At 38.2% G+C, this 72,089-nt stretch overlaps 2 protein-coding genes and 1 pseudogene across 2 annotated transcripts; 2 read left to right on the top strand and 1 right to left on the bottom strand.

The window, feature by feature from the left end:
- Nucleotides 1-42,028: 42,028 nt before the first annotated feature.
- On the bottom strand, nt 42,029-54,302 carry LOC108709120 (28S ribosomal protein S23, mitochondrial-like). Its single transcript, XM_041584743.1, has 5 exons — nt 54,187-54,302; nt 48,742-48,918; nt 46,592-46,669; nt 43,926-44,046; nt 42,029-42,467 (listed from the first exon to the last, which is right to left on the bottom strand). The coding sequence occupies exons 1-5, from the start codon at nt 54,300-54,302 to the stop codon at nt 42,339-42,341; spliced, it is 621 nt and encodes a 206-aa protein (XP_041440677.1). The 3' UTR covers nt 42,029-42,338.
- A 2,853-nt stretch (nt 54,303-57,155) lies between these two features.
- LOC121400638 (syncytin-2-like) lies at nt 57,156-58,870 on the top strand. The gene is made up of 2 exons (XM_041584134.1): nt 57,156-57,614; nt 57,726-58,870. The coding sequence occupies exons 1-2, from the start codon at nt 57,156-57,158 to the stop codon at nt 58,485-58,487; spliced, it is 1,221 nt and encodes a 406-aa protein (XP_041440068.1). The 3' UTR covers nt 58,488-58,870.
- Nucleotides 58,871-67,841: 8,971 nt separating this feature from the next.
- LOC121400637 lies at nt 67,842-69,566 on the top strand (annotated as a pseudogene).
- Nucleotides 69,567-72,089: the final 2,523 nt, after the last annotated feature.

Genomic DNA, 72,089 nt, shown 5'->3' with positions numbered 1-72,089 from the left:
CCCATTGAATTTATTGCGAATTTCGCTGTAAATTCGCAAATTTAAAGATTAATAGCAATACAAAAAATAGATAATGTAGTCATTAAATATATAATGTGACTGGTCATTTGGGCATTAATTCATGAATTGACTCAGCTTAAGACCTTTATTGTGAAGCAAACGTTATTGTCATTTCATGCCTGATTGTACTTGCAGAACAGACAGATGGCACAGCACAGCAATTCAGTGTTTTAGCTATGGTTCCCTTCAGTTCATTCTGAACAAAGCAAACCAGCTACCAAATTTCAAATAAAGACTGTACAGTGCTGTTGCTTCAAGCAATATAAAATAAAGGTAGACATTACCACTTTGAACTGTTGTCCTTTTTGATAATTCAGGAAATAAAAAAAAATAGCCTGTGGAATGCTGTGCAGTACTGAGGCTGAGGGAAATCCATATATGACAGAAATGATACCTTTCATAAAGGAGAAAGCAAATCCAGCTTATAAAGGAGCATTCCCTTTATTATGCAAAAGTTTCTTTCTCATACTAAAATGGTCCAAAATGTCTTATTACCTGTAAAAGTCATCTACAGTACTTGCAGTTAACTAGCAGCATAGCTTGACCCCCAAAACTGTCTAGATCTAGCCCTGGCTAACTGTTTGGATTTCCAATAGAGCTTTAAACCTTTTCTTCCATTAGCTTTCAAAATAGTGTATCCCTAGAAAAGGAGAAATAAAAGCCAATATTATGTCTTCTCACAATATTCTAGCAGCATGGGATTTTTATCTTGTATAGATAATATAAGGCACAAAGTTTTCCCAGGTCTAGTCACCCATGGCAACTGATTAGATGTTGGTTGATCAGTAAATGCTGCCTGCTGATTAGCTGCTGTGTGAATAGGCCAGTAGCAAACATTGCACCTTTTATTACATTTCCCCCAAGATGTTATTTCCTTGTGTTACTTCAATTGATTGTTTATGATTGTGACCAGTCAATATTAAAGGTAAAAGGTTCTGTAGTAAAGAAAGATGGTATTATAGGGGTGAGTAGACTGTATTAAGAAATACAAAATGAAAACGCGACATGCTTTGAACTAATAATATAGTCTAATACTCTATAATATTAACATTAGTTCAATTTACTACATATCTACTTGGTGTCATTTTCATTTGCATTCAAGAATATGCAAATTAAAGATGAGGACATATTATCATTAATGATAACTGTCATTCCTTGATGGTTTTAATTCTGCTAACAGCAGGAAAGGGTCAGGTGACAGATCGCTGTCTCTGACAGTGTGCGAGGGAATTTAGTTAAAATTCTAGTGTCGGTTCACATTGAACTTTGACAAATAATCTCTCTCTCTCTTTAGATAATTATCTGCCAAATTAGAGTTGTATTAAGAAGCAGGGGGCAAATATTGATCATTTTCAAACAACTATTATTTAGATTAGTTGTCTATATTATATAATTGGTGGGGATGTATAATATATTTTTAATTTATATTTGAATAGCTGCAGAGTTAGTTTGGGCAAAAAAGTTAATTTTCAGTCTTTCAGTCTGACAGCTATTAAAATCCAGGCCTCAAACTCACAGTTGGATTTTCTATTTCAAGCCAAGCTGAAAAGGAGGTACATAAGCAGTATGCAGACGTGTCTCTTGCAAACACAAACTGTGGGTGCATTAAACCTTGTGCATTAAAGGAAAACTATACCCCCCAAACAAAGTAGGTCTCTATTAAAAGATACTGAGTAAAACAGCTCATGTGTAAAACCCTGCTTCATGTAAATGAACCATTATCATAATAATATACTTTTTTAGTAGTATGTGCCATTGGGTAATCATAAATAGAAAATTGCCATTTTAAAAAATAATGGCCACCCCCTGAGATCGTAAGATTCACTGTGTACACATACAAACCAAATGTACTGTAAGGTCACATGAGCCAATTAACAGACAGAGTTCTGCCTTTTGCTTCAACACTTCTTCCTGTTACAGTTAGGGGCTGATTCACTAAGGGTCGAATATCGAGGGTTAATTAACCCTCGATATTCGACTGGGAATTGAAATCCTTCGACTTCGAATATCGAAGTCGAAGGATTTAGCGCAGATAGTACGATCGAACGATCGAAGGATTATTCCTTCGATCGAACGATAAAATCCTTCGATTCGAAGGATTTTAATCCAACGATCGAAGGAATATCCTTCGATCAAAAAAAGTTAGGCAAGCCTATGGGGACCTTCCCCATAGGCTAACATTGACTTCGATAGCTTTTAGATGGCGAACTAGCGGGTCGAAGTTTTTTTTAAAGAGACAGTACTTCGACTATCGAATGGTCGAATAGTCGAACGATTTTTACTTCGAATCCTTCGATTCGAAGTCATAGTCGAAGGTCGAAGTAGCCCATTCGATGGTTGAAGTAGCCCAAAAAAAACTTCGAAATTCGAAGTTTTTTTACTTCGAATCCTTCACTCGAAGTTAGTGAATCGGCCCCTTAGTGTTGTAGTATTTCTGGTCAGGTGATCTCTGAGGCAGCACAGATAGAGTCACGAAATGGTGGTTCAAGGCAAGAGATGTAAAAGGGCAATATTTATGTAAATATATATTCCAGTTTGGTAAGATTCTTTAATATGTCATTCAATTTGATATAAACTATCTGTTGCTTAAGTATTCATTTTGGGGGTATAGTTTTCCTTTAAACTTTAAACTGTAAGCCTGTATCAGAAATGCTCTTTTAACTAATAGAGCAGGAGCACCGTCCTGGGATATTAGGTGAGTGATTACAATCTCCAGGGAGCCCCACTTAGCACTGTTCCAGTGTTTTTGACTTTCCTTCTGCTATAATGGCAATGGGATTGCAGTGTGCTAGAATTTTTTCTGACAAGGTTGAAATGCACATAACTGAAAACAATCATACCCAGTTCCAAAGTAGTAAAAGAGTGTAATTTCTACTGCGACTCAAAATGATATTCTGGAGGTACTCTAAGCAAATTACTAATAAATGTAGTCTAGTAGTCAAGCAGTCATATGTTGATTTAGAAGCCCTGATCAAGAATTAGAACAAAACTCCCCTTTGAAATGTGTTTTAAATATTTTTTCAAAAGTATTTTATTTGATACATACAAACTTATTTGTATTCCCAATACTTTTTTTTTTATTTTTTGCACTTTCTCCCGTCACTTAGGGGCACATTTACTAAGGGTCGAATTTTGAAGTGGTAAAACTTCGAAATTTGACCATCGAATTGTAGAAATTCTATAGTCAAAGTTTTTTTTGAGTGAATTAAGCCGTTTTCAATTGAATTCAAATTGTTCGATCGAACGTAGAAATCGCTTAAATCGAACCAATAGAACAATTTAATCAATCGATCAATCGATTTTCAAAAAAAACCTTTGACTTCTAAAAACTTTGCCAAATACTGGCTATAGGTTCTAGGAGGTCCCCATAGGCTAACATAGCAATTCGGCAGGTTTAAGGTGGCGAAGTGTCGAAGTCGAAGTTTTTTAAAGAGACAGTACTTTGATTTTGGAATGGTCGAATAAATTACAATTTGAATCGAAGTTTGGCCTATTCGATGGTTGAAGTACCCAAAAATTACTTTGAAATTCGAAGTTTTTCAATTCAAAAATTCACTTTGAATTCACTTTGACCCTAAGTAAATGTGCCCCTTAGGGTTAGACAAAGTGCCCCGTGTGGCATCACCGTTAAGTTTAGAAGAAGGGAAGAGATCAATAAAATTTGCTATTTTTACATACATTAACTACCTTGGCAAAGATAGATGTCTTAGCTTGGGGAGTTAATGTTCCATTTGCGCAAAACACACATAAAATGCTTTATATATTTTCTGAACTATAACTTTCAACCTTCTAGCGGCATAAGTAAATATTAATTTATTTATTTTCTTTCCCTATGCATTTGTCTGCAAAATATAGTTCTGTATCAGGAACAGAATATATCACCGATCTTTTCCCTCAAACTCCTACAAAAAAAATGCATCTTTCACTATACTTACTTGGAACATGGGGCATTTTAGTGTGCTTCAAAATGCCTTCAAGTGCAAAGTATGCCACTAACCTATAGCCCATGAATGTAGAACAATTATGTTGCCATTCTTCTTTAGAGAGGGGATAACCGGTAGCTCAATCTCACGTGAGCCTGCAGCTTTCTTTTGACAGAGGAGAAACTGCACACAGACACCATGCTTCTCTTGCTTCAAGATAACTTTATTAACACTTCTGCATTAGCAGACACAGATCATGTCACATGAAATTTCAACAAAAAAATGTTAGCATTTCTATAATTGTAAAGAATTGTGTTGCACAATAGTTCTAAATGAATGTTTAAATTTTGTTTTTATGAAATTTGGATGGACTTAATCTCTTTAAAGGAGAAGGAAAGGCTTTGTGCACTTGGGGGTGCCAAATGTAAGGCACCCCCAAGTGATTGTATTGACTTACCTGAAACCCCGGGCCGGTGCTCCTATCAGCAGAAAACTGCACCAGCCCTGGGTTATACCAGTGATCCTCTTTCCTTCGCGCGGCTGCGCATGCGCATTAGAACGAAAAGCTGAACTTTAACTAAAAAGTCGGCTATTTCGTTTAACTGCGCATGCCTTTGCCCGGGAAATTTGAAGAAAGAAGGCGCCAGAAGAGGATCGCTCTGTGGTGCTCACTGGTATAACCCAGGGCTGATGCAGTTTTCTGCTGATAGGAGCACCGACCCCAGGATTCAAGTAAGTCAATACAGTCACTTGGGGGTGCCTAACATTTGGCCTTTCCTTCTACTTTAACACCAGATCTAAATGAGGGTAGAACACTGTAGTGTTATGGCTTTGAACATTAAAGAATTGCATTTCAAAATTCACTACCGTGCAATACTGAAGAGGTGGCTTGAACGGATGTTACATCAGCTACTGCACCAATTCAGGTTACAATTTAACAGCATTTCCCTTGATGGACTGAGCAGTGGGAGATTCCAGTGTTCTCATTATCACTGCCAGAGTCTCTGCAGGGATATCTTTCCCACTGAGTGACTCAGAGACTCCAAGTCTAAGCTAGCATGCTCAGGGGAATATATGTCTGACTCATATTTTGTGGATATTACCTCTATCTGCAGAGGATTTAGTATCCATTATGCCCTTCTGAAATGCAGGCAGTGCTGTGCTGTCACCACTGAAATAAACACTTCTGCATACATTAACAATTTGCTAATCAGAATTCTAGTATGAGTAATGTTCCTTATTTCATCTTGTATATGTATTTGAGATACCACATTGGTATGTTAGTATTGTAGGTGTTTAATGCAAGACATTCATTCACTGTTTTTATGCAGTCCTTAATATGGAATCAGTTATCCACAATATGCCATAAATATATTTAGGAGACATAGGTATGTAGGGAAGTGTTATTTGCCCTTTCCCTAACTGCATAACCCTGTGACTTTAAATCTGGATCCACCAAAAGCATGGCTGCTGCTTGCACTGCAGTGAGACAGTTTTCAGCCACAGCCTGTCCAATCAGCAAGAAGGATTTGCTTCTGACCTTGTGACCTCTCTGAAAGAAGTTTGGAGCCAAAATGAAAGTGAGGCTTAGGTTAACCAGGAAGAAGAGAAGAGGAAAGCATGGACTAATACACTGAGAGCAGCCTGCAATCTCTCCTTCTCTTTTGTGAGTGTTCCTGCTGATTTAACTGAGTAGGAAGCTAGGGATTTCACCTATAGAATATTTACCCATATAGGGAATCCCATAGCCAGAGCACAGGGAGTTAGTTAACCCTTTCCAGTCAGCCATCATAGTGACTGGAACTAGTGCAGCTGCCTGAGCTATTGTTAGGGAAGTAATCCCTGTAGGATAGATAGGACTTCAGCCCTGTAGTGAGTTGCCAGCGTGTACACCGGATCTGGACTGTGGATTTCCCATCAGCCTCCGCGACACGTGCAGTGGATCCTCAGGATTTTAGGAAGCCTTTCCCTACACCAGCATTCCAAGCACAGTGTGGATTAAAGCTGCCAGACTGCTTCCCTGTATCTGCTCTGCCTCACAGGATCTCTTTCTTCTTTCACTATCACTGGGAGTTGGTGAGACCTTCACTCTACACACCCCGGGGTGCATCAATCTAGTGTTGCAACCCATACCTCTTCTATTACTACTTTGGTATATCCCCTCAGACCCCTAGTGTGAACACTCACCATTCTTAAAGTGACAGTAGACATTTTCATACAAAAGGGTGATACTTATATTGTCTAATATTCATCGTATTATTGTTATTTCACTGTTCTTATTGCATTTGCATATATTGCATTTCTAATATTACATATTACTGCATATCTGCCTATTGTGTGGTTTATTGTCTGCTACAATTGGTACCAAAATCACTGCTATTGCAGTTCCCAGGGAGTTGTATGCCACCAATATCTGGTTTTAGCCCTGGGTGGAGGCACTTAACTTATCCAAACCCCGCAAATCTCCCACTTAGCGGAGGCTTGGGATCTATACTGTTAGCGCCACAGTGTGGCCCTGGATATTCCTGCCAAGATCGGGTTACAGGTATGTATGACATTATTAATTGGAACAAGTGACAACATGTTTGGTAGTGCTGTAAATAGGTGCATGTATATATCAAACATATTGATTGCAAACAAATATCTTAACGTTAAATATTTTACAATCTAAAAGAAGAATGAGACAAAAGGTGTTGGTCATTGTTATTTTTATCTGCAATAATGGGTCAATGGAAAGCAAGCTGGCCATACGATTTCTTCTGAATGAATTTCTTAATGACAATGCCCACTCTCAAACTACATGCTTGCAATGAACTTATTCAGAAATGTTTTGCCATGCATCACAATCCATTAAATGATTAAACATTCAGTTGCCACTAGTTAATCATACTGCTCTCCTAAAGCTACCAAAAAGCACCTTAGCACCGGAGCCCAAGTCTTATAAAACATCCTGAAATCTCAAAGTATTCTTCCTGCAACTACCCCAACTGCCTCATTCTCTCTTTCACAGCCAAAATGTTAAGTAACAGGGACAGCCATGAATTTTAATAAATGACTGTTCTCATGGAGGAGCTTTTATTGAATTAGAAACTCTTAACAGAGTTCCAGGCAAAAGCATTTCAAATGTATTTTTAAAAATGCCTTTATTTTCCCAATTTCTGGGCAAAGCAGCATAAACTGTATATCTCTTTGACAAGTTTGTTTTTGATAAACAAAAGTCACATCCAAATAAATTCACATGTTCATATATTGTATTTCCTTAATTTGATCAAACATGGCTTAATTTTGATGGTCACCTTCCTTTAAGTGCTCTCTTTTGTGCTTACACATTAGGCAAACATTAGGGGGCCTATTTATTAAACCTCAATTTTTTCATGGTTGAGTTTTTAAAGGGGAAAACTTGAATTTTAAGAGCAAAAAAAACTTTTGAAATATTTATTATGTTCCAAAGCTACTAAAAATTTGTTTCTTCAGTAACAAAATCACAGTACCATCCAAATTATGTATAATCTTAAAAAGCCTTTACCGTATACACTCGAGTAGAAGCCGACCCGAGTATAAGCCGAGGTGCCTAATTTTATCTACGAAAACTGGGAAAACGTATTGACTAGAGTATAAGCCTAGACACAACAACAGCCCTATCTCCCAGCAGTGCACATTCCGCCAAAGCGACCCCCCAGCGATCAACCGGACTTCTTTGCAAAGTTAATGGTGACAGAGAATTGCCAAACGGATTACTGTGTGCATTGTCCCACTGTCCCACTACCATGTGCAGAGGGTGCTGTGTGATATTGCCATCACTGTTAATCCTTCATATAACCAACAGAGGGCACTGTATGATATTGTAGTCACTGTTATTCTTTCATATAACCAACAGAGGGTGCTGTGTGATATTGCAGTCACTGTTATTCTTTCATATAACCAACAGAGGGTGCTGTGTGATATTGCAGTCACTGTTATTCTTTCATATAACCAACAGAGGGCGCTGTGTGATATTGCAGTCACTGTTATTCTTTCATATAACCAACAGAGGGCATTGTGGGATATTGCAGTCTCTCCCCAAGCGAACTGTTGGTATAGGAATGATTAAAAGTGACTGCAATCTCAGCTACTGCCCGCTGACCCGAGTATAAGCTGAGGTAGACTCTTTCAGCACATTTTGGATGCTGAAAAGCTCGGCTTATACTGGAGTATATACGGTATTAGGTTTCTGTCTTGGATCTTGAAAGATCCAAGATTCTGAAAATACTCCAGCTAAAACCTGTCAAAGTCATGTAAAGTCAATAGCAAATGGTCCCTTTAACAATTGGCACATGTTTTTTGCCTTCATGATTGTCAAAGTTTTAGGCTGTTTGATGCTGGTTTTCGTTTGACAATACGATTCAAGCTTCAGGGCAACAATTCAAAAAAGTTGAACAATTCAAATTGTCGCATGATTTTGTTGCAATGTTTCCCGCACAGACAATTTTCAAACCGAATTGTTAGTAACTTAAGACAGATTATAGATGGGAGTTGGTCAAAATTTTACTATTAAAATAATGGGGGGGGAAAAAAATCAAGTTTTAATAAATAGCCCCCTAGGTGTCACACTACACTGCCGATCACAAAATTTAACAAAGAAAACTTTTCTTATGGTTAAATACCAAAATTACATACCTGCTACTAGATTACAGAATCATTTCGCACTATTGAGCGCTTCATCAGAGCCCCTCCATTGATGATGCGCTCAATAGCACGAAACACGCCAGGAGGGAGTGGCTAACACAAGGTAGGCAGACTGGGGGGGAGACAATGCACTGTGGTGTGTTTTTGAATATATTAATATAAATTTTTTGCTGTGAATAAAATGCACAAATAAATGCACAAAAAAATTTAAAGTAAGAAGTAAGAAGCTGTGCATGTTTCTAATTTATATGTAGCATTCCGGGCCTAGATGGCCTTTCCACAAATCCGGGCCTGTCTCTATATAAACAAAATTCAACATTATGCTGATGGTGGCATTGCTTGCCTGCATGAAGTTAAATAAAGAGTCATGGCAACGTATTTCTTATTTATAGTCTTTTTTTTTGTTTAAAGAAAACTAACAAAGAGGCAATCACAAGGTATATATAGCCTATACTCGAGTGTAGCAACTCACATGTTGTGGCTTTTACAGTATACGCAATCAAAGGATCCCACCTCCTCTGTACGTCTGGGAATTGGGATGAATGGGTCATGGGATATAAAGATTCCTCTGTTTTCTATTTTTATTGGTTGAATTGAATGTAGGTTTAAATCATGATGTTAAAGGAAACAAGGGAAACAAAAACAAAAAAATATGATGCCAGTATTTATGTAAGAATTTCAAGAAAGGAAGGGTGGATTTTTAAGCTCAACCCTTTTTTGCTTTACAAGCTATCTTTAAAGCAATATTAGGTATTTGCTATATGTGAATGTAAAATAAAGCTGAGTGTTATTTTATGGTTTGTGTTTTTTTATGCTCTCTTTCTTTTAGGAATGTGTCAAAGCTTTATTTGGCTGAATTGTAACAGTTGGGTTACGTTCTGTGATTCATTTGCAGTCAAACAATAAATTCATATATTTAGTTTGGAAAGAGATATATACCATCTATGTGTGCTGTATTTGTTGCTTCTTATTTGAGACCAGGGATTTATTACTGCGGACAGCTTTGTTTAAAGTTGTGATCGTGGCTCAGTAGTCATGTGTAAAGGGCAGCTGCGAATGAAGTATGGCATCACACACAGAGAGTGCATAATGATTGTTTATAATTTAAAGGGAAACTTCTACCCTAATAAATAATTTCAAATTATTTTCTATTGTGTTTATTAAGCAAAATAAACTTTACTTACACTATATAAGTTAATTTGTTTCCTTTATATTTGGAATCTACAATCACAGCGAGCAGGCAGGTGCCTGTCATGCCAGGGCAGTATTGCTCTGGTATCATAAGGGATAACACTGGAAACATTTTGTTTCAGTTTCACAAAGGGACCCTTGATTGGATATCCCACCAGGGGGCTGTGGAAAGGTGACATCCATATCTGCCTTCTGAGACAATCTGGAGTCACACCATTTGGGCAAGGAAGTTGGGCAAGGAAGTTGGGCTAGTAAGATCTTTTCAGGGCCGGAACTAGGGGTAGGCAGAGTAGGCACGTGCCTAGGGCGCAAAGCTGGGAGGGCGCCAGGCACGTACCACGTACCCCAAGTACGGTTCCCTTCTTTTGTCTTTGCGCTTCTCAGCGCTTCTGCGTATGTGCGCGGGCAGGAATCCACTCATGCGCGCGTGAGCAGGAATTTGCGCAAATACACTCGAGCGCATATTCGCGCATGCACAGCGTGGCCCGGCACTGGATCTTTTTTTATCTGTTGGTCAAGGAAAATGAGCTGTGAATCTGGAAGACCTCTGATGAAGTGCCAGAGTGAGGCATAAAACGCGTCAGGTGACTACACACAGCATGGTTTAGTTAAAGGTCTCCAAGATGATACCTGTTGTTAATGAATACCATGTTTTTAATGATTACTTGGCAAATAAGTTTTTTCATTGATTTTGACCCGTGTTTGCAAAAGGCTCCCGTCAATTCACTTCCATATAACCATGGTGCCTTTAAATATGTTTAATTTTCACCATATAAGAGATGTACAGAGTTAAGAGTAGTATCATTCTCAAGTCCAACAATTCAGAAAATCTGATAGGGTTTGTAGATATTTCTACTGACAAAACTTAAGAGCAAGATAATTAGCTTAAAAATAAATTTACTTTGAAAATGTTTGAAATAAACAAAATTAGAAAATGTGAAATCGAAGTATGTTTTGTGCTAGACTGTGGTTGAGATAGTGATAGACTATTGATGCCTTCTAAATAAATAGCTCTCTCATTTCTAAAAAGAACTCCAGGCAAATAATTCTCACATTTATGTAATATGCTCATATTTTAAGCAGATTTCAGATGAGTATTGTACAAGCAATTTGAAGTAATTATATAAGTATAAAATACTTTTTATAAAATGTCATTTATAGAAAATACTCAACAGGCAAGTATTTTTAAGTAATAGAAACTGCTTGGTTTTAACCCACATTTAGCAGTTGGTTAGCACCCCCTGCTAGCACTTCCAGGTATAACATCCAACCTTGTAAACATAAGCAGAAAAATACTAAACTTGTGACAGCTGCCAAGCAACATTCCCCCTAGAATGCAGAGAACTGATCGACAGCCATGAGTCAAGACAAAATGAACCATTACAGAGACAAAGCAACAAACCAAAATGGACAGTTATGTATTAGGAAACTATAAAAATGCTGTATTTCTCGGTAAACGTATTTTCAGAATAATATATCCCATCCCTGTATAACATAAACATAGGTTCAATAATAAAGCACAAATTTTGTGGTTTTAGAGGTTTTTTTAAAACATGATTAAACTATTTTTCTCTAAAACCATGAATGCCATGAATGTTATTAAAAGACCAGAATATAAAAAGTATAAAGGAAAAGAAAAGAACGATAAACGATTAGCTAAGAAATGGGCTGTCTCTAAAACCTTCTAAAAATTTGAGTTTTTGGACAATTACTCACAAACAAATCTCTCTTATTGGTTAAAAAAAAATCTCCAACAGGATCAGTGCAGCTCCCACTGATTTCTATAGGACCTTGACTACTTTTACTTGGCACAGTATTATATTAGTGTTTTTGTGGTTTTTACACTTTTAGAAAATTTTTTTAAAAACCACACATTTTTTGAGTATAAAATGTGATTTGTGAAAAAAATAAAAATCCGAATATTATTAAATCGGCCCCTTAGTACTACTTTGACATGTTACAGCTTCTCTTACTAGATCTCTTGAAAAGTATATATCAGTGTATCTATAGTTATACTTTTATCAAAAACCAACAGTAATTTCAGTATCCTATGGGAGAAAGTAGAGCTTATTTATTAAGAGAAACTACACAATTTTGAGCCAGTCGTTAAATGTACATAAGTCCAAAGCTATTTCTTTCCCCTGTGTGTTTTTGGTGAGAAATGCCAGTCTATTTGAACTCTAGATTACAGGTTGACTTATTTTCCACATAAAAACGAACCTCACTTTACATCTAGTATATTATGTATAAAATTTTTTGTCAGATGCAAAATGCAGGATAACTTCTCTCCACTCTTCTTGGCCCAGCATCATCTAATTATGAGCATTATAGCTTGGCAAGGGAAAGAGAGAGAGAGATGAAACCCTAATTTACTTGGAGGATTAATAATATTCTGAAAATCAATAGAAAAAGAAATCACTATATATTAATAAGGCTCCAAGGAATCATTGTTCTTTTGGGTAATAATATTGATATCAATGGTTTTAATTCTGCAGCAAACAAATAAATAAAGCTAACAACTGTTAATGCACAGTAAATGAATATGTTGATTACCTCTCTAGTATACCATATGCTATATGAACAAAATATCCAGTTAGCGCAAGGCTTTCCACAGCTGCAGATACTATTATTTGATTTCTATTTTGTACATCAGGACCATTTGGTTAGAGCTGACTGTGTCAACATTAAAATCAAATGACAGAATTCAAAAAATCATTACAGAGATGGATTATTTTCAAATGAGTTACTGAGATCACAGTGAATGGTATTTCTAAACAGATAAATCTTAGTAGCTGTGGTGTAATGTTTTCCTTCTGGAAATGAGAGTGAAACAGCGCAATGCATAGATTGTTTGATCATATATTGCCTTCCCCACCTCTATGTCTTAGGCACAGCACTCACTTTTCATTCTGTCACTGCCCTCCTCACATCCCCCCTGCTCATTTTCTATAATTATGTAGTCTGTGTGTAAACATCAGGATCGCCACCTTTCTGCCACACTTCTCCCATCCTGCTGGTGGAACTGCTGATCATAGGGTGGGGAAATGGGCAGATCATGGAAAGTAAAGCCTTTGGAGAAGGTAATGGTAAAAATGGATGGTTTAGCAGCAGATGGTTTAGGGATGGGAGGAGAAGATGGGCATCATAAATTTACTGGCAACCAAATTTCGAGGAAATTTGTAATCCTGTCATGGCTCTGTCTTTAACTTATGATTTACCAGGTGGCAATCCTTATGCTGGTGCATAACCACGATTTTGGCATGATGAAAAGCTTGCCTTACTAACAGTTTCCACAGAAAGGTGCCTGCCTACTTAATGTCATTGGGAATTCCAAGACTGAGTTAAATAATATATATATAATATAAGTATGTTTGCTTCACAAACATTATTATTACTTCTTAAATTAAAAGCTCCCTAAATGTAAAACTGCTCTTAGTTCTCTACAGACCATTACACTTTAACATTTTTTTTTTAATTTGTGCTCTGTTTATATCTTTCTTTGGGCAGAGACACTCTTTAAACAATAGAGGAATAAGAACCATTCAGTGTGGTAGGTAACAAGCAAGATGATGTTAAGAAACTCCTTCCTTGGAAAAGCAAAGACTAGAAAACTCCAAAAACCCAACCAAAGGATATTGGACCAGGATAAGGCTAAAAGGCTAAAAGGTTTTCCTATAAAAATAACTAGGAACAAAAGACATAAATGAGCTTAGATGTCCCTCTTAATATTGTATATATTCCTGTTGCAGCAAGACTGAAGGCTGAAGCTAAAAAGAAAGGCTGAAGCTAAAAGAAAACAAGTGAGAGAAAGACACAGAAAACAACATAAAAAGTACAAATCTTCAAAAAAAGAGTTTGTTGGTACATTATACTTAAAGGAAAACTATACCCCCCAAAATGAATACTTAAACAACAGATAGTTTATATCATATACAGTAAAGTGGCATATTAAAGAATCTTACCAAACTGGAATATATATTTAAGTAAATATTTACATCTCTTGCCTTGAACCACCATTTTGTGATGGTCTGTGTGCTGCCTCAGAGATCACCTGACCAGAAATACTACAACTCTAACTGTAACAGGAAAAGGTGTTGAAGCAAAAGACACAACTCTGTCTGTTAATTGGCTCATGTGACCTAACAAGTATGGTTTGTTGGATTTTTTGTGTGCACAGTGAATCGTACGATCCCAGCGGGCAGCCCTTATTTTTTAAAATATTTATGATTACCCAATGGCACATTCTACAAGAAAAGTATATTATTATAAAAATAGTTTGATTACATGAAGCAGGATTTTACATATGAGTTGTGTTATGCAATATCTTTTTATAGAGACCTACATTGTTTGGGGGGTATAGTTTTCCTTTAATAATAAATAAATAGTATCTATGGATAAAAAATGTAACATAGTTCTCAATAATTTGCATTTATTGTAAGTTACATAGCCAGTTGTCCTGTACCAACTGCCTTCAAACAGTTTATGGTACAACTAATTCATAAAACTTATGTTTACCTGTAAATCTCAGACTAACCTTAATAATTACTAAATTTATGGGTTTCCACTATCCTTATGCTACATTTCTGTACTTTCCACTTCTATATCGATAACCATTTGCTTTCTACTAAAATTAAATTGAACTTTTAATTCTAATTTAGTGCTTTAAAATACAGAATTCTATTTTTCAAATAACCACTGAAAAAATAACCTTTTTAAAGGAGATGTGTGCCCAAAGAGTGAAAACATAATCTTAATGAAAGTAAAAGTATGAGCAGACAAACATCAGCAACATTAACAAGCAGGTTGTAACCTTTGAAACAATTCAGGAATCATTGTCAGAGAATAGTGATTCTTGATGGTAATTTTGTTCCTTATAGTCTATAGAGGATCTTAGAGAGTGATCTTTCTTTTCCACAAAAAAGGTCTCCGGCCCCCACCCCAGAATTCATAAATATAGTCTTTCAAGACTTTAAGTTCCCGCCTCAGAGAGTGGATAAATCCTACCAAAAGGTCCGGCAAGTAAATCAATGGGGTTAATCATATATCCGATGAGGATGCAAAGTATCCACACCCTTTTCACCAAATACATGAAGAAATTAGTTGTATGATTCTGCAATAAGCTTAAAAAGAGATTCCAAACAGAGGCAAAGGGCTGTCTAGTTCAGGAGAGAATATTACCTTGGTAGAAATTTGTGAAACTCAGAAACATAGTCCTCAGTGGGGTGCCTGCTTTGTCACAAAATCTCAAAGCAGCCTTTGCAGTGTAATTCCTTTTATGATAATCATATAGTATGACCATAGCCTGGACAAAGGCCTATAAAATGTTGCGCAATGGGCTATAGATAACCAATAATCAAAGAGATAATCAGTCCCACTTTGGTTTGTTCAGATGTAAAAGACTGATGCTAAAGTGCTGAAGCCCATGAAGTATCCAGTAGTGATATGCGGGTTAGAAAAAACTCAACCCACACCTGACCATAACCTTTACTGGTCATACTGGTGGTTAAATTTGCTTTGCTGAGTGCTGGGAGTCAATTCTAGTCATGTGCCCAGTGGTACTGCCAAGTGGTACTGGTCTCCCTACATCTCCTGATACAGTGCCAACCTTGCCTCCCTACCTGGGCCCTGGCTTGGAGATATCCAATTGTCAAATGGAGTTTGAGCAGTCAGTAAAACAAAGAACCTGTCCCTGACACCCTTGCCCTAATGGCAGTGAGATTGTTGGCTTTAAAAACCTTGTCTGGCTTCCTTGAAGTACTGTATATTAGCTCCTTGCCTTATTTACTGGGGTAGACTGGCATCCGAAAAGGCGAATATGCAAGAGCAATAACCAGTAGGATCAAATTAAAAATGTAGCCAGAGCCTAATGCTGTACATTGTAAAGAGATTTATTTTTGATGGCTATAGACACTTACATAAGTATAGAAGATTCAAATGGTTAAGCTGCACTTGATCACTATCAGTAAGCAGGATTTAGGAGACATTTGACAAACAGCCTCCCCTGCACAAGGAAGAGGACCCACAGATTAGGACAAGGATGGGCTCTGAGGACGAGTTTTGTGCCAGAAATTACACTAATTAAACTAAATGTGGCCATACAATCTTTCCTTGAAAAGATCTTTCCAAGAAAGAGCTGAATTGTCAGATATATACAGGTAGATATACAGGTAGAAACAATGGAATTCTACCTGTATCTGACGATTCAGTGGGCGACGTTCGGGCGACGGGTACCTTCAAAGGCACCCAATCAGAATTTTCCACCTGGGCCGATCAACGAGCCAACCAATATCCAAGCCTTCTGCTGATACCAGTCGGCTTGTCTCCCACCATACACACACATGGAATATCATACGAAAATTAGTTTTGTACAATAATATCAATGAGTGTATGGCCACCTTAAGTACCGATTATATCTGAGAACATCACAAAGCACTGTTTATAAGGATATAATTTACAGGCTATTCATGGATCTTTTGTATTATAAGTAGATAGACTCTATTTATTGTAGGTTGGCTGAATGTCAGTACTTACAATCATTTTAACATTAAACTATTACGTACAATTACACTGGCAGGAAAGAAAGAATGTGTTTCCAAGTAATTATTACCCCTGGACTTGTACAAGTTCCCAAATCTTTTTCACAGAAAAAAGAGCCATATAGACACCCATTATTTCCTTTTTTATTGCTTGAAAGGTACTGGCATACTAGTGCATAAAATCTTGTTAACCTTTAAGTTCTTGTTTATCTCAAACACACAGAGCAGCATGTATAGATCTGTATGCATTAAGCCACTGGCAATTATCCAGGGAACTAAAGTTGTTTTCAAATGACTCAACAGAAACCATGTTTTTATTTGACTAGACATTTATTTAAATGCCCTTCTTTCTTGAAGCATGGGGTAGTTGTGATACAGTTTGTAATTGTCACTGGTAAAAGTGGCAAATGAAAATAACTTTTAAATTTTCTGAACCCCCTAAGTATTACCTCCTCATGCTGTTAAATCACTCTGTGTTGGACCTCAGCTATTCAAGCGTAAGCACGTTCCCATGTACAAATTAAAATATGCACCAAGGATTGTCGATGATCTTGGTGTTTTTACGGCAGTATATATACTGTTAACAAAGCGTAATCGTAGGTGAGACTATGATATGTAGCTGGGCATTCTCTACATTAATACCCAACACTAAAGGGTCCCTAACTCAACTCTTATTAATGCTCGATCAATGGAGCACCCAACTGCTAATGTTGCAACAAAATAAAATAAGCCCTTCATACTTAGGGGCTTATTCATCAACAGTTATATCCCAGTGAATACACTTTTTGCATGAAAAATTGTGCATTTAAATAATAAACAGGATTTTTCAACATTAAAAAAAAATTATTACTAAAAAATCCAAATTTTAGTGTAAAAAAAACCTTGAATTTTTCGACATTTATTATACCCTGAGGATGGAAAAACTCCAAATCCAAAAATCCCACATCTCAGACCTGCCAAGGTTGTATATTACTCAATGGGAGAGGTCCCATTCTTATTAGGAAGTGTTCTGTGCTGAAATTATCCAAAAAATCCAACTATTTCAGACTTTTCAGGCAGAAGTCTGAAAATAATTGAGTGATTCAGGAAAAAACTCGGAAAAATGTGTTCAAATTTTATCGAGTTTGCCCGGATCCGATTACTGCTTTTGTGGTTTTCCTATATTTCCTCTATTTCTAAAAATATTAAGAATCGAGTTTGTGTGTTTAGTTGTGGTTTCAAACATCACTAAAACCACTAAAAGCATCCACAGGTTATATAGAAGTTACTGGGATCTATCCTTAGCAAATTGTAAAATATTTACCTAATTTGAGGTTTTAGAGATTTTTTTTGTCTTTTCTAGTACTTGGAAACGCATGAAAAAATCTCAATAAACTACAAGGTATTTTGTTTGCCTAATAATTTCAAATCAGCCTTTTGCAGCACAAACATGGCTAATTTAAGTAGTGTGGTGAGAGATCCCAAACTGCAGTGTTACTTGTCACCCTTCCTATGCTTTGCACCCATTAAGGGGTTGATGCATCAAAAGATAAAAGTGCCAGACTTAGGGAACATAACTTTGCTATATGTGAAGACTTATACCCCACAACAATATGACACAGGAACATTCACTGGAAGAAATATTTGTTGAAGGCTTTGGTGACCTTTAAGAACTGTTTTGCTGATATTTACAGACTCAACAGAAACCTGGACCATGTAAAGTCTCTTTGTTGCTGGAAGAAACTTAATGCAATGAACTCTCCAGCAGTGAAAAAACTGTAATTGAAAATAAGGGAAATATTTCGAAAATGTCAGTAAAGTAGCAGGAAATCTGGTCACTCTGGAACAGTTTTAACATTAAGACGGCAGGTGCTCTCCAAGATGTGGTTATGGCAACAAAATAAATGATGGATAATTGCTTTTGTGACAAGTTGCCAATTAAATTAAACTCGGCAGAATAACATAATGACAATTTGTTATGCTCTGGTGGGCACTAACATACCAATCATAATTAAATGCTACGACTGAAATAGAATGCTCTTCAACACAGAAATATATAACCCCAATTCCCTTTCAGTGAAACATTATAAGTTCAGACTGGATTTTAATTTCTGAGGGATAATACCATTAGTACACGTCAGAGTTTGTTTTTATGTACATGCTTTATCTTACAAATGCCTGCCACAAACGCTAATCCCATTTTAGTGATTTACTGTATTCCTTCCCTGTGAGCTTCCTCTCACCTTTAAAGTGCCACATTCGTTCATGTTCTAGATCCAGCTTATTGCTTGCTACAAAGGGATGAGACACTCAGCGCCTCTTTCCTGCACTTGTCATTCATGGATCGTGAAATCCTAATTTGTAACTCATTAATATTCATTATGGCAATGTGACCAGGGAGGACTCTCATAATGTGATGCAATGGAGCTGAATATTCTGATTCATTTTCACAAAATATAAGATGACAAGGAGGCAATAAGCTCTGACTAAATCAATTTTATTAGTGTCAGATCTCACTTGAACATTTTCAACTTGCCAAGCCTTTGCCCTATAATGGAGGTTGTTTTGTTTATTTTCCTTAAAAAATAGAATGGTGTACAGGATTAACAGTCAGCTTTTACGGTTTGCTGCTTCCTTTCTCATGCTGCCTGATTTCATTTTACAGTGAATCCCAAAATAAATCAGAACAAGAACACCAAAGGCATTTTTCATTTAAATATAATATGTATTTTTATTGTCACTGTATTGCTATAATAGCAGCTCCTATATTTTACTGTTCAATATAGACATTATTTGTTGCACCTGGATATAAATCTTTTGTGCACACCGCTGTCATTTTTGTTGAATTAGTTATTATAATAAGCACACTGAACAGAGATGTGTTGCCCTGTTCATTTTTGCTTAAATCACCCTGCAAGGGGGTTAATTCTGTTTGACAATACCATGAAAAAGGTCCACTACTCTGTTTTACTTGTTGTGAGTACTTTGTTTTACCATTTGTCTAATAAAATCTTGTTAAAGAATTACCACTAGGCATATGCATTTGTAAATGCCAGATGATCTTAGTCTCATAAAGCATAAGAACATTGCAAATAAATAAATACAAAAACCAGTATGAGCTGTGAGTCAGATGGGTGTTTACAAACTGCACAACATGTGGAGTATTCTACAATAGGTTATCCAACAATTCTACAAAAACTGTTCTTTATCTAAGCTAAGCATTTTTCATAACTCTATTAAAGATAGTATTAGAATATCTCCCTGCAGAAAACATTACCATGTGTATATTATTCTAAAATGAATGGGCACAAATGGAACAAATTGCACTAGTATGAGCCCAACCTAAGGCCCATACCACACCAGGTATTTACTTTGTAAATAAATGCTGGTCACTCAATGTGCTTCTACCACATATGAAATGGCAAACATCACTAGCAGTAAAACACAGATTTTGACCCAGAAAAAAACCCCTCCAATTCATACTTTTGGTATGTAAACCACCTCTCATTGATGTTTCTCCACCTCTGACCAAGCAAATATCTGGCGAGTCATGGGTCCAAGCTTCAATTATTCAACAGGTTTTTCATTAGCTTTATTATTGTGTTTAAGGTCCATTGTTGTGGAAGTCATATATTGGACAAAGTCATACAACACTCAAAGGCTCTTGTCAAATTAATGAAGATAAGGTTGGACAATACTTACCTGTAGTACAGAAAAATAAATCACATAAAGAGTTTAAAAAAGACACTGAACCACTGAAAAGAAAATGTAATGATGGTGCATACTATGCTCCCATGGTTGACCATATTCTGTCAAATAAACCTGTCCATATACAAAAGGAAAAAATGAGGACATCCTAAAGATTACTAAATTATTGAAAAAGAAACTCTTTCACGTGGACAGTCCTCCAATTACAAGACTGCCCATACAATGGAAGCTCTTAGGAAACAAAAATATAGCAAAGAGCATCATAATCAGAGCACATGCAATAAGAAAATAAATAAATATAAGTGGTATATAGCAGCATGCCAGTATTTCCCCAATGAGAAAATCCATATAGGCCAAATAATGAAGGTAAACAAAAACCTAGTACCCGGTGTTCTTAATAATATTAATAATTTTCTCCACAGTGCACTGGGCAGTTTTGAATTTAAGATGCTGATAATATTATCCATTTTACTGATAAAGTCCTTTAATTTGTTTCTGTAGTTTCACTGTATGTACAAGATTTACCAGTGCCCTTTAAATCTGCAAATATCTGTTGATACAAATACAATAATGTATATAGGCAAAACTATGTTAGTGTCACAAGAAAAAGGGAGGATCAGAATCACCAATTTTTGTTTTCTACTGTTAGAAGTTAATTCTAAACATAAAAGCACAGTAGACAGCTGCAACTGTTTGAGCCTTGAATTATTTTCTGCAGTGAGAGATTTTACCAAGTCCAATGTGTCGTCTTTTATATTTTGACCTTTTCTATTACACAAACCTATTAGAAAGGGCACAAATACCAAGTACATTGCTTATAATACTTGCATTTGAATTGTTGATATAACTCAGACAGAGGATATAGTCTTGTGTTAAAGGTTATGTTTCAGTTTTGCACATTTATAGGAAGTGTGACATTAGTAAGTGACTTAAATATAATTCTGATTCGCAAGCCTTAACTTCCAGAATTGATTGGAAAGAAAAGGAGTATGTTGATAAATTACAATTTTATAGACCTGGAAAGGTCTGTAGAAATTACGTAATACTCAATAAGTTCTGTTGTTTAGCTCAGGAGTTCAGTGGCAGATTGAGTGCAGCATTTCTGCCTATGAATCATTTGACATACATAGTAGAATAGAAACAGAAGGCCCTCATGGCCTAATGGGAGAGTAATCAAACCACATGACGTTATGAAATGCAAATAAAGATGCTGCCCTAATTTGTCATGGTGCTTATAAATCACATACTTTGGTCATAGATAGATGTAATGAGAGCTATAATAAAATCCTTTACCCTTGCTTGGCTAGATTTATAGCTTTGTTTCAATAACTAACCTAGGTCTATCCGCCTATGTAGCAGTTGCTATATATTACTTCTAGTACATTTGCAGTCACACAGTAAATAAAAAAACATTTCATAATGCCTTTTGTTTTTACCGTGAAATGAAATATCCCTTCTAACTTAACCATATTAAATGAAAGTACTAATGCTAACAGATCTTATTTTCAAAGCTCAGGCAGAGCAGGGGGTACAAACATTTACATCATTTAAAATATGTATTTCTCAGAAAGTAGCCTTTTTGCTAAAAATTCAGCATCCCTGTACCCACAGTAAAATGTGCAAGTACAAGATATATGTTTGTAAATCTGCAGAAATAATTTCAGGTGCATAGTGACCTCTGTATTAGATAGTAGGTATACAGTAGATGTTTCCTTTGCTCCCAGAGTACAAGAAGCTGCACCTTAATGCCCAGAACCATATGAGATGCAATGAATAAAAGCCCTCTCCCTGTAACCCAAAACCCATCTGGCCTTAGGTACAAATTAATTGGAGCCTTATAAAGCCAACTGATATTAGAGTAACTTGTAGCAGTATAGTCAGTGGCATCTGACATGGATAAATACAAAAGATAACTTTTACATTGAAAGTGGACATGGAAAACTCTTGGATAAACCATAGCATAAGATAGGTGCATTGTTTCATGGATCACACACCTTCTCCTCCATTAACTTCCTGGTCCTGCCTCAGGGGCCAGCTCTACAGTTTGGGAGTGTAACATATATTATCCCAAAACCCAGAACAGGTGCCAAGGTTCCAGTCATGGCTCAAGCGTCTACCTTTAACAGCTGCCTTGCACTTTGGGAGGAGCCTTTGGATGCCGCCAGGTTTTAAAGCGAGAGAACTAAGGGGAGAGTTCTGGACAAGGGAACCGTAAATTGTGACAGTAGGAATGGGGCAAGAGTAAGCATAGTGGTGGAACCAGGCCAGGGTCAAACCAATCCGTCAACGCAGTACAGAGTCAGGATCTAGAAGAATAGTAAATTAACAGGCGTCGGTTCAGGCAGAGATACAGTGGTGGTCAAGGACAGGCAAGGGTCAAAGAACAGAGAATCAGACTAGAAGAGCACCCGGGAACTCAGAAATAGACCTACATTGGGCAGTGAAAATTGTGCACAGCACCTTTAAATATTTTAATTTTGTGCTGGAGCGATGATGTTATGCATGATGCCCAGTATAAAGACACGTGTCAGACTAAGAAGCGGTGCACAAGAGAGGAGATGTAGGGCTTCCCTGCCAACTCTCAGGTATTCTGACAAGGGAGTCTTCTGTCTAATAATAATAACACTGCTACTTCACATTGTGTAAAACCGACCTCCTATCTGTCCAGATTTGAAAATGTAAGTATTTTGGCCATTTCCAATTACACCAGCAGCACCCACATTCCGCCCCAAATCCCAAACCCTTTCCAATCACCTTTTCTAACCAGTGAACGGACACTGTTGTGCAGGAAACATAACAATTAGTAGATTAGTACCTTGAGATGCCGGAACTTATATTCTGAAACACCTACCGATGCTTCTGTTTGCTCCAACAACATTTTAGTGCAAAATGTCTTTTTATTTGGTTCCAACATATTTTAACCTCTGCTGATTGCATCTGTAAATACAAGCCTGTTGCACGTCTATACTGTACATCTGTTAGGGCAAGATATTGAAAAGGCGCAGCATACCTAGGCTACGTGCAAAAGTGGTTGTAAAAGTAGTAAACATTAATATGTTTTTTCTCCATACAAATTACATTATATAAACAGAGGATAAATTCTCTTTACTACTTCTGATAAATCCTCTTCACTAGAGGATATAATTTCACTTTTTCATCAGTCAGTTTTCTCTGAGAATTTATACACTTTATGGAGTACAAAAGCAGTTTACAAAAGATCATTTTAAAGGTTGAAAGTAAAGGTAATAAAATGGTTCAATCTGCAGCAGGAGACCTAGGTTTTGAAATTCTCTTCTTTTTCAGTGGCAACCCTGTGGCAAGTATATTTCCATATAATTAAATCACACCTGGATAACCAAGAAGGTTCCATCCATTATAACTGTCTGCATATTAACTCTTCAGCTTTCTGGAATCTTTTTTGTTTTCCCATTAATCATGGTGGCAGGAATGTAACCCATGCTAAGCTTTGGAGCTTCAGAATTAATTACAAGGTACATTCATTTCACATGCAACATAAAAAAAACAGAGTTCTGTGCTTTTCAGAATTGTGCAGTTTTATATCTGCCACTTGGAATACATAACACCTCCTTTCAAGATTCACTGGAAAAAAAATATCATTCAAAAACAGTCAAAAGCAAAACCGTGAAGGTGCATTGCAGCAATTTACATTTCTACATTTCTGTGGATATTTGCTTCTGCCAATTGTGTAACAGTTTGAAATCAGACACATTTTCAAGAAACTCAGATTGAGTTTATATTCCAGTAGATACCCCTCCTTAGGCAACTGTCAGGCTTAATAAACAGACACAAATAACTGTCCCAAGATTTCTGTTTCAACAAATATTATTATTCTGAACCAAATGTATAACATACCGAATGTGTTAAAAACATTTTGAAGGGGACAGGCCATCTCCCAATCAGTGTTAGTGTTAGTATTAGTTTTTTTAAAAAAAATCAAAGTAACATTTTTATCTGTAAGGTGATGGTTACAATTCAATAAAAATAATAATTCAATTAAAATAAAATACCTGTACATTTAATTTTGCAACATTCCTCTCTGTACTCTAATGAATAAAGCTTTCCACATCATTTAGTTCCTTTCACTTTTGTTGCATTATTTTAACTCATCAGTTTTGCTCATCAGTGTTGTTTGATCTAATGATAAGGCAGGTAGCATTGACACTGAGCTCTAACACCTCATAGAACAGAATGGGGTTTGACTGCTTGATGCAGCAGTATAATTTTAATCGAAAAACATGGAGTATGTTTGTTTTAATATCACACATGTCACAGCATGTCACAGCATTCTTTTTTGATGTGGGTAATATGTTCCCTGATTTAAGAAAAAATATTTATATATATTTAAAAAAAAAAAAAAATCATTATTTACTTATCTTGTACTAACTATGTTTACTGGCTTTGTAGTTGCCACAGATCAAGAAACACCTTGAAATTTTGTCACCCATATTCATTTAATACTTGTTCAAAATTGCTTGGTGCTAGGATATTCCGTAGGTTATAAAATCTTACTTGGAATTTGTGTGTCAGTGTGTCAGTGTTTATTAATAATTCTGCTCAGTTTATTTGCATTCCTATTATAGTCAGTCCTGAATGGAAATGTAAAGGCACCTTTATTTTCTAGCCTTTTTATTTCCTCTGCCAAAGAATGATTTTCTATTCATGATATCTACCTCTGATCTAGCATTTTCCAAAGGGTTTTTATTGTCTCCTCTAAAAATCTCTCTAAAGGTCATAAGTCTGTTTCATATAGGTATACTGTTCAAAGCATTTTGTTTATGTTCAAAGGAGTTTGAGAAAGTGGATTTGGTTCAATAGAATATTATTAAGGTAAGGGATCAAGTCATCAGCCATTATCACAAATGAGTTAAAATTTACAAAATGTCACATGGAGCTATGCACTTCCCTCTGTAAACTGAAATTAAGGGTGGGGTACTGAATCACTGCATATATATATATATATATATATATATATATATATATATATATATATATATATATATATATATATATATATATATATATATATATATATAGAAAATGATACAATGGGTGCCCCAGCACTCTTAGAAGTATACTTGCTGTGTTGGTCGGTGCTCGCTCCAATAGGAGACGCCGTCACATCCCCACATCAAATAGAATATGTAAAGAAGAAGCAGCACTCGTCAATTGCAAAAAAGTGTATTAAAAGATCAGAGCATCACTCAAGGCAACGTTTCGGACAACATGTGTGCCCTTTGTCAAGCCCAAAAAGAGTTCTCTCAGCTTATCACAGGTATCACATTATATAGGCAACAAACAGGAAATGACCTCAAAATTTGCATATACACAGGTACAGAGCATTATCATATACATGTATCTATAGAAACAAAAACAGGTCATAATCACGATTTAAACCCCGAGGATATAAAGATTTGAGCATATTAATCCACCATACCTCTCTTCTTTTAAGTTTCAATTCTCTATCCCCCCCTCTTTTCATGGGCGGTACTACTTCCAAAACCATAAATTTAAGCTGATCTGCCGTGTGTCCCAAATCCACAAAATGTTTTGAGACAGGTAATGTTGTATTGCCCAAATTAATGCTAGACCGATGTTGCGATATACGTGATTTGACCATCTGGGTGGTCTCACCCACATAGATGAGACCACACGGACATGTCAACACGTAAATCGCAAATTTTGAAATACACGTGAAGTGTCCTCTTAGCTGTATCCGTTGGCTAGTCTGGGGGTGAATAAACTCTCTACCTTTCAATACGAAGGGACACTGTACGCAGCTAAGGCAAGGATACATACCCTTAGATCTACCTCCCCAAAATGTATGAGCCTCCTTAGATTTAGTTCTCACTAAAGTGGAAGTGACATGTGCCCCAATAGTTTTGCCTCTCCTATAGGAGATAAGCGGAGGTGCTCTAAATTCTGGTATGGTAGGATAGGCATTTCGTAAAATATACCAATGCTTGCGTAGTAATTTACCAATAGCTTCGCTATTGTTATGAAACTGGGTGACAAATGGCACACGTTGCGTCTGTTTAGTTTTCCCCTTAGGATGTCTGACCCTTTGCTGGGCTTGTTGAATCACCTTTTCTGGGTATCCTCTCTCTCTAAACTTGTGGCACATAATTTGTTCCTGCTTCTCTTTTTCCTTCCCTTCACTCACTAACCTCTGTACCCTTGAGAGTTGGCTAATGGGGATTGATTTCTTCGTATGTGAGGGGTGCTGACTGGTAAAATGAAGAATTTGATTCCTATCAGTAGGCTTTGTGAATAAAGAAGTACATATAGAACCTTCTAAATCTTTGTATACTAGAACATCAAGAAAGTGGATTTTTTGGAGATCATAGACCAGCGTAAATGAAATTGAGGGATGTACCCCATTAATCCTACCATGGAACCGCTGAAGGGAGTCAACGTCACCCCGCCATAACACAAATACATCATCGATGTATCTCCACCAGGCCAAACAATGTCTGGAGAAGTCTACATCAAGGTAAATGTGTGGCTGTTCAAGCCTTGCCATAAAGGCATTGGCATATGACGGGGCGACGTTGGATCCCATCGCGGTTCCACGTAGTTGGAGGTAGTACTGTTCCCGAAAAGTGAAATAGTTACAACATAATATGATCTCCAAAGCCTGTAGGAAGAAATCAATCTGATGTACAGAGTACTGCGCTCCTTCCCTCAGTATCCACTGACTTGCTTCTAACCCATCACTATGTGGTATAGACGTGTAAAGACTGGCCACATCCAATGTGGCCAGAATTACATCCTCCCCCACATTTCCTAGTGATTGTAGTTTATGAAGAAAATGTCCAGTATCCCTTATATAGGAAGGTACCTCTTGAATCAAGGGACTTAGTACTTTATCAAGCATTATAGCTAATGGGCAAAAAACCGAGTCAATGCCGGCCACAATAGGTCTCCCTGGTGGACACACTGGGTCCTTATGAATTTTAGGGAGAACATATATGGTCGGCGTGACTGGGTTCCTAACCATCAAATAATTTCTCAATTTGTCAGTGATAACTCCCCTATCAACCATGTAATCCAGTAAAGTTTTAATCTTTCGTATAATGCCCAACAGGGGATCACTGGATAATGGTTTATAAACCTCCCCATCTGCCAATTGCCTCTCAATCTCTGCAATGTACTGTGTAGTGTCCATTACCACAATTGCGCCCCCCTTATCAGAGGGCTTAATCGTAATATCGGTTCTCAATGAAAGATCTCTCAAAGCGTCACGTTGTTGCTTGGACAGATTATGTGTCACAAATGAAGGATCACCCTCCACCTGACAAACATTTTTAACTTCTGCCATGATGTTATTAATATATGTTTCTACAGCAGCGTATGTAGTAGGAGGAACATACACACTTTTGCCGTATAAACCAAAAGTCTCAATGTCCAATGACTGGCTATCGCCATTAGAAGTCAGTTGTTCCTGTGGTTTCTGAAAAAAGTGAACCTTCAGCCTCAAACTACGAAAAAAGCGGTATAGATCAACATCTAATTGAAACAAGTCCGTAGGTCTATCCGGACAAAAATTAAGACCCAGTGACAATACTGACTCCTCAACTGGTGTGAGCCGTTTAGAAGAAATATTGTAAATTACTTGCTTATTGTCCTCTTGCTGCAACCGCGTAGCGGTCGTCTTGTCATGCCTCCTGTGTTTAACACCTCCTCGTTTCCATGGTCTCCTTGGCCTTTCTTTGGGGATTTTGCCAAAAAATCCACTCCCTGAGCCCTTTCTTGATTAGAGTAGTGGGAGTCTTCACCTCTAGGCCCCTGTACATGACGTTTTCCTTCAAAACGATAAAAAGCATGTTTATCTCTCACATCAGTTAACCAGGCATACACATAACCTTTTTGGTAATCAAGTGCATCTCTATCAAACTTCGATCGCTTCTGACGCTCTCCCTCTTTGCGATAGCGATCCAACTTTGCAATTAGTTGTTCATGCACCTGTTCCAGTTCCTCAAGTGGGCAGCATTGTTTTAATTCAGCTTTGGGCAATACAACATTACCTGTCTCAAAACATTTTGTGGATTTGGGACACACGGCAGATCAGCTTAAATTTATGGTTTTGGAAGTAGTACCGCCCATGAAAAGAGGGGGGGATAGAGAATTGAAACTTAAAAGAAGAGAGGTATGGTGGATTAATATGCTCAAATCTTTATATCCTCGGGGTTTAAATCGTGATTATGACCTGTTTTTGTTTCTATAGATACATGTATATGATAATGCTCTGTACCTGTGTATATGCAAATTTTGAGGTCATTTCCTGTTTGTTGCCTATATAATGTGATACCTGTGATAAGCTGAGAGAACTCTTTTTGGGCTTGACAAAGGGCACACATGTTGTCCGAAACGTTGCCTTGAGTGATGCTCTGATCTTTTAATACACTTTTTTGCAATTGACGAGTGCTGCTTCTTCTTTACATATTCTATATATATATATATACATCCAAAAAACGATCAGCACACTTTGAGAAAGGCCTTGGACAAGGACGAAACGTTAGTCCCTAGTTGTTCTACCAATAAAACTTTCGTCACTTTATATAAGTCCTGTGAGTGCTGATCATTTTTTGGATGGATGGAAATTAATAATGGATCGCGCACCCAGGCAAACAAACTCTTTATTCGAGAGTGCCGGCTTTCCCCATTGGTTTATATATATATATATATATATATATATATACACACACACACATACACAGTAGCTAAAAGTTATGCTATCTTGTAAATGGATACACATAGTTTCTGGAGTCATGTGGTTCTACAGACACAAGTTATTATAAGTCACAGAATCTAATGAAAAGTAAATCTCTCAGTTCTCTGATCTGAAGATGAGTCAGTTACAGAAAGGATAAGGCCAGGGAAAAACCTCTAGGAAGCCACTCTATCAGCAGCAAGTGTACAGCTGAATATTGCTGGTTGAACTGACTACTAGCAATAACATAAAAGCCATGGGTTAATTTTAACTTAAAACCTAATTAATTAGGTTTCTTTAAAAAGATTTTGAAATCTAAAGCCCTTAGGGAATAACCTTGAGCCTGAAATGGAAGGTGAAATGTTACATAGTCACTAGAAAATGCATTTGTATTGATAATACTATACCTTTGTGTCTCTGGTGATATAAATGGTTTAAGCATTTAGCTGAGCCTTTTTCTTTTATTTTCTATTTTATCTTCCCTGGCAGAGAGAGAGCAACATAACCATGGAAAAAGCAATAGGGGTTTTACAACATCCATTAAAATGACAAATAAATATTGTCAGATTGTTATTCTCCATGTTTCGGCTTTAAGTCTTCTCTGCTGGGGTCAGTCAGAAAAATATTATTCTTATATTCTCCCTGCATCATTCTCTTCTGCAGTTGTTCCTTCCAGAAAACTTTTGTTAAAATTATGTAGATATCAAGTAACAATGTACTTTCTTCTTTTTTCTAGAATAAAGCAGGGATGGATATGTAATCTTAAAATAAAATTGGCTTTTGTTTTAAAAGTAAAGGTATTGGATCTGTTATCCGGTAACCCATTATCCAGGAAACTCAGAATTATGGAAAGGCTGTCTTCCATAGACTCCATTATAATAAAATAAACCAAATTTTTCAAAATGATTTCCTTTTTCTCTGTAATAATAAAACAGTAACTTCTACTTGATCGCAACTAAGATATAATTAATCCTTAATGGAAGCAAAACCAGCCTATTGGGCTTATTTAATGTTTATATGATTTAATGGTGGTCCATGGGTTGTGGATTGGGTTGCAGATAAGGCAGTTGTGGACTGGGGTCGGGTAGCAGGTTGCGGGTTTGGGTCGGGTCCAGGTCTCAAAAATTGTTTCCGCGCAGGACTCAGTCCCAACTAAACTGCATAAATCCATATTGAGGTCAAACCAATTTTGAGTTTATTTAATGTTTCCATGATTTTTCGCAGACTTAAGGTATGGTGATCTAAATAATGGAAAGATCCCTTATTCAAAAAACCCCATGTCTCGAGCATTCAAGCATTTAACTTTTATCTGCCAGCATTTGGCCGGGTTAATGGCTCTTAATGGTGATAAGCATGTTTTTAGGCAACTCACTTTTACCTTCTGCATATAACCTTAGGGCAGGACTAGATGATGCATTTTGATCCGACACGTCGCAATGCAACTAAACGCATGCGACAGGTCGGATGGTTTCGTGAAAACGGAAGTGAAGGAGAATCGCACGTAAACAACTACATTGATCTGACTGTCGGGCGAAAACGCAGCGCGACGTGTCGGGTCAAAACGCATCATCTAGTCCTGCCCATTAACATAGAAACCATTGTGCTATGTCATTGCCAACAATGTAGCACATGTATTTTTGGAAATCAAAGCGTTAATCATAAAAGTGACTTGACAAATTAAGAGTGCAGGAGATGTACAAACAGTGCCTTGCAAAAGTATCAATACCCTTGACAAATTAATTTTATGTTGTACTAAATAACTACTCTGAGCTTTTGTTTTTGTTGACCTTTTTTATTTCAAATTAAATTAAGGTCATTAAAGGTTACCTTGTGCCAATATGGCTCCCTAGCTTGCATATCTGTCCATGGCCCACACCTTATGACAGCACTGCATTCCAGTCCATGTATACCCACTAGCACATTTTGTAAGATTCCTTAAAAGAGAATTTTCAAATGCTGGCTACAATACAAACCAAACAAGCACATGCAACGTTACTAAAAGCAGAATAATAAGCGCATACACATGAACACATTACAGAAAAAGATGTAAAAATCTCTAAAATCTCGGGCTGCTGCACAACAGAATGTTTATTTTTTGTTACCAGATGTACTCTGTGAATTAAGTCTCTTTAAAGGCAGACAATTCCACTGCTTGATTCAGATAGTCATGCATCTTTAGAACTTTTGTTCATTTTAGATCTGTTTTTTCTTTGTATATTAAACAATGCAACCAAGAACTGCAGCAAAAATAGATTTAGTAGGTGAAGCAGTAATTTTAGCAAGCCACTTCAACTTATATACAACGAGCAATATTAATATTAATATCACCCCCGTTGCGTGCATAAAAATTATAGGTAAACACAAAAAATTGCAATTCTCATGTTTCACTGACATTTCTACTTCATGCTGGCAAAGTTAAAGAAGTTAGAATCTTTCACACCCCTTATCCCAGCAATTTCTTGGGGCGTCACATAGTACTTATAGGCTGGGGTTATATTTGTATTTGTACTTCAAAATATCAGGAAATTGCTATGAGAAAAATGCACTGATTGCCAAAGAGCAGAAGTCTGCATATTCAATAGACAAGGCAGTCTTATTAATTTCATTCTCATAGACTTTAGCGACTATTCTAGGGGAAATTAGACAGTTCGAAGCATTTATCTAACTCATCTAAGCCACAAATCTTAAATATGTGAATATTCACCCTGTGAAATTCAGCATAATCATTTAACATTGTTTGGCTAAACTGCTTTACTTTCATTTCTAAAATTGTTGATTTTTTAAATGGAATATTCATTCATAACATTAAGTTAATATGATATCTACCTATAAATTGCTACTTTTATTCACTTTTAAAATTCAGGTTTTGGAGCTGGAATTATCTTGTAAATGGCCAGATAGGATCTTGGCTTAAAGGAAAACTATACCCCCCAAACAATGTAGGTCTCTATTAAAAGATACTGAGTAAAACAGCTCATGTGTAAAACCCTGCTTCATGTAAATGAACCATTATCATAATAATATACTTTTTTAGTAGTATGTGCCATTGGGTAATCATAAATAGAAAATTGCCATTTTAAAAAATAAGGGCCGCCCCCTGAGATCGTAAGATTCACTGTGTACACATACAAACCACATGTAAGGTCACATGAGCCAATTAACAGACAGAGTTCTGCCTTTTGCTTCCTAACTTCTTCCTGTTACAGTTAGAGTTGTAGTATTTCTGGTCAGGTGATCTCTGAGGCAGCACAGATAGAGTCACGAAATGGTGGTTCAAGGCAAGAGATGTAAAAGGGCAATATTTATGTAAATATATATTCCATTTTGGTAAGATTCTTTAATATGTCATTCAATTTGATATAAACTATCTGTTGCTTAAGTATTCATTTTGGGGGTATAGTTCTCCTTTAAGTAACTCTGGGGAAGCTGGAACAGAATACATTTCATTGTGAAATCACACAAAGAAATAAATGCAGAATATAAAAGGAAATTGTATTAATAACGCATATTTGAGACTATAACCCGTGAAAAATATTTTTTAGTGCAAGGTTATTGTGGATTAATTGCTAATAGTTATTATACCTGGGGCAAACTTTGCACCAACCTTTTACTCCAATAAGAAAAGAAATACTCCTCAGAGAGTCAAATGTATTGTATTTTAATTTGCCAGTACAGGTTTATACATATATATGGTGATACTGCTGCAGAAGTATGTAACTACTGCATTATATGTTCTATAAAGATCCAGTTTGGAAGAATCCCTAGTGACCAATAAGAAAATGATTATGAGTGTACCAGTAGCCAAGATCAGTTTGGTTTTCAAAATGTCAGTATTTTATGTGAACTTAATAATATTATAACATTATATTTAGGTCACACAATGCTTCTCTGGCATCTTGCTGAAGTTTGTTAATAGTACTTTAATTGCTGTTGATGTTGTATGTGACTGTGTTGTTTAAATGCAGCAGCAAGAAGTTTTGCAGGGATAACGAATGTTAATAAAAACTATTCTCCTAACTTCTGAGGACAATTTACTACTAAGGTACTGAAACGTCATGTGTACTAGACCTTAGCAGCTTCCCTGCCTTTTCAGAGAACAGTCTCAGCTAGAAATCCCTTCACTGATCATTACTGAAACAAGATGCACTGTCATCCTATGTGAGAAAGCACCCCTCTGGAGACAAATTATTATTATTAACATGTATTTTTAGAGCACCAACATATTGTGCTGCGCTGACAATTGACTGCAAAGTAAGATACTAAAAACCATTTGTCCATCAGACTTACTGCGGATTTGCACATGTGCAGAATTGTAAAACCCGAAAATGTTACTCTACTGCACATGCATAAGTTGAAATTCGCGAAACGGCGTCTCGTTTTTGACGCCGGCGTCTGTTTTTTTGGTGAAAATGTGCCGGCGTCCAAAAAACTAAAAATAAATTCGCCCATCACTAATGTTAAATGTTCCTTATATATTTTGTACTGTGCTGTGGAAAATAGTGGTGTTTTATAAACAAATTATATCAATAGTCTAAGAATAGTGTGATTCCATGGTGAATAATGTTGTTTGGTGGTTTGTTTCAGATTATGAGATGATACTGATATTGCACCAATATAATTCTGTGTGCCCTGGATTTTATGTATTTATTTTTAAATAATCCCCTTCATCAGTACTAATCAAGATAGAAATCTCTAACTTAACCTACTTTTGCTCTATTAGTGACCCAAAAAACTGGAAACAGTGATCCTAGGTGAGATCATCTGAAATTAGAAATTAATTTTAGTGCCTTTGCATGATGTAGTGATAAAGTGGAAAGGATCCTAGTTACCGCTCTCAATTAAGGTTGGCAACAGCAGTTAATATTGGTCCAATGACTGCATCAGTCATTTGTTACATTTGGTCCCTGCTCTTTTGTTCTCTCTCAAGTAGTTTTACAGAATCTCTCAGCACCATCTAGTGGCAGAAGGAGAAATAGCTAAACAGAGCTGCATACAGTAGGCACAATCTAAAATATGCTGGACACTATTTGTTTTAATGCACTTATACGACATACGCAGATCAAAATAGTAACCACAAATGAATAGTAGAGAATTGTTTTAGCAATAAATACTAACTTTACAAAACAAAGGAGTTAACCATCAGACTAAAAAAAACTGAATATACTCAGAAATCTGCATTTGCAAGTACTGCAAACTTACTGTAATTCATGTAGCCATAACCCAAGTCAACAGATGACTTCTCTGTTGCCTACATATTTTCCTAAATTTAATTAAGCTTTAAATGTTGGATAATATGCTTTTTACTAGACCCCTTGTTTATTCTTTGTATTTTTTGCAAAACTTTTTTTAAATGTTCTGTCACCTTATCTTTCAATGGAGATCGGTAGGCCCATTTTAGTGGTTTTAGACTATTTTGAAACAACATTTAAAACTCTATGGAGGAATGTAATAAAAGTCGCAAACAGTAAAACAATTTGCACAAATAAAAGTAAAATTTCGCATTTAGCAATGTAGAACTCTTCCTCAAACTGTTATTGCATTGCAAATTTTAATTGCACATTGCCCACTTTTAAGAAGTGCTTGAAGGTGTCATAAACTTTTGGAGCAAATATAACAACTTTTTCAGTAACAACTTTTATTACATTCACTGTGCACTGGTGCAAACTATAATATTCGCAAACCTTCTTCCACTGTCGAAAGTAGGTTTGCAAAAGCTATGTTAAATTTGGGCAAAGGAAAATTTGTTTGCACAAAGGCATCATTTTTTGCATTGCAATTATTATTTCTGTTATCGACTTTTATTACATTCCCCCGTTTTTCTCTAAAATCACACATGCCTTGCAATTCCTAATGCTAAATAACACAAGGTGTTACATTCGTAGCCTTATTGATGAACTTTAGTTTGCCTTGAAAGCAGATTCCAGCTATATTTCAGACCACAATGGACCAAGATGTTATCCCAAACCCCCCACTGTTTACATCACTGCAAAATCCTAAGCCTTGCTTCAACAGAAATATTTATAAGAAAGATTAAGATACAAAAGGCAAAGGAAACAACTGCACTGTAGTTGTAAAACATGCAATTTTATGTAAACTGCCCTGCACTAATAAAAAGTGCATAAAAATGAAATGAAATATTTAAAAGGGGAAATATAGGAAATGATACAGATAACCAAATCACAGTAAAAACATAGGAAACATAAAATAACGAATGCAGCAATCCTTTGAAATTATAGTACAAGCTTTTATTTTATTTGTTTCCCCCAAGGGGTCTGTGAAAGCTGGAGGCCTGCTACTTTTCAATGAACAAATAATGTGGCCCCAAGCTAAAGGCTGAGCTCCTTGTCAGCTTATATAACAGCGTATGTATACAAGATACTTCCCCTTTAAACAGAATTACAGAAAATATATTGGCAATGAAATCTATGATAAAGTTCAGCGAATCTTCATTAACACCTGGCTTTTGTTATTTTGTGGGGCATATTATTTCTCAGTTTGCAGGTAGGAAACATTATTAATATCAGCTGAAATACCAACATATTCCTGTGGCAGGTCTTTGCCCAGGTCCGGAGGATCTCAGCTGGAAGCCGTTTTGCTGGATGAGCAGTTTTAGATTAGAAATCTTTTTTTCTATAATGAGCACAACAAATTGATTCCCCTTCTCACCCCCTATAGCGTATGCATCCTGTCTCATCAGCAGCGTGCCCTGTCCCCTGCCAGCTCATTTAACACTCGCTGATGGTATTGCTATATCACTTAATTACAGTACAAGTAGAAATGAGGCTACATAAGTTTTCTGTTCAATCCAGATTCGGCAGCTATTAATTTATCCTCCAAAGGACCTTCTTAAGATATGAATGTTCTCATTATTTTCATTTGGGGAAAAAAATATACTTTTACTCAATGTACTTGGTCTGTTCCCATCCACGGAACAAATGCACAATATACAGATTATAGCAATGTTATTATTATTTATGGACACAGACAAAAAGCAATAAACTAGTCTGTCCTTAGTCAAACCTTAGTCTGCACATTTGCAAATTGCCTTATTTTATAGATGGCATGATATTTTATGTTGAACAAATGCAAGTGCAAAGCTCAATGCAATTGATATTCATAGGCACAAAAGGAAACCTGTAAACTAGTCTGTCCTTAATCTGTAAACTTCTATATCAAATAAAAAAAAAAAAAAAGTTCAATGTTCAAAAAGGGTGCAAATCCCCATGGTATATACTCACAATATAGTGATTTTCCATAGAATTCCAATGTAAATTTACTGCACACAGGTTGCATTGCAAGGTTGGATGATGGGGGCCAATCAAAACTGGAATATATTCTCAGGACATTACACATTTTTTAAAACTACAGCCACTGAAAAGTCCATATATATTGAATTACTGTAGGCCTTTTATTTATGTGGAGCTGTGTTATTACTGTCCATTGGTCCAGCAGCACAACATACCTGTATAGACTTACGACTGTCGGATGCTAACGCCACTCGCTGCGTCTTCATCCGACAGTCGGATGCAGGTAGTTTGTAGCTGCAATGTTTCTTTAACTTACATTATATTTGGCTCCTCTGACTGGTCGTCTGTGTTTCCTTGTAGCACAACGCATCGTGCTGTGGAAGTCTGCCCTAAAAGTTTAGAGTTAAATGTTCCTTTCTCTTGTGTTCAAGTCTGGTAGCTCAGTGATCCAGGAGCATTCTGAACTGTTACGATTTGGTACATTTAATTGATACATTTCTTGGCAGTATTAGCAACTATTGTACTAATTCTTACAGTTGCTTTTAAATAAACTCAGGAATTCTGCGCAGCAGGGACAAAGATAACAAATGTATCAACTAAATGTATCAATTTAAAACAGTTAAAGGGGTTGTTCACCTTCCAAACACTTTTTTCCAATTCAGTTGTTTTTAGATTGTTCCCCAGAAATAAAGCCTTTTTTTCCAATTACTTTCCATTATTTATTTTTTTTCCAAAATCTAAGCTTAAAGTTGAATGTTTGTGTCTCTGGTGTTTGAGTCTGTCAGCTCAGTAATTCAGGCGCAGACTCTACACTGTTACAATTTTGCAACATTTACTTGAAACATTTCTCAGCAGCATCTCTGGAGTATTAGCAACTATTGAATCATTTCTAACAGATGCCTGTAATGAAACACTGAGATTCAAAGATAAGAAATGTATCAACTAAATGTATCAATTTAGAAATGTACAGGGTCAGCGACCCCCCCACCCCACCCAGAGCTGCTTCAGAAGGTGAAAATGACATTTTATATTTCAATATTAGAAAACCTGTCACACATAGAAAATAGAGAGTCATTGGAAAAAGTCATTATTTCTTGTGAACTAGTTGTTTGAAGGTGAACCACCCCTTTAAAGAGTCGAGAACCCCATCCCAGAGCTGCTTTAGAAGGTCAAAAATGAAACCTTACACTTCAATATTAGAAAAACTCCAGGGCCGGAACTATGGGTAGGCAGAGTAGGCACGTGCCTAGGGTGCAAAGCTTTGGGGGGAGACAGGCACACACCTTCTCTGCCTCGCCTACCTTCTAGTCGCGTCCCCGAATGCAGCTCTGGCCGGCATGTGCCATCATCCTTTATGCTGCCTAGGGCGCTTGGCTGAGCTGGCCCCGCACTGAAAAACGCAAATAGAAAATAGAAAGTAATTGAAAAATAATTGGAAAAAGAACACAACATACAAGGCATTTTATCACTGCCAAAGCTCAAAAATATAAATCACATCCTTTGTTAATTGTAAACCAAAATCAAAGTTAAACTACATAAACCAAAACAATTGGAAAACCTAAAACAACTTATATATTAATTGAAGCTGGCATTTAGCTGTAGAATAACTGTTAAATACAAGCCACAAATAACTAAAGTATTGTTCTTAGAAACAGAAATGCATCTGCCATATCCTTCTTTGTAGAAGCTCTGAAATCCGATTTGATTATTTTCAGTGCTTGTATTTAAAGATATTAGGAGTCAGTATTTTTGACTACTCCAGATACCCAAAATTGCTTCACGATTCCGAAAGCACAGGCCTTCCCCTTACATAATGACAATCTAAAAACATTTTTGCTTACATTTGAAGAGGGAAATTAGGGTTCAGATTTATTTCAGTATTCAAACAAATATTTGGTGGAGGATAGACTGTATTCCTAAATGTTACCAGATCATCAGATGATTGCAAAATGCATAAAAACATGAAGTAGCTGAGTTACATTGATTAATCACATACTTCATTTCAGCTACAATGATTCCCACCTAATCATGCTGTATTTTTATGTATTTTTCATTTATCTGGCAGTCCTCTTGACTTGAAGAAAGATTGAGACTAGCCTCACAGCATTTTACAAACCCCAGGCATAAGGAAGATAAAGAAATCTAATACAAGAGAAGGTTTTGAGCTGACAATGGAGTATCTATTGCAATGGATACTCTGTAAAAATATGTGCACCTGCTGCAAACTATCTGCAGTGGACATGTGTGTGCATAAGTGGATGTGGAGGAGGACCTCCCCAAAGAGTTTGCTTGTATCCCTGGCCCCTCAGAAAATAATCTGCAGGATGGGGGCAGTGCTGTCTCGTTACACTTCCGGACACAAGATCATTTGATAGTTTTCAATTCAGTTTGCAGTAACCTTAGGTTTAATGTGATTGCAGATACAAGCGGCTTCACAGCTGGGTCAAGTTGTTGCTATGGGTGACTTCAATTATCCAGACATTGACTGGGGTAATGGGGTTGCTAAGACAGAAAAATCTAGTAGGTTTGTAAATATGCTGAATGACAACTTTTTATTCCAGCTCGTTCAAGAACCTACTAGGAATAACTCTCTTTTGGACCTTGTAATAACTAATAATACTGAACTCATCTCTAACATTTGTGTGGTTGAGCATTTAGGGAATAGTGATCATTACATGGTCTCCTTTGAGATTCTGTTGCAGAAGCAATTCTATAAGGGAGTAACTAAAACACTAAATTTCAGACGTGCAAACTTTGACAGTATAAGGGCATCTCTGCAACAAATTAAGTGGGAAATGCTTTTCACAGGGTTAAACACAGAACAAAAATGGGAAGTCTTTAAAATGCTGCTTAATAAATATACTTGTCAGTATATTCCACTGTAAGCAAGGAATGTCGTTGCAAAGCAAAACCTTTTTTGGTTCAATGGTGTTGAGGTGGGTAGGAAAAGACGTGCTTTTAAAGCTTTCAAGTTAGCTGGGACAGCCAAATCATTTATAAGGTACAAGGAGGCCAATAAATCATGCAAAGAAGCTATAAAGCAAGCTAAAATTGATATGGAAAAGGATATTGCAGCAAGCAGTAAAAAAAAATATTTTTTTAAATATGTTAATAGTAAAAAAATGAAGCAGGAAGGGGTGGGACCTTTACTATCAGAGGGGGGTCAGCTGGTTGATGAAAACAAAATAAAAGAACAAATTCTGAACTCATATTTTTCATCTGTCTACACAAATGAGGAACCAGTTAATGAAGGTTTACTTCTTAATAGTGCCAATTCTAGTAATACAACTAATGATGCATGGTTCACACATGAAGAAATTCAAAAGAGACTAGAACATGTTAAGATTAACAAAGGTCCAGGGCCAGATGGTATTCATCCCAGGGTAATTAGCGAGTTTAGCTCTGTGATTGCCAAACCACTTTACTTAATTTTTCAGGATTCATTGAGATCTGGCATATTGCTAAGGTGGTGCCTCTATTCAAAAAAGGTTCCCGTTCTCAGCCTCAAAACTATAGGCCAGTTAGTCACAGTGCCACACAAAAGGTTACTGGTTAAATTAAGGAATGTTGGCCTGGAACATAGTATTTGTACCTGGATAGAGAACTGGCTAAAAGATATATATAATATAAATGCAAGTTATATACTAAATGGCAGTGTGTTGGGAGTTTCCTTAAATGAGAAGGATCTAGGGGTTTTTGTAGATAACAAGTTGTCTAATTCTGGGCAGTGCCATTCTGTGGCTACTAAAGCAAATAAAGTTCTGTCTTGCATAAAAAAGGGCATTAACTCAAGGGATGAAAACATAATTATGCCTCTTTATAGGTCCCTGGTAAGGCCTCATCTGGAGTATGCAGTTCAGTTTTGGACTCCAGTCCTTAAGAGGGATATAAATGAGCTGGAGAGAGTGCAGAGACGTGCAACTAAATTGGTTAGAGGGATGGAAGACTTAAATTATGAGGGGAGACTGTCAAGGTTGGGGTTGCGAGGGGAAATGATTACACTTTACAAGTACACTAGAGGACATTATAGACAAATAGCAGGGGACCTTTTTACCCATAAAGTGGATCACCGTACCAGAGGCCACCCATTTAGACTAGAAGAAAATAACTTTCATTTGAAGCAACGTAGGGGGTTCTTCACAGTCAGGACAGTGAGGTTGTGGAATGCACTGCTGGGTGATGTTGTGATGGCTGATTCAGTTAATGCCTTTAAGAATGGGTTGGATGATTTCTTGGACAGACATAATATCAAAGGCTATTGTGATACTAAAGTCTATAGTTAGTATAGGTATATAGAATTTATGTGAAAGTAGGGAGGGGTGTGTGTATGGATGCTGGGTTTTCATTTGGAGGGGTTGAACTTGATGGACTTAGTATTTTTTCAACCCATTTTAACTATGTAACTACGTAACTATGTGATGCTGCTGCACCCCAATAATTTGACAAATGGTGTCTTATATTGAAGGTTGGCAAGCTGCGTTCTTGCTATAAGAACGAGTACAAGCTCTGATTTTATAGCATTGCTCTCAAAGCCTGGATAGGATGAGTGTAAGAAAGTTTGTTCTACTTTGCATTAATTCCAATGTATAGGTGTGGATACAAACGGGTGCAGGAGAATCTGCTGCAAAAGGTGCCTTTATTCCAAGCACGACATGTTTAGAGCTCTTGCTCTTTATCAAGTGTGATACATTTGATAAAGTGCAAGAGCTTGAAACATATTGTGTTTGGAATAAAGGCACCTTTTGCAGCAGATTCTCCTGCGTTCGTTTGTATTCACACCTATACATTGGAATTAATATATTGCTGGCTTTGGATGGAAGCAGGGTGTTGGGATACTGGAATATTTTACTAAGGGCAACTGAGTACCAGTCTATTTGCATTTGTTCTACTTTGCTACTCTTCATTCTGGGAATAGCAGGCAAGCTGATAAAGGCCATAATAATGTTAAATACCATCAATTTAAACTACTTTTAGCGCAAACAACTCTTTCATGCGTCTCATTACAGTATATACTGATATAAACTTGTTTTGCCAAAACCACAATTCAATTGAATTATCAAATCGTATTATTCAAAAAGTACAATTCAAAACAGAAATCAAGTTTTTTTTTGTCTATCTGTTAATCAGAGGGGAAAGCATATAGGGGTAGATTCACTAAAGGGCAAATTGTCGCCAGTGACTGCTTCCCACAGGGGCAAATTCGCTACCACTACACCAATTCACTAATATGCGAAGTTGCGGACTGGGCTCCAAACACTGCAGACTTTTAGCTAGTGTTACTTCGGCAGTGCGAGCATTTCATAGCAAAGATGTGCTAGCGTTCGTTTGTGTCTAGAAAATTTGCTAGTGATCTTGCACTTAGGTCAATTTGCATACGCGGGGTAATTTAAAGTTGTATGGAGGACTTTATTATAAAAGTTTGTGCAAATGCTTGAAGTTACCACTTTTAATTACACATGTCCAGGGAACATTAATAAAGACAAGAGAATTTATATAATGCCCTACCCATGAGCCCACTGTAAAATGAATGTTCCATATGTTATGAAATGTCTGGAGAAAACCGGTTACCCAAAAAAAGTTTGTTAGGACTTTTGCACGCAATCCCGCATAAAAAAAGTAAAAGGTGCCAGCGTTTTATGCATTTTCGGCACACAGGATATGATGTAAGTGACTTTGATTGAGGAAGATCTAGCTTCTTTTTAGCACTACGACTGGTCTGAAGTGGCGAAGTCAACTCTGGCGAAAGAGGTAACGTTCAGTAAAATCCGCACTTTAGTGAATTACAATCAGAGTAACAATCGTTCACCAGATCGAAAAGTTGCCTGGCGATAGAGTGTGAATTGACGCTAGCGACGGTCTTGTTTGCTAGCGAATTGGCGCATTTAGTGAGGATATGCACACAGGACCAGTATCCATTATCCAGAATGCTTAGCCCTTGAGGTTTGAAGCATGACATCAATCAATACATTAGTCTAATATGTATTTAAATGTCAATAGGCAGTGGAACAATAATAAGAATAATAATACATTACAGAAGAATGGAATAAATAAAGTCAATAAACCTAGATCCTGCTCATGGAATAAACACAAAATTACAGATATTGAAATATATTAAATATCCAATGCTGCTGATCCCTTTAAAGTTAACTGAAAAAACATCTTAATCTGGAATTCCGTCAAAAAACGGATTTCTGATCATTTTTTTTTTAAAAAATGGCTCCTGCCAGCGCATACATATTTTAATAAATGTATGCTCTTTAGTGCTTCACTTAAGTCCAATGCATCAGCTTTATAATAGTTAAAGGGTGGGATTGATTTTAGTCGCTTGAGCTTTTTCTTCTTCTTGCTGCTGCTGCATTTCCCCCAGTATTTTCTTTAAGTTCATTTCAAGCAATGAATCCTGGGTTCCAAACACTTGAGATTGCACCTAAATAGAAGATAAATACTTGAATAAAACTGTATTTCCTTTTCCAAAATTACAAACCACTGAAATAAAAAATGCCATAATCTGTGGGTGGCTTGCTAACCCACCCACAGATTATGGCACAGGGTAACTGTTCTCTACATCATTATTGCAAATGGAATGAATGCATGCACAATCTGTAACAGGTACTCGCTTGCTATAATAAGTAGCATATAAAATTCAATTTGCTGTCTACTCATGCAAATTTCTCTCAAACTATAAAATGAAATACTTGCTTAGAAGAAGGGAAACAAGAGTGCCACAACTGTGAAAGTTCTGTTAATGCTCATAGAAAAAGGAAATACATATAATTATTTATCAGTTTCATGCCAAAATCGTGTTTAATGCACAAAAGATATGGAGGGAGCAGAGACAGAATGGAAAATGAAAGCAATTGCCTGTCCCACCTCTACTACACCTAAGGCATAGAGGCGGGCCAGGTAATATATGATTGACAGCTGGGAGAGGTTTCAAATGAGTTAATAAGAGGTATGGATGTTTTAATTTAAAATGAATTTGGTTTTCATGTTCAAGAACTAAACCCTTAAATTGAATATGGTTGAAAATGCCACATTTTACATACTGAACTTATTGCACCAGCCTAAAGTTTCAGCTTCTCAATAGCAGCAATGATCCAGGACTTGTCACTGGTCACCATCTTGGAAAGTGTCTGTGACACTCACAAGCTCAGTGGGCTTTGAGCAACTGTTGAGAAGCTAAGCTTAGGGGTCGTCACAAATTATCAAGCAGAAAATTAGGTTTGTCTTTAAAATAAGATGATGCTACAAGGCTGATTATTAAAGTCTGATGCTAATTGCACTGGTTTCTGTGCAGCCAGTATAGTAATTAAATGGATTATTTACTAATCAGCCTTATACTGTGACATTTCTATTCTATGTGTACTGTATATTGTGAGTGGGTTCCTAAGCTCAGTAAGTGACAGCAGCACAGAGCATGTGCAGTGAATCAGCAGAAAAGAAGATGGGGAACTATAGGGGCATTTCTGAAAGGCACAGATCTTCCCTGCTAAAAGGCTATGGTTGCCTTGGGCTGGTACTAGTTTTACAGCTTTTTATGTATTTTATGATGAGCCTGTTCACGCAAAGGTCATTATCTTTCTTTAGGCTAAAGTGGCCAAACAGGGGCCTTGTGAGCAGCTTATTGGCCCATGTATGTATGGGGCCCTCTTGCGGGCTTCATTTTTAGGGTTTAGTACAGTATGGCCAGGTTTAGTCTCATGATCCCAGGGACAAAGGTTGAAAGTAAGGGTAAAAAACAATGTATAATGTAATTTAAAAAAAAAAAAAAAAAAAATCAAAACATGAACATAGGTTCACAATGCACTTTAAATTAGACGCATTGAAATACTATACTACAATGAACTACTTCAAACAAGTATAAGAAAAATTATTATCTTACCACAGGTGTCCCTTTTCTCCGAAGGATTATTCCTTCAGCTAAAAGTGCTTTCCCTGTCTCTTCAAAGAGCTTTATTTCATCGATTTCTCCCATTTTCTGAAGTTCTGCATTTTTTTCCACAAATCTGAAATAAACAGCATTTCTCAATACAAGATACTATGCAGATGGTTAGACAAGCAGGTTATCTAAACAAAATTTGTTTCTACATCTATGCTATTAAGTATTTACTAGTGAAATCTGACCCTTTTCGCTTTGCAGTATGGACGACAAATTTCTGTTGACAACTTTTTTACTCATTGGAGTCTATGGGCAGAATTTCCATGGCGAAACCTGGTGAAAAATCTCACTCATCACTACTATTTACAGCTACAAAATTAAAGGGGAACTATTGCGAAAATGAATATTTAATATAAGCTGCATCATATTAAAATAAGTATTCTAAATATAATCAATCAAAAATTCTGTAACATTTGTTAATATGTTTATTTTCATTATCCTTCTTAGCATCTGTTTCTCTTCATTCAGAAATTGCGTGTGAGATTTTCATTGACAGATCCAATCCATCTTTCAGGAGTCAAGCAGATGTATTAGAGCTTACTCAAATAACTAATTCCAGCACAAAGTAAATCTAACAAAAATAAAAGACTTTCACACAAATCCAGAATGTAGAGAGATAGGATTTCTGGTGATTTTGAAAGAGTGAACTGTAATACATCTTCTAGGCAAAATAAGGCCATCCCTAAAAGATACATTAGATCTGTCATTCAGAATCAGACTCCTAACTAGGGATGCACTGAATCCAGGATTCATTTGCTTATGCAAATTATGGGCGGGAGGGAAATTGTGTGACTTTTTGTCACAAAACAAGGAAGTAAAAAATCTTTTCCCCTTCCCACCCCTAATTTGCATATACAAATTCGGATTCGGCCGAATCTTTCACGAAGGATTCGGGTGTTCAGCCGAATCCAAAATAGTGGATTTGGTGCATCCCTACTCCTGACTCTTGCATGAAGAGAGAATGAAGAGAGACAAATGAAGGGGGGGGGGGTAGTTAAGAATAATTTGATTATTTCAGAAAAGGGTCTGAATCTGTAATTGATTATATTCAGAAAATGTCTTATTTCAGTATGATGAAGCTTATATTAAAATTTTATTTTCACTATAATTCCCCTTTAAAAGGAAGACATGTTTCTATTTATGTGATATAGTTTCAGTTTAGAAAATATAAGGAAAAATAAAAAAACAAAATATGCTGTCAATTTTTTTTGTATAGTGAAAGTAAAGGTAATTCTGAGCAACTTGTATATATTTATATTATATGCCTTAAAGGAGAACTAAACCCCCCACCGCCAAAAGGCCCCACTGGCCCCCCTCCCTGCCTCCCCCTGCACAGTGCTACCCTAGAATTGTGTCCCCTCTAGAAATACTGACTGCACATGCATAGTCAGCGGAGCTCATGGGCGACATCTTCCAGCACTTCGGTATTCTTCGGGTCTTCTTCCTTCCCTTTGGCAATTTACTGTCACTTTCAGCGCATACGCAGTTGTCAAAAACTAGAAGACTGTTCCAATGGCGCCCATGAGCTCTGCTGTGCTGACTCTGCATGTACGTTCAGTATTTCTAGAGGGGACACAATTCAGGGGTAACACTGTGCAGGAGGGAGGCAGGGAGTGGGGCCAGTGGGGACTCTTTGCCATGGGGGTTTTAGTTCTCCTTAAAGGGGTTGTTCACCTTTGAGTACATTTAGTATGATGTAGAGAGTGACACAATGTGCAACTGGTTTGCATGCTAGGGTCCAAATTACTATAGAAACTATGCAATGATTTAAATAAGAGACTGGAATATAAATAGGAGAAGGACTGAATAGAAAGATGAGTAATAAAAAGTAGCAACAACAATCCATTTGTAGCCTTACAGGGCATTTGTTTTAAGATGGGGTCAGTGACACTCAGTTAAAAAATGCAAAGAGTCAGAAGAAGAAGAAGGCGAATAATTCAAAAACTATAAAAAATAAATAATGAAAACAACTTTAAAAGTTGCTTAGATTAAACATTAACTTTTAAGGTAAACCACCCTTTAAATACAAATTCTCAATAGTTTACTTGAAACTGCAAATGCTTTTAAAATCAGTATATGCCTGTCTGTTTATATTCTATGAATCTAAATCATACCATAATCTACCACAGATCGACTTATGTCTTTAGGGTCGTTGTTTTGCTTTATGACCCACATTTAAGAGCTTCAGTTCACAAATGGATACCAAGAGTATTACACACCTTGCTTGTGGTGTGATCTATGCTGGTCAACCACTCCTGGGGTAAATTCGGGCACGGAGGGTGTAAAGAGAACTGTGCACGCAGCAGGCGGTGACAATTTTTAACTTCCTTGTCTGTTTGATGAAAAGTCATGTGATTTGGGTCGGTCAGGTCGAATCCCAAACCAAATCCTGGATTCAGTGCATCCCTAGTTAAATTGCCACCATTTTTATATGATTTGGCTTACAGTGGACTCTTGGAATCCAAAGGGCTAGTAGCTGCTTAATTTTCCTGCAGTGTCAATGATCCATAGAACATCATTATGTTCCATGGATCATAAAGTTGTATTAATTATTTTAGATCAGTGATCAAGGCTCCATTTAATTACCCATCATTTCAAAAGTGCAATCTCACAGTTGACATGTAGATTTATAGTTTGTCCGAGACAATTCAAATGCTCTTGGTCCATTACCATACACTTCATAAAATTTTCTAAACAGACGAAAAAACAGTGTGGTTAATTCTCAAAAATAATATCCTATTATTTAAAGATAACAGTGTTGTGGGGTTTTTTTTTTAAAGGTGAAAACAAAGAATCATTAAAATTACACATTCCTATGTAAATTTATAGGAACATGGTCAGCATTGCTATTGTTATAAAAGCATCCCCAGGCCACACTAATATTACTTGATATCCCAGAACCAGAAGGTCAGCTGCATCAGTTATCCTTCAACAGGCTGGAATACTGTTTCTATTTGCACTCCAAACTATGAAAGGATCATACTGCCACCAGCCTAGTGTCACTAAAAGGAGCAGGAAGACATCTGCAGCAGTGATATTTGGTTCGACAAAAAGCAACTCCCACCAACTCAAACATGATTGGTGGGTTCGGGTTGAATCGCACATCACTATCCAGTGGCTCCTTAATCACATCATTATGACAAGTAATGCTGGGCTGGGGTCAGCTTGGGAGGAAATGTTATAAGGAAAGAAAACATAGCTCATTGTATTTAGTTATACTGACAGGTTCCTATCATTTTTCATGATATACAACTAGTAATTTAAAAGGGATCTAATGTCAAAATATTAACTCATATAAATTGATTCAGTCATTTTTAAAATATCTACATTTTTACACTTGTAATACCAGGCATTTAGCTCAGCTGAGTCGGCAACAAAAGTGAAATGTTATATTCAATGCTGGATGTACATGTTCTATTTCCTGCTGACTGCATCGTTGTGACCCATGTATGGGGCCAAACAATTATGTCAGCCCCATCTGACCCAGAATTTGGGAGGCTGAATTGAGCAAAGATCACCTCACCTTGCAAAACTTGCAAATCCTAAAGGCCTATTTATTAATGGTCGAATTTTAGAGGTTTTGTAAAGCACAACAAAACTCACTTTCTCTAAAACAATCAATGCCACGAAATGTATTAAAAAATCCAAACGTAAAGAGTACAAATGAAAAAAAAATTGAACTTGGCTTCTACTCGAGTATAAGCCGAGTCTTTCAGCATCCAAAATGTGCTGAAAAAGCCTACCTCAGCTTATACTTGAGTCAGCGGACAGTAGCTGAGATTGCAGTCACTTTTAATCATTCCTATACCAACAGTTCGCTTGGGGAGAGACGGCAATATCACACAGCACCCTCTGTTGGTTATATGAAAGAATAACAGTGATTGCAATATCACACAGCGCCATCTGTTGGTTATATGAAAGAATAACAGTGCGCCCTCTGTTGGTTATATGAAAGAATAACAGTGACTGCAATATCACACAGCGCCATCTGTTGGTTATATGAAAGACTGCAATATCACACAGCACCCTCTGTTGGTTATATGAAAGAATAACAGTGCACCCTCTGTTGGTTATATGAAAGAATAACAGTGACTGCAATATCAAACAGCACCCTCTGCACATGGTAGTGGGACAGTGGGACAATGCACACAGTAATCCGTTTGGCAATTCTCTGTCACCATCAACTTTGCAAAGAAGTCCGGTTGATCGCTGAGGGGTCGTTTTCGCGGAATGTGGGCTGCTGGGAGACAGGGCTGTAGTTGTGTCTAGGCTTATACTCGAGTCAATAAATTATCCCAGTTTTCGTAGGTAAAATTAGGTACCTCGGCTTATACTCGGGTCGGCTTATACTCGAGTATATACGGTACCTCTAAAAATTAGAGTTTTACCAGCGAAATATAATTTCAAAACCTCCAAAAAGCCTGAATTGATTAAAACAGTACAATAAGATCAGCGCAACTACCATTAACTTATACAGGACCTCGACAACTGTTACTTGGCAAATTTTTGCATTAAGAAGTTTTTGTGGTTTTTACGCCTAATAAACCTCTAATTGTTTTCGCTTTTAAGAAATACAGAAAAACCATGAATTGTAGATATTTATGAAAAAAATATAAATTCAGTTTTTAGTAAAATCGGCCCCATAGTGTGCATAAGACAGTAGTTTAGTTTAAAATATTATAACAATAAATATAGTTGGCTAAACCTAGTTACTCTTACAAATACACAACAGTTACAAAAAAAAAAAAGAATAGAGACTTACGCCCTGTTGATATCTTCTTTGTACAAAATGGAGGGCACATTGTCAGAAGTGATCCGTTTGCTCTTTAAAGGTTTTTCATATAAAGGTTCCCATTTGGGAGGGAAAGCAGCATATACATCATACCACACAGGTTTTTCGTTTTGTTTGATTATTCCTGCACGCAGCAAATCTCGTACTCTATGTATAAAGAGTTAAGTACAATTATTGTTCTTCTTGGTTTGAAAATGTTTGCAGTAATCAGATATGTATAGCTATTTATATAATGCAAATACAGTAGAACTCTCATTTTACATTTTTCAAGGAAAAAAAATGTAAAATCAGGAAAATGCGTTAAAGTAACTTTTTTTCCAAGTACTGAAAGGATATAAGCACAGGAGTCTGATTTACTTTGAGATACCGTACAATATTTACTGAGTTAATTACAAGACATTGCAGCGTTAATGTTACACTATGGGGCATGTGCAAAGCCTCTCTGTCAGTCACATACACAACTTAAAGCAATAAATGATTGGTGGAAGACTGTATAAGGGGCAGACTAATTGGAATTGACCATTTGCAGAAACATGGTAAAATATACATCTGGTTAGTATTTTAAACCTCTTTATTTGACAAATAAGAACATTCATAGAGGGGAAAATAGCAGTTTTTGGGTACATTAGGACAAATTTTGTAAAATCCAGAAAAACATTACATAAAATCAGGCATGGACCCATTGAAATGCATTATAAATTCAAATAAAAAATGTAAAATGCAGGAAAACTAAAAATCAGTGTACTTAAAATCGAGGTTTCGCTGTGTCACGATTCCAACATATTTTTACAAGTGATAAAAGGCAAAAAAGCAACACATTGTAGACATGTGTCTGTGTCCAAGGATGCTAGTATAAAAATTAAAGAAACGGTTATATAAAAATGGCAGTATTTGAGTAATGAAATGAAGAAATGAAAATATCACGTATTGTTGCCCTTCGCTGGAAAAACAGATCTGTTTGCTTCAGGAACTACTATTAAGTGCGTAACTACAGAGGGAGCAGATCCTGCAGCTGCAGGGGGGGGCAGGAGGTATAGGGGCCCCATGAGGCCCTAATTAATGAGCAATTTCAACATATATTGGTAAAACAGGTCAACCTCTGGATATGTTGGGGGCCCTTAAATTAAATTGCTGTGGGACCCAGTATCATCTTATTACGCCACTGTCTACTATAGTTCAGATAAACAAGCTGCTTTGTAACAATGGCAGAAATTTGAAAAAGGCTATATGGCACAAGTTAAATAGAGAATAAAAGATAAAATCATGATGTTCTACAGAGCTTATCTGCTATTTAACTTGAGCCTTTTCTCCTTTGAATGGCTGCCCTCATTACTACACATCAGCTTATTTAAATAAACAATAGTAGTGTTTCTGAAGCAAACACACTAGTTTAACCAGTGCTGGGCAACACTGCATTATATTTTTATTACTTTAAAACACTTTAATATTTTGACGTTTCTGTTCCTTTAAGTGGCAAATTAATCACAGTGTGAAATCAGAGTTCGCCATAAACCCACTTTCTATTCATTCCAGTGGAATTTTTAGAATTGCATTTATTAAATGGTAAACCCTAATTTCCACCCATTGATAAATACACGAAAAATCCCATAAAAATTAATAGACCGTGGGTAGGGTTGCAACCTTTGCTGATGGCTAAACCCGAACACGGGGGGGGGGGAGCAGGCAGATAGCATTGGAGGTGGGAAAGTGATGTAGGAACAGACATGATGACATCAGAGGTGGGCACAATGATGTTGGTGGAGTTCTAACACCAGGGAGAGGCTATTGCATCACTGGCTGGATTCTATCCAGTTTTCACAATGTTTTAATATGTTGATGCCCAGTTCAAAACCACACAGGTGGCAACCCTATCTAGCTATAGTCTGCTTTATAAATAAGCCCAATACTTTAATTACAGGTATGAGATCTGACGTGAAAATTTCTCATATTTCGCCATATGGCCGCCACCAATGCGGGATAAGCGTCTTTACGACCGACCTTTGCACAGTCGCCCGATCTTTCTGATTCCCATCCGATTTGTGTGAAATGTCGGATTTATGCTCCTATAGTCCTCCAGGGATATAAGATTCTCAGCCACGATGAGTAAGTCCCTCTTGGATTTAAACAAATACTTACTTAAATCGAGCCTGGCCCCAAAGTTCCCCCTGGGCCTGACTTGAACCAAACAGATTCTCTCAGGAAATTAACCAGACAGCTTTATTTGAGGTATACATTAATACAGAGTATTACAATACAGAGTATTAAATAATAGCTCACACGCCCTGAAAGCTCGTGAGGACATTGGGGGACCATAAGTAATACAACAGATGACTATTTAACCATTTCTTCTTCCATGGGGCTGATACCTTGACATCCAATCATCGTCCTTGGTTTAACATAACTATGTCACTATTTCCATCTAGGGACAGACTCACAGTCTCAGTACAATAGCCAAATAAGGTGTAACTACTGTGTCAGCTCAGTGTCCAGAATGGTATCTATGCTGTAGTTTCTGAAACTATATGTCTTGCTTGGCCTTGCACTATACTTGTGACATGAGACAACAGATGTATTCCTTGTTCTGTGCAAACATTCTACATTCTAATAACAGAATGGCCTTTAACCTTGAGCTTCTTCTACAACACAGCAATTCTGTAACTAGTGCTGTGTTCTATAATCTTTGTTCTTTGATAATAACCACTTATGGCTTTAATGTTAAACTCTGATATCTACATTCATCAGGCATGACTGCAGCATGCCGGGTGTGGCGCCGGTTGGGATTGAGGAATACGGACCACTGAACAAAGGTGTACTTTTACAGTACAAGCCATGCTAAGATCACTCGGTCTGTGTATATGTATATTACAGGGGGAAGTGCCTTTTGTCTTGGTGTCTTTTGTTTGCCTAGGGAAGTCTACCTTCCCCCCCCCCTCTTCTATGGACATGTGTCTGTGTGCTGGTTCCACCAATTGATTCATAGCATAACATGCTCATTGATTGGATATATTGTAAGACCACCTTTTGTCTTAGTGTATAATAAACCACTGGCCATTGTAGAAGGAGGCAGAATACTGGGACATTATTTCCGGGGGATTGCGCAACATCACCACACGATACATCAAGGTTTCCGGATCGATTGTCCATTAAGGCAAAAGATCATTTAATTCTACTACAACAGATGGCGAGCCAGGCAGGAGGTTAAATTTTTCCCTTAATTTCAGCAGAATTAAAAGGGGCCATATTTTATTTCGGGCAGCAAAAAGGCCGGCATTGAGGTAAGACATTTTTGTTTTGATACTCTCATATTTGAGAAAGTTTTTGCTGTCTGCAAATTGATTTGTGGTCTCTAGGCTGCTGGAATCAGGTAAAAATCTACCAAAAGAACCTTTTGGGTGTATGTGTGGTGTTTTTCAGTATTAACTGCCCAGGTACTGGTTGGGGCATATCTGCATAACTGCTGTGGGGTTTTATTCATTTATTTATTTTTTTAACCATAAGGGACTGTTATTGCCCCTGCTGGAGGATCTGTGAGTGATTCAGACCAGTGGAGGGAGTTTCTGTGTATGCCGGGTGGTTGAAGGATAATCTTGTAGCAGGCAGATATGGCCAACAGTATCTAGAGGGGATTTAGAATCATTGTTTTTTTCATTTGTGTTTGTTTTCTGTCTGTCTACTAAGTGGTGTTTGTTTTAAAATTGCGACTCAATAGGTTTCATCCTTGAGAAAATCTTTAGTTTGGGAGGATTGTATTGCTTTTATTATAACAAGTTTCAATATTGGAGGTTGGGTAACAATCCGACCAATCTGAATTACAAACCAAGTTTCTAGCCCTTGCTGAGCGCTGAACAGGGGGAGCCTACGCCATTTTGTCTTTAAGCACATGTGCCAGTGGCCATTTTGTCTTTGTCTTTAAGCACATGTGCCAGCGGCCATGTTGTCTTAGTTTTTTGAAAAGGTATATTGGGCTATTGGGGGGAGGCACATCCCCTGCATATAACCCTAACAGTTGTTCTATTGTACAGTATATAGATTTTCATCTTTACATTTCATAACAGCAAAGTTCTCTTTGAACTTTTTGGAACATTTTTTCCATTTTTGTTATACCTCTCTGCTGTTCCCTGCAGTCTATTGACTCCTACTTCCACCAGGATAGGGGGTTTTCCTAAGGAAGAGACCATCACATGGTGTTGTAATTGTAATTGTCCTTTTGTGTGAGTGAAGGAAGAGTGTTGCATGGTTTACAACATAAGGCTATTTGTTAACTAGCTGTTTCTCTTTTTATACTCCTTGGTTTCCTGCTCTTTCTCTCTTTATTTTCCTCTCTTTATCTCCATTTCTCTCTTTTAAAACACTTTTGCTTACCCACTCTCTCTCTCTGTCTATAACTACCACACTAACTCTTTACCTTGCTTTTGGCTAGCCCTCTTTTCTGTTTTAATCTATTCTCAAACCAACACATTCTCTGTAGGTTTGGTTGGAAGACATCTTTTCCGTCATTGGAAGTCTGGTAGTGTAAGATAGCTGCTGTCTGCTTATGAAAGTTGCTGTTAGGAAGGAAATTCCTGTTAATTACATCCATAAGGACTGTGCTGCGAAGTCGGACTGTATAGGGTGAAAAAACAGTGAACTGGTTAGCTTTTTGTGAGGAGAAAAAGTGGGCCAAGCCTACTTGGGTTCATCAATTGTCGCGTGAGCTTTGTTCTCTTTTCTCTTCCCCTCGAGATCCATCTTAAGGGTGGAAGGTGTCCGTGGTTCGTACCAAAGCCCGGGGGTGGAGTTTGTGGGGAAATTATTGAGGACTGTTCCCTTTCTTGTTCGCTTTCTTGACTTTTCGTCACTGAGTGACCAGGTGTCCGCGGTTCGTACCGGATGCTTGGGGGACGGAACTTGGGGAGGTGAACTGGGGAGGGGTTTCTCTGTTTCTATCTGTTTTTCTAGCCACTTTCTCTTAAAACCTATTGGCCTGACTGGGGTGACCAGGTGTCCGTGGTTCGTACCGGAATCCCTAGGAAGGTTCAACTATATCTCCCTTGTTCTCACTTCCTGTCGCTCCCTCTCACTTGCTGTCAACACTCCAGGCATTGGGAACTCTTATCCTGCAGTCAGGGCGCTGTTTTGAGCCAATTTAGCACGAGGGATAAGGAAGGTGTCCGTGGTTCGTACCTGTCCGGATCCCTCGGCCGCTGATCCTTCTCTCTGAGTGGGCTATGGTGGATAATGTCCGTGGTTCGTATTTGAAGCCCTACAGCTACTCAGAGGACGAACAGGTAAGGATCGACGGCGGTCTGCGCGGTGGACGTAGACACTGTAGGTGGACGCATCTACTTGGAAAAAGCTTGAGACTCGAGTATTGGTGTAGGGAAATCTAGGGAACAGAAGGGTACCACTTCTGAGTTCAGGACGGCTCAGCAGCACATGAAATCCACATATGGAGGAGGGACTGTTAATGGTCCATCCCTAAGGAGGGGACGTTTGAGGTCTGGATCTGGGAAAAGTTCGTCCGTGAGTTCCACTCCAGACTCCAAACACATGGGTCTTTAGAGAAGGCCAATTTGTGGTTACAGGAATCTACCAAGCCTTAGCAGCAGGGCATTCAAAAGTCACAGACAGTAAGGTCAAACATAATCATGTACTTCCGTCCAGCCAGAACTGCAGAAAGCAATAATGATAAGGATGAGACAGAGCTGCAAACAGGTTTAAATTTGCTAGCAACACAGGTCATCTCAACAGCCTCAGCTCATCTGTCTCCATCACCATCCACACATCCGGAATCCGCAAAAGATGCCTCTGACAAAACGGATTACTGCCGCCTTGGAAAATCCGATTTGGTCACCTTATGTGAAGCCAGAGGTATCTCTATAATAGACAAATCCAAATTAGAATGCATAGAGGCCTTGGAAAGGGATGACTTCCAACAGGGCCCTGAGGGGGATTACAGGCGCTAAGGGGGGGGGGCAAGGAATTCTGTAAGCAACTGACAGACAAAATGCCCACTATGTATAGTGTTGTGTCCCCATTCCAGTTTATGACAGCGATCCAGGGCCCAGATGAGGACGCCTCGGTCTATTGGCAGAGGTTAAAACAAGGGGTAACAGATGCAGGGTTTGAGCCAGGTCCAGATGCCCCAGAGAACACCCAGTCAGTATCGCCCATCCATCTAATGTTAAAGGCTAAATTTCTGGCTGGATTGGTGCCTAAGCTAAGAGATAGGCTAATGGTTGCACGACCAGAGGCCCATTCTATGAGTTTCCACGCCCTTATGGCAACAATCCAGGCCATAGAACTGGACCTGCATGCCAGGAAAGAGGCCAAGTCAGTCAAAATCATGGCAGCTCTTGAGCTAATAGCCCAGGACCACCTTCCCTATACTAGGAAAAAGAAACTCACCAAACGTACTAATATAACTTGTTTTAATTGCTATCAAAAAGGACATTTAGCGCGCCACTGTCCAGAAAATGAGGACAAGAAAGAACAAAATTTTCCTAGTCCTTATAAAGTTGTTCCTGACCGGCCTCATGCACATAACCCAAACCCGGGGAAATCTTACCGTAGTACGGAGGGCCCCCCGGGAACCTACCATTTCATACCAGACCCTGAAACAGTTAAAACCTTCGGAGCTGCTACACAGTCCCATAGCTTCGCCCACTAGGGGAAAGGCAAACCGGTGTCGGCCCATTTCAATCTATTTCTTGAGGAATTGCCATATCCTCTGTCCTGCCTCATCGACACCGGCGCAGCCAGGACTGTTCTAAAAACACAAGATCTAAAAGGCAGGATTCCACTCTCTGGCAACACAACCCCCACCATTGGGCTTACAGGTCATCCAGTGACTCTTAGGGAGACGAAACCATTGTACTGCAGGTTAGGTCAACACACCAAAGCAGTCAGATCTCTATTAGTTTCAGATGATGTCCCTATCAACCTATTGGGAGCAGACATTCTGTTGGAGATTCAGGCCAACATCACTTATACCCCAGAGGGTGTTGTGGTAACTAGTGCACTCACAGACGAGTTGCTGTGTGCAGTGGTGGCAGTCCCGTATACTGGAGAACCTGGTACACATTTGTCCCTGGATGTACTAGCTGAGATAGACACTAAGGTTTGGGCAGTTGACAAATATGATGTTGGCTTGCTGCCAGTACCTCCAGCCACTATACGGATTGCCCCCGGTTGCGTGCTACCAAAATTGCCACAGTATCCTCTGAGTATAGCGCAGATGGACAGTCTCAAGATCCAGATTGATAGATATCTCCAAATCGAGGTCTTAACCCCAACACAATCACCCTGTAATACACCTTTATTTCCAGTGGCAAAAAAATCAGCCAAGGGTCAGGAAGTCACATACCGACTGGTCCATGATAACAAAATCATAGTCAGTGATGCCTCGTTAGTGCCTAATCCTCACACATTACTTGCGTCCATTCCTCCTAAAGCTTCGTACTTTAGTGTTATCAACTTGTCTAATGCCTTCTTTTCTGTTCCATTAGATCCACAGTGTCAATACATCTTTGCTTTTTCGTTCCAGGGTAGACAGCTGACATGGACCCGGTTACCACAGGGGTCCATGACTAGCCCATCGGAATATAGTTGCAAGCTAAAGGTGGAATTAGACCAGTGGGTGTCAGAGGATCCGGAGGTCGCACTGTTACAATATGTGGACGATCTATTCGTTTGTTGCCCGGACAAGGATTCATGCTATAGACACACTACATCGCTACTGAACCATCTGGCATCCACTGGGAATAAGGCTAGCAAGGAAAAATTGCAGTTTTGTAAGCAGAAGGTTATTTTTCTAGGCCTCTGTATCTCAAAAGGGACCCAACACCTGACAACACAACAGATACAGACTCTCAAAGACTTCACCCGACCTCGTAATGCCCGACAGTTGAGAGCCCTTCTAGGTCTGATCAATTACAGCAGAGATTGGATCCCTAATATTTCATTCAGAATGGGTCCTCTCTATACTTTCTGTGTTATTACAGAAAGTTGGTGACATAGTTTTAGATTCCCCTCTAACCTTTCTCATCCCACACTCTGTCCAAGAGATTCTCAACCAGGTCCAGACCAAACATCTTTCAGCAGCACGTCTGACCAAATCTGAAGTGACTCTCCTTACCCCTACTAACCTCACACTGAGACGATGTACAATTCTCAATCCCGCATCTCTTCTCCCGACCCATTCTGACTCGGAAGAAGAGGGGGGGACGAAGGGATTGTGACTGACTCTAACCCAACCATGACAGAACCAACAGACAATCACAACTGTCTTGAACTCATGGAACCCGAGACAGAAGCAGTACAACATCCACCTCCCTTAAGGTCGAGGAACGTGACGGGCGGATCCACGCCAGCCACTGCAAGAAGCTGCTGGACTATCAAGTGCAATGATCAGGTGCATTGTTTCTATATACACTTGTTGTTTAATGTATTTTGGATACTGTTATGAGGAGTCACATCCAAATTTACTGTTCAAGATGCATTTACAATTAGCAAAGACAGCAAATAGGTCCAACTGCTGGGTGTGCTCCAAACCCCCTCCGAGCCAGAGCATCCCGGCGATGGCGGCAGTACATGCCCTTTATGACATCAGGGTGGGCATGAGAAAATTTAGTCCTTCAGGTAGATCAGTGGAACGCCATCTGTCCATAGAATTTAATCAGACATTCTTAGATGGTAATGTCACCTATGGTCTTGATGTCAGCCCCGAGGCTTGTACTAGACTTAGCAGACCCGTGTGGGTATCCGGTCAATTAGGCCAGTCCGGGATTTGTTTTAATATCAGCTCTGGTTTTGGAGCCAAGTCCCTGGGGAGGACCGAATGCCCATCTGGGATAACCATCCAGATCGACCATAGAATCCCTGACAATAACAACCTAACCACCAGACATGATTATGTCTGCTGGGGGGGAGGGTGTGACATTCAGGAGGGTGCAGCAATCCCATTATCCATCCAGTTGTTGCGCAATGCCCGTAACCGTAACCCCAATGACCTTTGTGTCTCATTAACTGGGCCCTATTACTTTTTGTGCGGCCAGGCTGCCTATAGAGTCGTTCCCCCGAATACTAGAGGGTCATGCTCCTTAGTCAGGTTAGTCTCTGCCTCCTACATTGCCGACGGTCACAAGGACCTGATGGTGCAGAGGAGGGTAAGTGTGGGAAGAAGGACCAGGAGAGAGCTATTCTCTGCAGGGGACCATGCATGGGCATGGTTTCCGGCATGGACCGGATGGGGTATAGAACTTATGAAGCGGCTAAATAATTTTTCCATCATAATGGACGAGATGTTTAATGAGACAGTCGAAGCCATGAGAGAAATTTCTTCTGAACAACGACAGCTGAAGACCCTTATGCTTCAGGAGAAAATGGCTCTCGACTATCTTTTAGCATCAAAGGGGGGTTTCTGTGAGTTCATCGGGGAGGATTGCTGTACCTGGGTGGAAGATACTGGGGACAAGGTTCAGGCCCATCTTGACAAGGTGAAAGCGTTACAGGGACAAGCACGCGCTATTGCAGAGGAGGGTTGGAACCCCTTTAAAGGTTTAGGGGGCTTCGGTGATATGTTGTTTTCTATTGGATCATGGCTTAAAGAAGTTGGAGTGTATGTCCTGATGCTGCTCTGCTTTCTTTTCCTCCTCTATGTGACGGCGAGAATGACCTGTTGTTTGGTGAACCAAGTTGCAAAGAGCCGTGCAGAGGACCATGTGATGATTCCATAAAGAGCCATTGCCTGAAGCATTCGAAACCCTTTACCTCAGGAAGATCAGCACAGGAAGAACCACCACCTTTTTTTAACAAACTATGGACTGTCCCTAAAAGAACCGACTTCTTCCCTTCTTGGAGACTTTTTTTGGGCTGTTCTTCTCAAAGAAGACATAACCAGAAACCTTGTATGATGACATCACCTCCCTGAAGGCCAGTCTGGACCTCATGATCAAGATATAAAGAAGATCAAGAATATTAGGCCGGTTCTTCTTGTTAGTGCATTTGTAGTGTAGCATGTTCCCTTTTCTTTCTGTACCCTTTAGAAGCTTTGGTTGGAGTGATTGTAGCGTTAGGAAGCCGTTGCTGTGACGACATATGGTGAAAAAGGAGGGACTGACGTGGAAATTTCTCATATTTCGCCATATGGCCGCCACCGATGCGGGATAAGCGTCTTTACGACCGACCTTTGCACAGTCGCCCGATCTTTCCGATTCCCATCCGATTTGTGTTCATCAGGCATGACTGCAGCATGCCGGGTGTGGCGCCGGTTGGGATTGAGGAATACGGACCACTGAACAAAGGTGTACTTTTACAGTACAAGCCATGCTAAGATCACTCTGTCTGTGTATATGTATATTACCGGGGGAAGTGCCTTTTGTCTTGGTGTCTTTTGTTTGCCTAGGGAAGTCTACCTTTCCCCCCCCCCCTCTTCTATGGACATGTGTCTGTGTGCTGGTTCCACCAATTGATTTATAGCATAACATGCTCATTGATTGGATATATTGTAAGACCACCTTTTGTCTTAGTGTATAATAAACCACTGGCCATTGTAGAAGGAGGCAGAATACTGGACCCCAGCTAAGAACGACTGCTGTGACGTTATTTCCGGGGGATTGCGCAACATCACCACACGATACATCAAGGTTTCCGGATCGATTGTCCATTAAGGCAAAAGATCATTTAATTCTACTACAACAGATCTATTATACAGAAGTTATTCAGAAAGCTCTGAAATACAACAATGCTAATTTAGAAAAAAAACACTTATTTTTGATTGATTTGCTTTTTTTTGTAATAATAAGAAATTAACTGTAGCCATGTTGAGGTGATTAAGGTGTTGAGGAAATTAACTAAGCCATGTTGAGGTGAGTATCTTAGTATTTAAATATTTGTCATGTATAGGCCTTTTTATTGTTCAGATTTCATAAGGCTGAACACCAAACAGAAAGTTTAGACCCGAACAGGCCTTACAAAAACCGAACTGCTCGGGTCAAAACTGAACAGCTAGAGCCCAAGAGCCTTCTTTTATGGTCACCATGTTAACCACCACATAAATGCAAAATACACCTAGAGCATACTGAGCATGGTCCACTCTGCACAAGCTGTGATCACCACCCCGGGTGAGCAGAAAGGAGGACAGCTGGTAAATTTTGCATACCTATTTTATGTATTTTAAATAGGAGAGGGGGGGGGAGTTCAATATGGCTTTCCTTTCCCTATAAAGAGACAATATGGCTTTCCTTTCCCTATAAAGGCACATACATCAAGCTTTTGCCCATGTAAATCCTCTTTTAGGCATGCTAACCTATGTGTTTATTACAGACCCTATCCTCTGAATATGGTTATTTTTCTCAATAGAGGTATATAATACACAAAAGCCATGAATATCCTGTAAATTATATCCTTATAAACGGTGAGTTCTGATGTCATCAGTTATAAACGGTGAGTTCTGGTGTCATTTCTGTCACATGACTCACTGAAATTCGTGTATTATAATAAATAAAGTACCCCCAGTTGTAAAATATGAGGATATTAGAAGTTACCTTGGAGTTCCATGACCTGTATAAAAACACTCGACCTTCGGCCTCGTGTTTTTATATGGTCATGAAACTCCTCGGTAACTTATAATATCCTTATATTTTACAAAAGGGGGTACTTTATTCACTATATAATACACAAAGGCCATGAATATCTTGTAAATTATATCCTTATAAATGGTGAGTTCTGATGTCATCAGTTATAAACGGTGAGTTCTGATGTCATTTCTGTCACATGACTCATCAAAACCTGTGTATTATAATAAAGTACCCCCAGTTGCAAAATATGAGGATATTAGAAGTTACCTCCATGATGGTCATGAAACTCCTCGGTAACTTATAATATCCTTATATTTTACAAGAGGGGGTACTTTATTCACTATATAAACTAGTTTTTGGTACTCAAAGTTTCATCTATTACTACATTTGATCCTCTGAAAAGATGTCAAGAAATACTATTCTAGAAAATCTTCATAGTCATATTCTAGATGATCTTCGGGAAGGAAAAAAAGTACCTCGTCTCCTTTTAGAATGTAAGCTCTTCCTACGCAAATTGTCCCTATGTCTTCTGTACCTGAGTACCTCAGCAAACACACGCTCTTCTTCCTATGTTTGTTATGGTGCAAAAACTCACTAAGTACCTGCTGAACACTGTCCCAAGCTTCTTCCTGCCATGCTGTTGAACAGCACCCGGTTACGACTGTCAGAAGTTGTGCGGTCACAACGCAGGTCAAGACCACGACCTAAGCGGCCATTTTTCGTTCTGGCACATATGAGTACTATGCGGCGGAAACTGACACGTTATGACGTATGTACAAAGCTGGATTTCTCATTGGAACGTCATTATTTAATTTTCACCTTTAAAAATGTTACAAACGACTTTTAGGTACAAATGACACGGTCGTCAAAATAGTTTAAATTCAAATGCCAAAACGTAAAATGGCGGAAAGGGTCATAGTATTGGAGATCCTGTATGGTCTACCATAGTCAATGGACGACATTTCCTGACAAAATCCGCAGGAGTGTATTGAAGTTCATTATCGTTTTCATCTCCGTTTAATTATATCGCGTACAGTTTACGTAAAGGCCTTCAGAAACAAGAAATTTCTAAATGCATATGGAGTGGTGTGCGCATGCTCTGTGTGTTTATTCCATAATTTTGGTGACGTCGCTAGAATTACGCTCGAGTCCCAACCAATTAGGAGCTGGGAAGCCTGGCGTTGATGGTTTGATGCTGGGAGTAGTGTCACGGACCCTGGTAGAGCTTATAGGAGTAGGCGAGATGGGAAGCAGCAATATGACAGCGAGGTACGGGGCATAAGGGATGTTTTATTCACCCATGTGGTTTTTTTGTCTTGGTTCTACCGTTTACTAGTTTTGAAATGGTTGAAGTTCCCTGCAATTAGTTTAGGGGTCCTAGTCTGGTCGTCACTATTATCAGAGAGCTTGAGGCAGGGGTTCTCTGTCTGACAGTAGCAGTCACACAATTCCATATGATCCCAACTACTGTCATTTAACTCACTTTCATCTGCTAATGATCCAGTCCTGTTATCCAATTGTTTAGCATGGAATAAGGTGTTGACAATGGCAGATTTAGTAACCTATAGCAACTAGTCACATGTTTGCTTTAAAGGGCAACAGTCAGCCGAAATTGTATACCCCACCAGAGGTGTGGGCTAATTGAGCATGCGGGGGAAACCGTAGCTTTTTTTATTTGTCTGTTTGTTTTTTAAATTAGCCCCTGCTAATGCTAGGCCGCCCGCCTGCCCGGGATGGAACTCCTGATGTGGGCAGCAGGGTTGCCAGGTCTAATTTTCAAAAACAGCCAAAGTCAGCTACAAAACCAGCCTAAAACCAGCCCAAAACTAGCCAAGTGGCACTTCAAAAATAACACAATATGTGCCGTGAAAAAGTAAAAAAATAAATGAATATATATGAAAATATACCTTTTTCAAACTTTTCCATGAAGCAAAATGGGACAGATTCGCCCTTTGCCGGAGGGGGAGGGGTGAGGCGGTATAAGTCCCCATAAGGCCCTAATACATATACAATTTCAATAAATATTGGTAAAACCGGTCAACTAATATACATTTTGGTGGCCATCAGATTTTTGCCCTAGAATCGTCTGAAATTGAGGAAAGTCACCAGAAAATGCAAGAATGCTTAAGGGTAATGGGAGACTGGGGTACTGGATATTGTAGCCTTACATTAAACTTGGCAGTTGGCAAATTGTTAAACAAGAACTACATTACCCAACATGCATTGGGAGATGCATGCTTGGCACATTAGGGCAAGAAAAACTTTGGCTGTTTCCAAAGTACAAACCCTCCAAAGGCCCCAAATGTAGCCCCAAATCCGCACCTTGGCTAGTTTGTAATTTCAAAACCTGCCTGGGCTATAAATGAGTAGCCCAATTTGGCTGGAAAACTGCCAAACTGGCAACTGTGGTGGGCAGCCATGTTGGGGCATGTGCATAATCAGCATTCGCATGCACCAGAGTGATGGCTCTATTACCCTGCACCTCAGGTGGGGGAAAGAATTTGGGGTGACAGGTGCCCTTTAAGCAAGTGAATGCTAATGCTGATTGATTGCTATAGGTCGCTAGATCAATAGCAAGTTTTGTGCCTCTTATTACATTATTCTTTAGACTGCCAGTACCAAGCCTTCAGCTAAGCTAGAGTTAACTGACAATGCAGGTGGCATATTTAGGAGACATTACTCTGCAAATTGCTCTCCACGGTTGTTCTAGATTTTAACTCTGTCACCACAACATTAAAATAGTAAATTCATAAACAGAATAGCTTTAATTCTGTAACAGCTGTAAATGTTGCATGATTCCATTTCTGTAGAACAAATAGTTTTTTTCAGATTCTTTTCCTTGTTAGACGTTTTTTACATCTTACTGAGTTTGGTCAGTAGATGGCAGCACTTCACATCTGCAGCTGGAACAAACATTCCCTTGAACTTGACAGCATTGTCGCCAGGCTCATTCAAATCATTTAGTTTGTAATTATCCCATACTGTATAGTTTCCAGTGAACATTTGTTGCCCTATCTTTTTTAAAGTCTTAGCTCAAAGATTTAAATTTAGATTAAATACTGCTTATTTACATTATCTGTATAACCATCTTGGTCAAGGCAAGAGTAATTAAGTATTCATTTTTATATCCTATGAGCATGCCTGTGCTACACTAATAATTTCAATTTGGAATTTGCTGCCAATTTGTTTTCATTTTATAACTTGACTGGAGGGATATAACCAGCTCAAGAGATCCAACCATGGTCACCACAGTGCCCTCTAACCACTGACAGTGCAGAAACCCGTGCAGAAAATTCCAGCTGAATCTCTGGTTAAAGATGTGGCTAGGTTTCTCATGTATGGCCCACTTAAGACACAAAGAATAAAATCTGTGTTTATGAGTAGTGGCTGGTGCTTCCATCATCTATGTTACAACAGCATTGCACAATGGAACACACAAAATAGTAACACCCAGGGTCGGACTGGGGGGCCCGGGGCCCACCGGGACTGCTATCTAGGGCCCCTCTCCGGACCCCCTGTCACCCATCTGCGACGCGTGTGCATGTGCGCACGGAGCCAAAGGGCACGCATGCGCACACAGAGCCGCATGGAGTCACACATATGCGCAAGGAGCAGCATGGCGTGCATTTGCATCCGGGGCCGCGCTGTGCGGCGCCGCAGTTTTATTTTTTGTTTAGGTCCTTGAGATCAAGAGAGGGGGACTGGCCCGGCGGGGCCCATGAGGGCCGAGGCCCACCGGGTTTTTTCCCGGTGTCCCGCCGGGCCAGTCCGACACTGGTAACACCAAAAAAATAAAGTATTAAAGTAATGAAAATATAATGTACTGGTGCCCTGCACTGGTACAACTGGTGTGTTTGCTTCAGAAACTCTACAAAAGTTTATATTAATAGGCTGCTGTGTAGCCATAGGGGCAGCCATTCAAAGCTGAGAAAGGAGAAAGGCACAGGAAACCCAGCAGATAACAGATAAGCTCTGTAGTATTCATTGAAATCTTCAGAACTTATTTATCTATTTTGTATTCTGTGCTTGAATGGCTGTCTCCATGGCAAGTTCAAGTATAATGGTAAGAAGCAGGACAAATCCAGGGCAGTAACTATGACTGCAAAGTGCTTTTTATTGGGGAAAATTGCACCACAACATGTTTCGGGCTAGGCCCTTTATCAAGTGTCAGTTTGGGTTGTGGACACAGGACACCCTTTCAGGAGAATCCACCTACAATCGATAAGGGTGAGCTACAGTATATTCCTATTTGCTCGTTTGTCCCCATGGCAACACAGCAGCTGGTTCATATAAACTACAGCTGTGTTTCTAAAGCGAATACACAATTTTACCAGTTGAGGGAAAAACTAGATTATATTGTCATTCCTTTAAAGCACTTTATTTTTTTGGTGTTACTGTTCCTTTAATGAATACTTCTATTTTAACAGGTCTGGGATGACTGCTTTGAATCAGACCCAACCAGATTTTTATGGTTGTTTGGACAAAGATGAGAAGATCTTTCAGGCTCAAATGAGACAGATTCTTGAAAAGGTTTGTATGTTCTACTTGATCGGTTCCCAAAATGTGAGCCCAAGCCATGTCTGAGGAAACCATCTGACAATAGGTAGATACTTACACTTGATATCTGAACTATCCCCGTCAGATAGTGTTGACATCTGCCATTTGCAGCACATTTTCCAAATAAAATGAATGGGAAGCAACTGCGAATACGGAAACTAAACCTTACCGCGGCTGTAAGTTGGGTCCGTATCACCCGAACAGCATAATTTTCAGGGTTTGCCGGTTTGCGACAACTGCGCATGTGCGAAATTACACGGAAATTGACGATCTCTCGGTGCTAAAAGGCATTAATAAATTAGTGTAGAAAGAGACTTTCACCTTTTGATAACTTCTAATAGAAGAGTGAGAGTTAAACATCCATTTCCATGATAATAGGAAAAATAGGTATCAGAGTATGATTTAGACCCACACTTTAGAATGTAGTTATTCCGGTGGTATATTATACTCACAGACCCAGGAGTTATTTCAGCGTATCTCAAGATTAATAGCAAGTCGGACTAGCTTCCAGTATTTTTTCTCTCTTGTATACAATAAAGAGCGGCATGTGCAGAAGTGCTATTATAATTTTAATAAATAGTTAAAATACACTCACAAACGATTCTCCATATAATCGCCTTTCTAAAAACAATGAGGATCTCCGCGGCAGGTTTGGGACTTATTGGTATTTATATAAAAAGTAAAATGCAGTTTGTTGAACACAGAAGGACTTATACTGATAAATATAAATATTTATATATGTTATCCTTATATAACTTGTATACATATAATTTATACTTGTATGTATATATGTTATCCGGTTTATAGTTAAAAAAACAAAAGCGGTTTAACATTTTCTATAATGAAAAGATTACAGCTAAAATTCCACACTGCCAATAGATAAAATGTCCACTACTTCCCTGTAAAATGGCCTATATTTACCCTGTGTGCACAGGGTGGATAATGTATTTAGTTGTTTTATAGCAAAATAATAGAGTAGCAATTGTGCATTTGTGCTACAATTTGTTTAGCAATGTTAATTATTTTAGGGCACAAAACATGCACAAACAACTGTTCAACTAATAACCAATTACTGTGTTTGAAAAATGTTTTTATGTGTGTGGCATAATTTCCAGACCCTGCAGAGCATCACACAGCTTGCAGTACAGGCTTGCCACATATTTTTTAACAAATATATATTCACCTTCCAGTCACAGTATGTGTGCTTGTCTATATGTTTTCCTTCACAGGGTTCATCTTCTTTAAATCATCTTTCAGAAATGAGGCACAGGAAAACATGCTGCAAATGTGGATATTATTCTCCAGGCAAAAGAAGCTTTAATCCCTAAATCGTTTACTGTAAGTGTATATCTTAAACAACTTTTATATTACAGTTTGTGCTAAAGCGTGGTTCACCGTTTCCCAAAATGTTTATTTAGGGGCCGATTCATCAATAGTCGAATATCGAGGGTTAATTAACCCTCGATATTCGACTGGGAACTAAAATCGTTCGACTTCGAATATCGAAGTCAAACGATTTAGCGCTAATCCTACGTTCGATCGATCGAAGGATTTTTCGTTCGATCGAACGATTAAATCGTTCGAATCGAACGATTCGGACGATTTTAATCCAACGATCGAAGGAAAATCCTTCGATCAAAAAAAGGTTAGCAAGCCTATGGGGACCTTCCCCATAGGCTAACATTGACTTCGGTAGCTTTTAGCTGCCGAAGTAGGGGGTCGAAGTTTTTTTTAAAGGGCAAGTACTTCGACTATCGAATGGTCGAATAGTCGAACGATTTTTCGTTCGATTCGTTCGATTTCGTTCGAATTCGAACGAATTTAACCAATTCGATGGTCGAAGTACCAAAAAAATACTTCGAAATTCGAAGTATTTTTCATTCGAATCCTTCACTCGAGCTTAGTGAATCAGCCCCACTCTAGCCATGAACTTTTAGCTGGTGTCATGTAATGCATCCATTTGTTTAATGTCCAATTTTTATGTGCATCATGTCCACTAAAATTCTGGCTTTTTGGGACAGGAATCTCCTTCTTCTTATGTCTTATAATATACTGTTGTATGTTGCTATTTACAACTGTAAAAATGAACAGTGCTGTTTATACAAGCAGTGCTATGTAAATAAATGCATACATGTACATGCATTGACATTATCCTACAACCAGTTTCATAACTTTGTGTCCTAATTAATAAAAGTCTATTGCTTTTCAGCATAAATACAGATTCAACCTAAATATAATATATAAATATATAAGTGTAATGCACAGTAACTGAATATAATGAAGGCATTCTTTACATCTATAAACTAATACAACTTTTTTTTTTTTCTCCTTTTGGAAGGTGCAGTGCATAGTATAAAATTAATTTTCTTTTAAAGTCTTTTAAAGTCTCTCCAGTGAAATTTGTAAACAGGCTCAGGGTACTGTTTTCAGGCTCACATGTGTTCACTGTGCCTAATCTAATAGCCATAATAGCTTGCCTATCTATTTTCCATAGGGATGCACCGAATCAGCAGGATTCAGATTCGGGCAAATCCTTCTGCCCAGCTGAACCGAATCCTAATTTGCATATGTAAATTAGGGGCGGGGAGGGAAATCGTTTGACTTTTGGTCACAAAACATAAAGTAAATATATATTTCGCAAAGGATTCAGGGGTTCGGCCGAATCCAAAATAGTGGATTTGGTGCATTTTCCACTAATTTAACATTGATAGACTAAGATATATTTAATCTTTATTAGAAGCAAAAATCAGCCTATTGGGTTTATTTCATGTTTACATAATTTTCTTTTAGACTTAAGTTATGAAGATCTAAATTACAGATAGATCCATTATCTAGAAAACCCCAGGACCTGAGCATTCTGGATAACAGGTCCCATACCTGTACTTTCTTTGGAAATACTGTAAAGTGCAAGTAGTCAAGAGTATGCTGGTGGCACTTCACTACACTCACACTACAGTTTTGCAGTTCAGCAAGGTTTAGTACTTTAGGTGCTTACTAATGACTATCACTTGTGTTAAGTGCTTTATTTGAACTAATTGTGGATCACAACAAATGTTTTGGGTTTTTGTGTTTAGTCGGATAAAAGTTAAAAATGTTATTGTTTCTAGGCAATACTGCAGGCAATACAGCAGATATTTTTCAGCAATACATCAGTGCCAGAACTACACACTGTAATGCTTCTCCTTTAAAAGTATTTGAAACATGAAGAACCAGATGAGTATAACTTTGGAGCTGATGAAGATTCGGATTCCTCCGAACCTTGTAAGTCTGGCTGATTACTACCCAAGCAAGCAGCTGCAAACATAATTAAACACTACAGACGTCGCCATTGGTGTGCTTATAAAAACCTGATATCAAGAAAGTCAAGAATAGAATTTGCATATCAGATAATGCTAAACTGGTTCCAAGATTAAAACCCAAGGCATAGAAAACATTCCTAACTGAAACGAATAAACCTGTTTCTTGCCAAAATATTTTGAGGAATCTGGCATTATAGAATATAAAAAAGAAGAGTACATGATGGGCCTTTACTGTACATGTCACGCCAAGGTGTAAAGCCACATTTCCAATTTGAGAGCAAACGACAAACACCGTTTTACTTCCCAAAGAAAAGTGCATCCCAGACAAACTTCTAAAGCCAGAATTTAAAAGTGCCTCTGTCACCTAAATATGAACTTCCAAAACTTGTTCCTATGGATGACAAATCCAGAGAAGTGTTCCTTTGTTAACAATGGCACTCTTTTTTAACCTTCCCTGGCAAGAACCGGTGCATGTACGATGGTTCCTTTGAAACACTATATAGGAAACTGCATTCAGAGGGTTCCCATCAGAGGTCTTTAGCCCCAAATACACAATATCCTTATCAGATACAGTAAATGCTCTTATTAATTTACTAATACTAAATAAAGGTAAAAGGCCAGCAAGTGAAGATGTATTTTTCAAAGTTCAAGAGACACAGGAGTGCGAATTTTGTGCTTGACACTTCAAACCCAAAAATATATGCCTTACCTTCCCAGATGAGAATTGTTGAATCAGATTTATGGCATGGCAGTAGCTATCAAAGGTAAGTGAGTATTCTGAAAAAGTGGTACTATATAGAATGTATGACCTTTTTATATTTTGATTGGAAAAAATGTATGTACACCTGGAATATATGCCTCCTGAACAGAGAGTACTCTCTAAGGAGGGGAGTTGGCATTTGGGTCAGTGAGGACTACAGGTCTGATAATGCGTAGCTTCCTAAAGAAAAGCTTCAGGGGTGAGATGTTTCATGATATCCATGAACCATGAATAAATATATGTAAATAGTAAGGAAATTAAGCAAAAAGGATGGGATCCTTAGCATCAGAGAGGGGCCAGTTGGTTAAAGGCAGGAAAAAGGGGAGATTTGGAACTGTTATTTTTTTATCTGTATACCAACTGAGGAACCAGCTAATGTAGGATTCCTTTTAATAGGCTTAGGAGGGAAGTCAAAAGAGACTAGAACATGTGATGAAGCAAAAGACAAAAGCAGGTTAGAGTTACTGTTGGTTGAAAAAGGTGATATAAAAAATAGAAAATATTTATTAGGACATATTCAAACCTGACGTTTTTCGTTCCAAGGGTGTGCACTCATAGGCCTATTTTTTATATCATCTGGGCTCCTTTTTCAACCAACAGTAAGTCTATCCCTCTCTTGTCTTTTGCTTGATTACATTTAATTACATCGCCCTTGGACTGGGGGTCTGCCTGGGATTAGACCACTGTGAATGACTTGAAGAATGCTCTATGAGTAGAGGTACACACCACAACTAATCAGTTTATTTGTTTAGAACATGTGATGGTAACCAAAGGTCCCGGACCAGATAGTATTCATCCAAGGGTACAAAAAGAGATAACCTGTTTACGTACCGTATATACTCGAGTATAAGCTGACCCGAGTATAAACCGAGGTACCTAATTTTACCTACGAAAACTGGGAAAGCGTATTGGCTCGAGTATAAGCCTAGACACAACTACAGCCCTGTCTCCCAGCAGCCACATTCCGCTAAAGCGACCCCCTAGCGATCATCCGGACTTCTTTGCAAAGTTGATGGTGACAGAGAATTGCCAAATGGATTACTGTGTGCATTGTCCCACTGTCGCACTACCATGTGGAGAGGGTGCTGTGTGATATTGCCATCGCTGTTAATCTTTCGTATAACCAACAGAGGGCGCTGTGTGATATTACCACCACTGTTAATCCTTCATATAACCAACAGAGGGCGCTGTGTGATATTGCAGTCACTGTTATTCTTCCATATAACCAACAGAGGGCGCTGTGTGATATTGCAGTCACTGTTATTCTTTCATATAACCAACAGAGGGTGCTGTGTGATATTGCAGTCACTGTTATTATTTCATATAACCAACAGATGGCGCTGTGTGATATTGCAGTCACTGTTATTCTTTCATATAACTAACAGAGGGCGCTGTGTGATATTGCAGTCTCTCCCCAATCGAACTGTTGGTATAGGAATGATTAAAAGTGACTGCAATCTCAGCTACTGCCCACTGACTCGAGTATAAGCCGAGGTAGACTTTTTCAGCACATTTTGGATGCTGAAAAACTCGGCTTATGCTCGAGTATATACGGTAATCTTTCCCGGATTCCCTGAGGTCTTGTATGGTGTCTGGAGATTGGTGAAATGCTATTTCAGACTGAAATTATGAACCTATTGGCATCAGTGATAGAAAAAAGTAGCTTGGATTATATTTTTACAAACAAAACATCCAAGGCAACACGATCCAATGCGTTTCATCAATTGGCTTCTTCAGGGACATTTGAACACTGTCTTTTACATCCCTGTGGACCAGGGCCGGAACTAGGGGTGGGCAGAGTAGTCACGTGCCTAAGATGGGGGGGCGCCAGGCATGTACCACCTCTGTCACCTACCTCTAGTTGGGTTCCCTTCTCTGCCCGACTATCTGTGGTATTTTAGCATTTTTGCGCATGCGCAAGAACTCTAATCAGCGCATGCACACGCGAGCGGCAACTCACACATGCGCACGCGAGAGCGGTAATCCACCCATGCGCACGCGAGCGGCCATTTGCGCATGCGCACGCTATGCTGGCGCCGCGACTGTCTAGCTTGCCTACAGCGCCTGCCCCTGTGGACTCTATTTGTGGACATATTTGATATGCTATTTTGATCACCTAAAATTGTGATTTATTCGGCTTTTAATATATACATGGTGAGTTTATAAGAAGACACCTGTTGTGGCCCTGTAGTAATATGAGAAGCCTGGGTAAACTGTGAGACTTAAGTGGAAATGTTTGGTGTTGATAGGCACAAAAGTCTTATTGTGTTTCTAAGCATACTGAAAGCACTTTTTTGGGTAAAGATCACTTATTATATGAACTTTTTTAGTAATGGTGTTGTTGAAACTCACTGCACTTTTTTTTTTTTTTTTTGCACTATTTTTTGAAAACTAGATGAGTGAATGCACTATTTGTAATTTTGTAGAAGGTATAACTGCCAGTTCCCTCCCCCTTCTCACCCATCTCCATGCTTCGAGCGCTGGTCTGTCTTCTATTGCATTGATGTGATGCTTCTGGAGGAGAACTTCTTCAACTGGCTTAGGAGAAAAGAATCTTTTGTGGGACTCATCCTATTTTTATAAATTTTAAAGTTAATGTAAATTAATTGATTTATCTTAAGTTAAAAAAGAATTGCTACACAATCACAAAATCTAGCTAAACACTGTTAATGTGAACAGAATAGCCCATCAACTTACATTTATCTTAAAGGAGAACTAAACTCTTAAATATATAAATAAATATGGCTAAAATGCAATATTTTATATAGTGACCTCATTGGACCAGCCTAAAGTTTCAGCTTCTCAATAGCACCAATGATCCAGGACTTCAAACTTGCCACAGAGGGTCACCATCTTGGAAAGTATCTGTGACACTCTGTGTGAATCAACAGAATAAAGATATGGAGTTACTAGAGAATCTTTGGATTAATAGATCTTTGCTGCTAAAAGGATGTGGTTGCCTTGGGCGGGTACAGAAACCCAAAACATAATGTACAACATTTCTAGCTACTTCTTTAGTTGAAATTTAGTTCTCATTTTAAAGGTTTTATTGACAAGGAGACAAGTGTTATTGACAAATGTGTGTCACTGAGCCATGGCTACATCGTAATTTTTGAAAATTCATCAGATATGATTACATGTAAT

This window comes from Xenopus laevis, chromosome 2S, assembly GCF_017654675.1.
Source record: "Xenopus laevis strain J_2021 chromosome 2S, Xenopus_laevis_v10.1, whole genome shotgun sequence".
Lineage (NCBI taxonomy): Eukaryota > Metazoa > Chordata > Amphibia > Anura > Pipidae > Xenopus > Xenopus laevis.
Note: the sequence above shows the minus strand (reverse complement) of the source record. Positions and strands in the feature narration are given on the sequence as shown.

Bases quoted from the DNA above. Each gene is read 5' to 3' on its own strand.
- LOC121400638 (XM_041584134.1), top strand. From the start codon at position 57,156: ATGATCAGGTGCATTGTTTCTATATACACTTGTTGTTTAATGTATTTT. The intron at 57,615-57,725 runs ATCGACCATAGA...TTATCCATCCAG, and splicing joins CATCTGGGATAACCATCCAG to TTGTTGCGCAATGCCCGTAA.
- LOC108709120 (XM_041584743.1), bottom strand. From the start codon at position 54,302: ATGTGTTTGGAGTCTGGAGTGGAACTCACGGACGAACTTTTCCCAGAT. The intron at 44,047-46,591 runs GTGAGATTGCAC...TGTTTATTTCAG, and splicing joins TATAAATCTACATGTCAACT to ATTTGTGGAAAAAAATGCAG. The intron at 42,468-43,925 runs GTGGTAAGATAA...TCTTCTATTTAG, and splicing joins TTCGGAGAAAAGGGACACCT to GTGCAATCTCAAGTGTTTGG.